Consider the following 62,596-nt stretch of genomic DNA (forward strand, 5'->3'; position numbering starts at 1 on the left):
TGAATCATTAGGGCGAATTTTCTGCTGGGTACTGTGTCACAATATTGAGTGAGTTCTAGTGAGACATGATAGTTTAAAAGTGTGTGGCATCTCCCCTGCCCTTTCTTCTTTCTGTTCTGGTCATGTAAGATGTACCTGCTTCCCCTTCACCTTCCACAGTGATTGTAAGTTTCCTGAGGCCTCCCATGAAGTGTAAGCTACTATACTCCTTGTACAGCCTGCAGAACCATGAGCCAATTAAGCCTCTTTTTTAAAATAAATAAATAAATTACCTGGTCTCAGATAACTTTTTATAGCAGTGTGAGAGTGGACTAATACAACTATATTGCCCAAAGTGACTTAGCTGGAGTTCTGGCTCCAGAAACATCAGGCCAGTCACCTCAGTAATTAAGCTCTTGTCTCTCAGCTTTGATCCCACCTTTCCATGTCCTACTTGTGAAGATGGAGTGCAGACTCTGAAGACTGCATCCCAGTTCACTCCCTATTGGGCTCTGTTAATAGTGGACGTGTAGGGATACTGGATGGCTTCACGGGCAAGAAAGGTGTTTTTATTTTAAATTTATTGTGGCAGTGATGGTTTTAAGACCAAGAGTTCTTTTCTGTTTGCAGCTTTTCTAAATAACTGGTGCTAGCCTCACTGGGCCCATTCACAGATATTAGAACTGGCTGGCTGGTGATCCCTCCTCAGAGGTCTAATTTCAGCTCTGTGGATTCCCTCTCTGGGTTCCTAAGGCATTAGCAGTTCCTGAGGCTAAGCTAGATTATTCTTCCCTTTCCTGACAAGCCTTCCAAAGCCCATACCTGCAATGCTCTAACTCTTAACAATTATTTCTTCTACCTTTTGTTTCTTTAGCCTTAGGGGTGATAGTTGCTTTCTTTAGCTACTAACTCTAATCTCAGTGTCTTTCATTTGCCTTCTCAGTTCTCCAGTATCTATTTAAGAAGTCTTTATTTTAAACTTCCTTGGTTAGAATAATTGAATAGTTAAATAATTGAATGTGGCTTCTGTCCATGAAATAAGTCAAACTCTGTAAAATATTTGAAGAGTTTTATTCTGAGCCAAATATAAGTGACGATGGCCCATTTCACAGCCCTCAGGAGGTCCTGAGAACATGTGCCCAAGGTGGTTTGGGTGCAGCTTGGTTTTATACATTTTAGGGAAGCATGAAACATCATTAAGAAATACATTAGTTTGGTCCAGAGAGGTGGGATAACTTGATGTGGGAGGCGGTGGGAAGTGCAGGGATGGTGCTTCCAGGATGTAGATACATTTAAACATTCTCAGGTTTACAAATGGTTGAGTTTGTCTAAAGACCTGGGATCAAAGAAAGAAATGTCTGGGTTGAGGTTGTGGAGACCAAAATTTTATCATGCAGATAAAGCCTCCAGGTAGCAGGCTTCAGAGAACAGGTTTTAACAGGTTTCCTCTCAGACTTAAAGTCGGTGTTGGTGTTCATGCTGGAGAGGTATGTCGGACCCCCACTTCCTGAAATGGCCTGAGAATCCTGGCTGAGGAGGAAGTTGAGTCACATGGCTTATGGTGGGAGTGGGGGAGGCTTTAGAGTTTCATTTTTGGTTTACACTTCTCTCTCCATACTGAAGTTCAACTGAGATATCAAGTTACTCAGACCATTCTTCCATAGAAAATAAAGTTTAAAAGCTGGATAAAAGAAAAAAAATCTTAAAAGCACCAAAGAACTAACAGCATAATAAAAAATTAACCAGCCAAATTCAAAATAAAAGCTAAAATTCTTAGGGGCAAAAGGAGGAAAGAACTTTTTGCCCCAAGAGTTTGTTGATCCCTGACAGACCTGGACTTAGGTTTTGGTTGTGAGAGGCATAAATGTCAAACCCAGGGTTGAAAAGTCTGCATCTTCAAATTAATGGTGAACTAGGGATATAAAAGAATAAAGGGAATGGCTGGGGTATGGTGGTTCACACCTGTAATCCCAGCATTTTGGGAGGCCAAGGTGGGTGGATCAGTTGAGCTCAGGAGTTCAAGACCAGTCTGGCCAACATGGTAAAACCCCATCTCTACTAAACATACAGAAAAAATTAGCTGGGCATGGTGGTGGGCACCTGATATTCCAGCTACTTGGGAGGCTGAGACACTCTCTTGAACCCAGGAGGCAGAGGTTGCAGTGAGCCGCCGCACTCCAGCCTCAGCAACAGAGTGAGACTCCACTAAAAAAAAAAAAAACAACAAAAAGAACGAAAAATACATGGATAAATCTAAGTAAGCATTGGGAGTATAAAATGTAAATAATAATATATGATGAATGAAATTGTTAAATTATATATAATTTGATTGGGTGCAGTAGCTCATGCCTGTAATCCCAGCACTTTGGGAGGCTGAGGCAGGTGGATTACATAAGTTCAAGAGTTTGAGACCAGTCTGGGAAACCCCATCTCTACAAGAAATACAAACATGAGCCAGGCATGGTGGTCGGCACCTGTAGTACCAGCTACTCGGGAGGCTGAGGTGTAAGGATAAGCCTGGGAGGCAGAGGTTGCAGTGGCATGAGAACATAAACTTAGATAAATATGTTTTAATTAATCCATTGGTCCTCTCCACCAGGCCTGAGGACTGGGAATAGTAGACACAATAAATGTGTTAAAATATGGGCCGAATTTTACAAATACTTTGAATAACCTGCCCAGTAAAGTGAGTTCTCCTGTCACTGTGAAGTTCACAGGGGATTCCCTACAGTGGAATACTTTTTTTCTAATAGGATTTTTCCAACTGCCATGGCTGTTGCATGCCTGCAGAAAAAAGCTTCAACTCAGTGGGAAAACATGTAGATCATTACTAAAACATACTTGTAATTTTGAGATGATGGCAGCTGGATAAAATCAATCAATATCTCAAAAGTCCAGCTGGAAAAGGAAAATGACCCCCTGATCTCATGGAGGGAATTTCCTGGGTTATATTTGGCACAAATAACACATTAAGAGTAAACCTTTTGTGCCACTGTGGAGGATAGTTTCCAGAAGTGTTTTTTACACCAGGGTTTCATTTTATCTGCATTCCAATGGGTTAGATTATGAACATATTCTATAAGGGCACCTGATATCCCATTGGAATAATGGGTTTATTATTAGGTCCACATCATATTTTAGTTTTGGGAGCTGAGTATCCCCCTGCTTGTTTCCACATAGATTTCTTTTTTGTAGGAGCTATGCTCTGGGTTTCTTTCAACATGTTTTTAAGTGTTTTAGGTTTTATGGCCATTTCCTGGTTTGGGGTTGGTGGCTCGAATGCTGCTGCTCTTTCAGCTGTGGCATCAGCCAGTTGGTTACCCTGACTTTCTGCAGTGTCTAGTTTTGAATGACCTGGGATTTTTATAACTCAAACATTTTGGTTTCAGAATAACTCTATCAGCACTGATACTTATTGTACTTTTTTTATGGGTTGCTTTGAGTAGGTGAAATATTCTCTCTCTTTTCATAGCATCCCAAAGTCATGAGCAACCTGGAAAGCTGTCATTGTGTAAATGTTTGCAGCCTTCTCTCTTACCAATTAACAAGCTCAGGTCAGTCAGGGCAATCAATTCAGGCACTTGAGCAGATCTGGCTTAGGGAAGAGGACCACCTTCAATTACCTCTAGTAATTGAATTACCTCACATCATATCCTGCTCTAAAATTTCCATTCTTTCCTCTTAAAATATGATCTGTCCACGTGTATTGCTGTCCTTTCCAAGTAAAGGCAAACAAATCTTGACTGTCTGGATCTACAGGATTACTAAGGAAGTCACTGCAGAGACCCATAACAGAAATACTGGCTGTAGTAGGTATAGTTGACAGGAGGGTATGTGGGTTGGGGACTAATGGGTGTCTGGGTATTATGACATTGTTTATTGCCTTCAAATCCTGCACAAATCTCCGTCTTCTCCCACTTGGTTTCTTTACAGGGAATATAAGGCTGTTGCAGGGGCTTGTGCAGGAAATAATGAACCCCCTTTTTAGTTAATCTTGTGAGATGGGAACAATTTCATCTATGGCTTCCTATTATAGAGGATATCGCTTAAGATTGAGTAGGGGTTTCTTTGGGTTTTTCTCTATCTTTATTGGAGTGGCTGAGAATATTTTTCCTATATCTGTATTTGATTAAGACCATAAGTGGGGCAGGACATCCTTGAGCAAGTGCTCTGCTTTTGTGGTTAACAGGAAGATTGGGGAAGCTAAAAGGAGATTTTCTGCTTTCTGCTCTTTATTCCAATGTTCTTTCTGCCCCCCTAATATTTCCTTCTCTGTCTCCACTTCACTTTCCTGGTCACAGGATGATGTTTTAACATTACTGCTACTAAGTTGTAGTACATTGCCAGGACGTTTTTTAATTTGGTATTTTTGGTCTCCTAGATTAAATTCTTAAAAAAATTCACCTTCTGATGCAAAAGATATATGGGTGCTATGAATGTTGAGGAGATCACAGACCAAAAAGTTGACAGGGGTGCCAGGGCATATTAGAAACTTATGGGACCTACTAAGCATGTCACACTCAGAGTCTGGGGTAAGGGATCTGATTCCCATGAAATGATAAGGTATAGGTTTTGACTTAAAACATGAGATTGTTTTGTTAGACACACCCAACATGTTAATTATTTCATTACTTTGAATAATGGGGCTTCTAAATAAGGTGGGATTCATCAGCAAGATAGTCATACCTGTGTCAATTAAGGCAGTTGTAAGCTCATGGTTTATTATTATATTAATCTCTCCCAATTTTCTTGTCAGGGTAAAATATTTGGAGAGGTGAAACCCCTGTACTTCCTCAAAGCATCCCTAGTCTTCCTGAATTGCATTCTCCTGTCTTTTCTTTTGTTTCAGTTGAAGGCAGTCTTTCTTAAGGTGTCCTGGTCTTTTACAGTAGTAACAGACTGGGAGGGAAGGGTCTTCAGTCGTAGGGAAATTAAAATCTCTGTGGAGTTGAGAGGTTTTGAAGCAGGAGGGATCACAAACAAACCTCTCAAACACTAAACTGGGAAGGAAATGATGTTTTATTTGGCCAGCTGCTGTGGCAGCATAGATGCCTAACAACTGAGCTCCCCAACAAAGAAAATCCTTGCCCTTTAAAAGGCTTTCAACTCTAGAAATGACTTGTGAAAGGGTCTTGATCCATGAAGTGGGCATGGGGTCTGTGACTTAGGTGGAAGTCTGATTGTGTTTAAGTAAAAACAATACCTTCTGGCAAGATTCCTCCTTACTATATCTGTGACCTATAGATGGGATTGTGGTTAGCAGTAGAGGTCTTATTCTTAACCTGGCCCTCCTCTGGCTGACTTCTAACTCCTCCTTTTGAGATGCAGTTTAGAAGGCTGAAGGGGAAATGGCCTTAGAAGCTGAAGATGATTAAGGGTCTCCTTCCTCAGTTTGAGATGTTAATTCTTTGGCTGTAAATGCGTAACTCAGGATACCTTCTATTTTTTCTTTTCTTTCTTTTTTTCTTTTTTTTTAAATCATAGTGCAGGATAATTGCTCAGCTAAGTTAACTAGTTCATTAGTTCTGGCCATGGCCCAATTTGTCATGTGGCATTTTACCAGGATGGCTAAATCATCATCTAGTCTATTTAAGAAATTTGCATTTTATAATGTATCACTTTTATTGTTTTCAAAGCAATCAGCTGAAATCCTGCAATACTGTCTTAAAGTATTATCAAAATGTGTTAAATAATTCAAAACTGATTCATTTGCTGTTTGGTAGCATTGTTGGATTTTACTCTAATTCACAACTCTTTGGAACACTGAATGAATACTATTTCACAGAGCAGTCACTCATTCCTTTGCCTCTTTATGCCTGTCTTCTGGATTTTGGGGGGCTGGTTGTTGTGGCTCTAGTGGGACTTTAGGGGTTAAATCTGCTATAGGGCCTAACCACTGTGCTTTTCCCAGCCATTCCTTAGCTTTAGCTTTTGAGACCAACATGTGGACTGAGAGGTCTGAATGACCTGGGTCATAGGTTCTGATAATGAGCTCATATTCTTGGGAAAACCCAATTGGATCTTAATCCAATTAGATAAAGGTCAGGAAATTCTCTAACTATGCCTTATAAGTCAGCCTCTGATCAGGGTTTGTATACAATTGCTAGGGATCCCCTATCTGTTACTGGTTATTCCTGAAATGGGGCAATCATGAGAGATGTCCTTGCAGAGTTCCCCTTTTTCACATCTTCCGGATGAGATGCTGCCACTGGGGCTGTCAGGGAATCGTCAGGGAGTGGGGTCTTTGGAATCACATTACTGACTGCCTTCCGTTGAGTGAGTGGTAGACATGCAGGAGAAGGGGACACAGATCTGATCTGGGAAGTTCGAGAAGTCAGGGTAGAGTGTGGGTGGAGCTGGAGGTGAGGGAGGTGCCAATAGGGAAGTAAAGGATTTCTTTAAGAGAGGTAAAAGGTTATAGAGTTCTTGATTTGCATTTCTAAGTTGTTTGTTGGCCTCCTGTAGGGAGATGAGGCAGTCTTCCACACTTTTGCAGCTCTCCAGATACCACGAAAAGTAGCTCCCCCATTCTGGTTGTTTAGTTTTTGTGCCTGCATTTTCCATCCTGGTTCACAGGTACACTAATTTGGGCATCTCCAAAAAGATCCCCGCTTAGGCCATTGTAACTCAGAATCCGCTTTAGATATAGTGGTCCATTTGGTTAAATATTTGCAAGACTATTTGCTGTACGTATTTTGCATATACTCATCCAGAGTTTCTGAAGGGGGAATTTTATGTTCATCTGGGGTCTTAGAGACCTCATTCCCCATAATTTAGAGTTCCTTTTTGGATTTCACCAAGTTGGGACATGTGTTGGATCTCAAATGTGCTGCTTGCAGACCTAGCTTTTCAGGGTCATTACACCCTGAACTGGTTTGGTCTACTCATGTCACAGCTATCTGGTATATGTGTCAGGGGCTCAAGGTGTGGGAGGGATCAGCTCCTTATATGCACCTGTCAGCTGAGATGAGACCCTAAGTATGTTCTTCTGAGGGGGAAACCTATTTAGAGGCACTGCACAGCTTAGGGAGCATTTCTCCCAGTCACCCTCCTGTGATTCTCAGTCAGCTGAGAATGCCCCAAGAGGCCCAGGGGAGCAAGGTGCTCTTATTTCTTTTTCAGAGTGAAAGATTTCACCTTTATGAGCCAGAGGGTTTGGAGTTGGTCAGATCTGACAGGGGAAAGAACGGAAACATAGACACACACACACACACACACACACACACACACACACACACACACTCACTACAGGCTCCAAACAAGCAAACAAACTAGAAACAAACAACAAAACAGTTAAGCAAAACTGACAATAATGACATAAATTATACAATTTCTGAGTGCTCTAAGTGTAAGTGGGAAATTAACACCAGCTGGTTGTTAATGCTAATTTTAGTCATTTCAAAGAGTTTACAGGACACAATCCCAAATCAGTTCTTTACCTAGTGATGGAGGCACAAGCTGAAGACCCCTTTCTGCTGATACAGAAGCAACAGAAGCAGACAGGCTCGCCCTCCTTGATGAAAATGAGGGGAAACTACCACAAAAAAGGAGTTTTATTTATTTATTTATTTTTACAGCAAATAAACCTCAGACCCCCGGATTCCTGAAAAACTTTGGAAGATCAGGGATTCCTGGAGAAAAGAGGTCCTGGACTTCAGAAAACTGTCCTATTGGTTTGGGGTATGAGGTGCCCAAGTGGGTACCAAACATCAAGAGATGAGAGGTTGCAGGCTGGGTCACTTTCACTCAGGATTCCTCCATGGTTACCAGATGTCAATAGAGAAAAATGATGAGACAAACCTCAATCATTTTAGGAGATTTATTTGCCAAAGTTAAGGACGCACACCTGGGAGACAGGCCTATGCTTCTCTGCAAAGATAACTTTGAGGACTCCAAATTTAGAGTGAAAAGGGTGGGATATTGAGAAGTACACAAATTTCATGTAAGGGGTGGATAGGGAAAAATAGTCATTCATGCCTTTGTCTGCCTCAGTGAATTTACGTTTTTAACATAAGATGACATAAAACAAACGGGGCAGAGAAAAAAATGCAGAGAATCTACCATTACATGGGTGACTGCACCTGTAAAAATAAGCTATCAATTTGCATTGCCATGATGAAATTTTAAGAGCTCACTAAGAATTTCCTTGTGGGGAACATAGAGGGGAGGTGTATAGCTTGACTTTTTCCTTTGACCAAATGAGTCTGGGGTCCCCAAATTTAATTTCCTTTCACAATAACATAAAATTCTTCAAAGCAATAATAACTACTTAATGTCATCAAGTATTGTGCTCATATTTCTCTGATACTCCTATAATATTTTAGAGTTGGTTTAAGTCATACTATTTAATATATTACCACTTCTAATACCTGAACTTTCATATCTCTTTCCTTGTTTTTTCTTAGCAGCATTTCTCATGAATCTATTAAGTATTTTATTTCTGATTGTGTTTAGCTTCTGTCTGTCCAGCAAACAGTATCTGGTATAGTAAGTAGCTGTCAAAATAATTGTTGAGTAAATGAAGAGCTTGGAGCTTAATAGCAAGTCCTTTATTTTGCTAGTGCATTATGAAAGGTATAAGAATAGATAGACTGGAGTCTTGTGATGCCTGGTAAACCTTCCTTCCTCCCACACTTCTCCTTTTCTCCCTTTCACTCCCCTAACCGTGTGTGTGTGTGTGTGTGTGTGTGTGTGTGTGTGCAGGTGTGTGTGTGTGTGTGCGCCAGTGTGTGTGTGTGTGTGTGTGTGTGTGTGTCTTTCTCACTTCCTCCCTCTCCACAGTGGACATGTCTAGGTGAGGAATACACAAATGTATAAAAATGTAATGCTTTAAATTCAGATGAAAAATGCAATACCTGTAGACTGAAGGCAGGAATAGTACAAGCAGAATTCAAGGGTCCCATTGCAGCCTGTAGATATAATCAATTGAAGGTTTTCTCTGCCTGTCTAGAGTTGCACTGACAGCCTTTCCTAAAGCAAGTCTTGGCTTGAGGATAGAGAATGCAAAGGTGACTATATCTGGTGTAGTGATCCCTGTCCTCCCCAGGGTTGACCTTTCAAAGGGGCAGAATTACAAGCTATCCTTAGTTTGTGCTTTGGAGATATCAAAATAACCCCAGTTCTATTTTATGATACACATAGTCTCTGTGTTTGAATTTCAGTCTCCAGGTATAGACCCAGAGTGACTTTCAGAATTAGTACACTAATTCCTTTGTAGAGTCTGGATATTAGCCCTTTGTAAGATGGGTAGATTGCAATCTTTTTTTTCCATTCTGTTGGTTGCCAGTTCACACCAATGATTGTTTCTTTTGCTGTGCAGAAGCTCTGGAGTTTAATTAGATCCCATTTGTCTATTTTGGCTTTTGTTGCCAGTGCTTTTGGTGTTTTAGTCATGAAGTCCTTGCCTATGCCTGTGTCCTGAATGGTTTTGCCTAGGTTTTCTTCTAGGGTTTTTATGGCATTAGGTCTTATGTTTAAGTCTTTAATCCCTCTGGCATTAATTTTAGTGTAAGGTGTCAGGAAGGGGTCCAGTTTCTGCTTTCTGCACATGGCTAGCCAGTTTTCCCAACACCATTTATTAAACAGGGAATCCTTTCCACATTGCTTGTTTTTGTCAGGTTTGTGAAATATCAGATTTAAAAGAAAAAAACGAACCCATTCAAAAGTGGGTGAAGGATATGAAGAGACACTTTTCAAAAGAAGACATTTATGAGGCCAACAAACATATAAAAAAGTGCTCATCATCACTGGTCATTAGAGAAATGCAAATCAAAACCAGATTGAGATACCATCACACGTCAGTTAGATTGGTGATCATTAAAAAGTCTGGAGACAACAGTTGTTGGAGAGGATGTGGAGAAATAGGAACACTTCTACACTGTTTGTGGGAGCGTAAATTAGTTCAACCATTGTGGAAGACAGTGTGGCGATTCCTCAAGGACCTAGAATAGAAATTCCATTTGACCCAGCAATCCCATTGCTGGGTATTTATCCAAAGGATTATAAATCATTCTATTATAAAGACACATGCACATGTATGTTTACTGTGGTGCTATTTACAATAGCAAAGACCCAGAACCAACCCAAAGGCCCATCGATGATAGACTGGGCAAGGAAAATGTGGTACATATACACCATGGAATACTATGCAGACATAAAAAGTGATGAGTTTGTGTTCTTTGTAGGGACATGGATGAATCTGGAAACCATCATTCTCAGCAAACTGACACAAGAAGAGAAAATCAAACACCACATGTTCTCACTCACAGGTGAGTGTTGAACAATGAGAACACATGGACACAGGGAGGGGAGCATCACACACTGGGGTCTGTTGGGGGGGAATAGGGGAGGGACAGTGATGGGTAGGGAGGTGGGGAGGGATAACATGGGGAGAAATGCCAGATATAGGTGACGGTGGTGTGGAAGCAGCAAACCACATTGCCATGTATGTACCTGTGCAACAATCCTGCATGTTCTACACATGTACCCCAGAACCTAAAGTGCAGTAATATATATATATATATATATATATATATATATATATATATATATGTATGAACGCTTGTTCCTCTTCATGAATGTTACCTTCTAAAGAGTCCCTCAGAGAGGGTAGATCAAATTCCCTTGGGGATTCCCTCTAAGGGACGACTTGAGCTTGGGACACCAGCTGGTGATTGCCAGCACTTTCCTGGGAGAAAATGGGGCACGAAAATGGCAATATGAGGTAACAGAGGCAGCTGGGATGGAGGTAGGTAGAGACAGACAGCTCCACAAAAGGGGATGGAGCCTTCATTAACGTGGTTTACTGAGGCCCCTGCCATTCATGGCTCTTAGTAAGGATTTTCCACGTGAAAGAGCTGTGATTACAGGGGCAGAGAAAGGTTAAGGATCAGGTTACCCATCCCCTCCTAGTTGACTTCAGGTAGTTCGATAGGGCAAGGACAGATTATCCCTTGGAGCATGCACCGAGGGAGGAGGGGTAGAGGGAAAGAGAACAAACAGAAGAGCAAGAGAATTGGCAGGATCCTCCCTCCTACCTCTTCCTAGGCCCACAGCCAGTGAGTCTGGCGCACTAAGACGCAAAGATTCCTTAGCCGAGCGCAGGGCGAGTAGCCCAGGCTGAGGTCCGCGGCTCCTGTGGAAGTGAGCATGGCTGGGCAGCGCCTGCTGCTTCTAGTGGGCTTCCTTCTCCCTGGGGTCCTCCTCTCAGAGGCCGCCAAAATCCTGACAATATCTACACTGGGTGAGTGCTTGGCCAGAGAATTCCCAGACAGGCGCGTCCCAGATACCCGCACTGCCAGGGCTCCCGCGAACGGCAATTGATCAGAGTCATCTAGGCGGTTTTCCGGGTTGGGCTTGCGGCCGGGCTGGAGGAGGGAGAAGCCCATCCAGCTGTAGGGCAGAGAGGGGCCTCTATTGCTGAGGTAGGGAAAATAGTTTTGGGAAAAAGAGACTATCCTTTCCTCTCTCTTCCTGTTCAGGACGCGCTCCCTATCGCGCAGGGCTGGGGCCAGAAGTTTGCGACCCAGACCAGACCTTGAGTTCCTGGGCTGCTTCTCCAGAGAGCAGCGGGACTTTCCGAGGTTCACCCTAAGTTCCAGAGGGCGGGAAGTGCGCAGTAGCTTCCAGTAGAAACGGTGGCGAGCGCTTCCAGCCTCTTGGAGACCAGGGAAAGGCGCTCCTGAGGGCAGCACTGCAAATTCTGTGAAGCTCATCCAGAGCCAGGGTGGCGCAGGCAAGGTATTTCAGGGCTGCAAGGCCAGTGGAGTGTTTTTCTTCAGAGGAGACCTGGAGAACCGCCCAGGGCTGAGGAGAGGACCCAGATCATTCGGATCTTTCGGAGCCTCCTTCCTTTTACCTGTGCCGCTGACCGTTTTTGAGGGATTCATGGGACTGTTAATTCTGCATTTTGGGCCTCAGTTTTATTTTATTTTTATTTCAAAGGAAGTAGAAGATGAAAGAGAATCACACATGAGCATAAAGGGGTCATCCCAGGATCGAGCTTCCCCCAGACTTTATTTCAATCCGTAGTGAGTTTTAATGGATTCCTTTTCGATCACGGAGAATCAGTCAGGGCTCATACAGCTGAAGGAACAACGGATCATCTAATTCAGTGCCCTTTTGATTCTCTGAGAGGGCAGTTGAGGGACGGGGAGTGAGATGCCTTTCTTAAGAGGACATGTGTCGTCCCTAATGTCCCATGTACAATTGACTCAGGGTTTCTTACCCCAAGACCACACTCACCACCGCTTCCACGCTGAGGCCCTTTTCACTAAGGATTTTGAAAAATCACTAAGAAACTGTTAGTCCATTTGAAGCCTTTTCCCTCCTTTCTGAGTGTTAGTAGCAGTGAAGCAACAGAGCTTCCAAACTTCTTGAAAGTACACTGTCCTCCTTCCTCAGACTCCAAAAGGGAGCTGGTGTCGTTTCTGACTCCTGGTGCTGGAATCCTGGTCTTTGCCCCAGAACGCTATCTGACTCCTTAAGATCCAGCATGAATGGCTATTTCTGTGAGGACTCCCTACTTCCTGGCTCCCTGTTCTTACATGGATTGAAATGTGAGCAAGACCTGTGGCAGATTTGTATTTTATATATCCCTTGTTGCTTTAGACTGTTCAAGTCTGGGTATAAGGAAACCGAGTCATTCGGAGAGCTGCACCCTACTTCTCTGCTCCCCTTCCACCTCTACCTTCAAACTCTTGGCATTTTTTGATTAATTTCTCTTCTGATCTTCCTTTTTCTGCTGCTGTGACCGTTAGATTCCAGTGAAGGCTCTGTGTTAGAACAGGTACTAAGAGAAGACCTTAATATGACCAAGCTTCTCTTTTTTTAGCATGGTGGAATTTTCCTAGAATCAGTGATTCCTTAGTTTCTGGTGCAACCAGGATCTAGTAGGCTCACCCCAAGGGCTCCGCAGTTGTCCTCAAATATCTTACTTGTAAGTTGAACATTGGCCCAAATTGAGTAATTTCCTGCTAAGCACATTTGAATCTCAATGATTTGGGCTCTAAGTAGTAGCTTCTGTCCAATGGCTGTTTCTTAGACTCACCTTGTGACATCTATATTTCTGTCTCCTACAATAGCATACATTTCCAGAATAGGACAGCAGTTAGCTCTGACTGACTGCCCATTGGGAACCCTGGATACTAATGTGCACACCTACTGTACTATAGTTTCTACCATTGCAGTTGTATTTTGGAGACAACGTCTCTCTAAGGTCCCAATTAACATGCAGCATGTACCTTAAGATGAGCAACTTTTACAGGCATAATCACAGAGACACTTATTACACTGATGCAGAGACTTTGAGCCACAAGTGGAAATTTTTGGTGGAGGATTCCTACAGGTCCTGCACATAGTACAGGAGGCTCTGGGTGCATGTGCTGGGCATCACCCAAAGTGAGATTGAGGAACAGGAAGCGCTTGTCTCCATCGCTCACTGTTCACCTTTCTTCTTCCCTGTACTTGTTCTACTGGATTTCCATTCCTCCCTCCCATATTGTCTTCAGAAACTCTATTTTCGTCTTCACAAAATGACATTGTGCATTGTTTCTAGGTGGAAGCCATTACCTACTGTTGGACCGGGTGTCTCAGATTCTTCTAGAGCATGGTCATAATGTGACCATGCTTCTTTCGAGTGAAAAGCATTTAGCTGCAGGTACCTTTTTTTAAAACTAATTTTTATATTCTTTTACTCTAAGCAAAAAGTAACAAAATCTTTTTATAGGACTGCATAATAAAAACATCTTTTGAATCTAGTCTTATTTCGGGTTGAATAAATGTGTGTGTGTGTGTGTGTGAGTGCATGCACAGGCACGCGCGTGTGTTCATGTTAAGTATTGGAAATCTTATTGGGGTCTGTAGACAAAGACATCATATGCTGTACTTCCATATTTTATGACTTACTTGGGTGTCATTCTATTCTAGGCAACTCTTCACACATTATTATTAATTATTTTGAAAACTACCACACAATAGTATGGCTTAAAATTTTTTTGAACAGAAATTTTTACCCATATTTAAGGCTTTTATTTTGTAAGTATAGATGTCCTTCCTATCCCACAGGTTACTTTCTATTCTTGTGATTCTTAAAATTTATGAAAGATTTTCCCAGGGAGCCTCTTAATTATGAACTAAGATGAGAATATATAATTAATATGACCTCACATCTTGAAAAATTAGTAGTTATGTGTACGTTATGCATAATGATGTCAGAAGTTCTTAATTGATTCATTGCCTCCAAGAATTGTAACTAAAATGAAGCTCATCAGTTACTGTTGACAGATAAGGACACAGAGGCCCAGAGAACTTAAGTTATTTGTTTAATGTCAAATGGAAAATTGATAACAGAGTTGGGTGAATCTGGGACTTCAGGCTCTGACTTTCTCAATCTGAGTGTTTCAGAAGCTTTGAACAAAATAAAAAATTAATCATCTCCAGAGAAAAAGTCTGAATAATTATACAATTCTGAAGGTAAACTTCAGGCTTTGTTATTGTTCAGATAGTTTTAAAGCACTTTTGATCACCTTCTAGATTGAGTTTCTTAATCTTCACAAAATATCCCTTTTACACATTTCCCTTTTATCTGCCTTTATAGTCAGTCTGATTTCCCAGCAGTAATATATGGCCACCTTATTCTGGTGGTTCTAATAGCCTTTGAGTAACTGCTGAAAGCTATAGACCCACTACTTTAATAAACCATGCACACCAAAATCTACAAACGATTCTGTGCATTCATGGATCTGTTCAGTTTTATCTTTGGGTTCAAGTGTTGGGGTTCAAGTGTTCTACAGTTTCTTTCAGTATTCCTCAGTCTTTGGACATTTTTGAGGTTGAGTTGAAATATTCTTTCTTCTATTTTGCAGTAGTATTTGGGTAGAGCTCTTAAACTAGGAAAAACACTTGATTGGGTTGTTTTTGCTAGTCTGATAGCCAAATCAGTGTATTGAAATATTTGAACATGTGTTAACTACATGTTTCCATCACTTCCTTATTTAAAACTTTATTAAATAAATGACTCTGGAGATACTAAAGAAGTGTAGGTTTCTTGTGTTCACATGTGATGTCTTTCCAGTTCATAGCTGAAATTTCAAGTATAGGATAGCAGCCTAAAGGAGAACTTAATTATTTGAGGTTCTGACTCTTTTCCTTTTCTTAAAAAAATTTAGTTTTATATTGCTGGATAATAGATGTACATATTTTCAGGGTACATGTGATAACATAATACATTTTATATAATTTGTTACAATCAGTGTAATTGGGATATGCATGACCTTGAATATTTGTTTTTTCTTCTAGAAACATTCAAATTATTCTCTTCTAGCTACTTTGAAATATACAATAGATTATTGTAAACTATAGTCACCCTACTGATCTATCAAACACTAGATCATATTTCATCTGTAAAGCTATAGATGTGTACTCATTAGTCAGCCTCTATCCATCTCCCCTCTCCACTACCATTTCTAGTCTCTAGTAACCACCTATCTACTCTCCATTTTTATAAGATCCACTTTTTAAAGCTGTCACATATGTGTGAGAACATGGGATATTTTTCTTTCTATGCTTGACTTATTTCACTTAATATAATGGTCTCAAATTCCATCCATGTTGCTGTAAATTATAGTATTTCATTATTTTCTACAGCTAAATAAGATTTCATTGCAGATTTATATCACATTTTCTTTACCTATTAGTCCACTGACGTGCACTTAGGTTGATTCCCTTATTTTGGCTATTGTAAACAATGCTGCAATAAACATGGGAATGCAGCTGTCTCTTCAATATATTGATTTTTAAAAAATTTGAATTATATGTCCAGTAGTGGAATTGCTGCATCATATAATAGTTCTGTCTTTAGTATTTTGAGGAAACTTGATAGAATTTTCCACAGTGGCTGTGCTAATTAAGAGTGCATGAGGGTTCCCGTTTCTCGAGTTTCTGGTCAGCATTCATTATTCCCTGTCTTTCTGATAAAAGCCATTTTAACTGTAATGAGATGATACCACATTGTGATTTTGATTTGCATTTTTCTGATTATAAATGATGCTGAACATTTCCTTATATACCTGTTGGTTATTTGCATGTTGTCTTTTGAGAAATGTCTCTTCAGATATTTTTCCCATTTTTAACTAAATTATTTATTTGCTACTAAGTTGTTTGAGCTCCTTATGTATTCTGGTTATTAATCCATTGTGAAATGGATAGTTTGCAAATATTTTCTCAATTCTTTGGGCTGTCTTTTCATTTTGTTGACTGTTTCTTTTGCTGTGCAGAAGCTTTTTGGCTCAATGTACTACCATTTGTCTATTTTTGTTTTGGTTGCCTATACTTTTGATGTCTTACTAAAAAAGTCTTTGCTGAGACCAATGTCTTGGAATAGTTCCTCAATGTCTCCTTCTAGTAGTTTCACAGTTTCAAGTCTTAGAATAAGTTTTAAATCCATTTTGACCTTTTTTTTTTTTGTATGATGAGAGATAGTGCTTTGGTTTTATTCTTCTGTATATACTCAGTTTTCCAGTTTCTCCAGCACCATTTATTGTAAAGACTGTCCTTTCCCCATTGTATCTTCTTGGTGTTTTTGTTAAAGATGAGGTTGCTATAAATGTGTGGGTTATTACCTGGGCTCTTCTCTTCTGTTGGCCTGTGTCTGCTTTGATGCCAGTACCATGCTGATTTGGTTACAGGTTTGCGGTATATTTTGAAGTCGTGTAGTTTGATGCCTCTGGCTTTAATTTTTTTGCTCAAGATTGCTTTGGCTACTCAGGGTCTTTTATGGTTTTATATACATTTTATAATTTTTTCCTATTTCTGTAAATAATGTCATTGATAATTTGATAATAATTGCATTGTATCTGTAAGTTTTCTTTGGGTAGCATTGTGATTTTAACAATATTGATTCTTCTGGTCCATGAATAAGTTTCAATTTCTTGTGTCCTCTTCAATTTATTTCATTGGAGTTTTATGGTGTTCCTTGTATCTGACTTTTACATCTTTTGTTAAATTGATTTCTAGGTATTTTATATTTTGTGCCTCTATTATACATGGAATTGCGTTACTGGTTTCTTTTTTAGATTGTCTGCTGTTGGTATATAGAATTTTTGTATGTTGATTTTTTTATCCTGCAACTTTACTGAATTTGCTTATGAATTCTAATAGTTTTTCTGCTGGCATTTCTAGGTTTTTTAAATATAAGATCATGTCTTCTGTGAAGAAGGCTAATTTGACTACTTCCTATCTAATTTGGATATCTTTATCTATTTCTCTTGCTTAACTTCTCTGTCCAGAACTTCCAATATAATGCTGAATAAAAGTAGTGAAAGTGGGCATCATTGTCTTATTTCAGATCTTAGAGGAAAGGCTTTCCATTTTTTCCCATTCAGTAAGATGTTAGTTGTGATGTGTCATATATCGCCTTTATGGTTTTGAGGTATGTTCCTTCTGTACCTAGTTTGTTGAGGGTTTTAAAAAAATCATATAAAGGTGTTGAATCTTGCTGAATACTTTTATGCATCTGTTGAAATGATCATATGGTTTTTGTTCTTGGTTCTGTTACTGTGATGTATCATATTTGTTGATTCGCATATGTTGAACTACCTTTGCATCCCTGGGATGAATCCCACTTGATCATGGTGAATGATCTTTTTCATGTGTTGTTGAATTTGGTTTGCTAGTATTTTGCTTAGAATTTTTGCATCTATCTTTGTCAGTTATATTGGCCTATAGTTTTTGTTTTTCTTATTGTACCCTTGTCTGATTTTGGTATCAGAGTATGGCTTGTGTTATAGAATGAGTTTGAAAGTAGTCCCTCATCTTCAATTGTTTTGAAGACTTTGAGTAGAATTGCTGTCAGTTATTTAGATGTTTGGTAGAATTCATCAGTGAATTCATCAGGTCCTGGGCTTTTATTTAATGGGAGACTATTATGGCTTTGATCTCGTTCCTCATCATAAGTTTGTTGAAGTTTTCCTATTTGTTGATGGTCAATCTTGGTAGGTTTTATGTGCCCTGGAATTTATCCTTTTCTTCTAGGGTTTTCAATTCATTGGCATACTGTTGTTTGTAATAATATAGACTTTTAATGATTCTTTATATTTCTGTGGTCTCAGTTGTTATATCTCTTTTTCTGTTTCTGATTTTATTTATTTGGATCTTCTCTTTTTATTTTTCAGTCTGGTGTACTAGTCTGTTTTCACACTGCTATAAAGAGCTACCTGAGACTGGGTAATTTATGAAGAAAAGAGGTGTAATTGTCTCACAGTCCCACAGGCTGTATAGGAAGCATGGCTGGAAGACCTTAAGAAACTTACAATTATGGTAGGAAGTGAAGGGAAAGCAAGCACATCTTACCATGGTGGAGGAGGAGAGACAGAAGGCAAAGGGGGAGGTGCTACACACTTTCAAACAACCAGACCTCATAGGAACTCATCACTGTTATGAGAACAGCAAGGGGGAAATCTGCACACACCCAGTCACTTCCCACCAGGACTTTTCTCCAATACTAAGGATCACAACTTGAGATGAGGTTGGGTGGGGACAAAAAGCCAAGCTATGCCGTTCCACCCTGGCCCCTTCCAAATCTCATGTCCTTCTTATAATTCAAAACAAAACCATGCCTTTTCAACAGTTTCTCAGAATCTTAACTCATTCCAGCCTTAATTCAAAGTTCAAGTCCAAAGTCTCATCAGAGGCAAGACAAGTCCCTTCTGCCTATAAGCCTTTTACATCTAAAACAAGTCAGTTACTTCCAAGATACTATGAGGGTATAGGCATTGGGTAAACACTTACATTCCAAATGAGAGAAATTGTTCTAAACAAAGGGGCTATAGACCCCATGCAAGTCTGAAACCCAGCAGGGCAGTCACTAAATCTTAAAGCTCCAAAATAATCTCTTTTGATTTTATGTCTCACATCCAGGGCATGCTGATGCAAGGGGTGGGCTTCCAAGACCTTGGGCAGCTCTTCCTTTGAGGGTTTGTAGGGTAGAGCTCCCATGGCTGCCTTCATGATCTGGTGTTGAGTGCCTGAAGCTTTTGCAGGAGTATGGTGCAAGCTGGGTGGATCTACCGTTCTGGGTTCTGGAGGACAGCTCCACTAGGCAGTGCCCCAGGTTAGACTTTGTGTGAGAGCTCCAGCTCAACATTTCTCCTTTGCACTGCCCTACTAGAGGTTCTCCATGAGCACTCCACCCTTGCAGCAGACTTCTGCTTGGACATCAGGCATTTTCATATATCCTCTGAAATCTAGGTGGAGGCTCCTAAACCTCAGCTCTTGCCTTCTGCACAACTGCAGGCCCAACTCCACATGGAAGCCACCAAGGATTGGGGCTTACACCCTCTGAAGCAATGACCTGAGCTATACCTGGGCCCCTTTTAGCCATGGCTGGAGCTGCAGGAGCTGGGTCAAGGTGCCATGTCCCAAGACTGCACGGAGCAGTGGTATCCTGGGCCTAGCCCACAAAATCATTTTCCCATCCTAGGCCTCTGGGCCTGAAATGGGAGGGGTTGCCATAAAGGTCTCTGACATGCCCTGGATATATTTTCCCCATTGTCTTGGTTTTTACATTTGGCTTCTCTTTACTTATGCAAATTTCTGCAGGTATCTGCTTGAATTTCTCTTCAGAAAATAGGTTTTTCTTTTCTCCCACATGGTCAGGCTGGAAATTTTTCAAATGTTTATGCTGTACTTCCCTTTGAAATTTAAGTTCTCTTTGCTTATCCAAATAAATGTAGGCTTTCAGAAGCAGCCAGACCATGTCTCAAATGCTTTGCTGCTTAGAAATTTCTTCTGCCAGATACCCTAATAATCTCTCTCAGGTTTAAAGTTCCACAGATCTCTAGAGAAGGGGCACAATGCCTCCAGTTTCTTTGCTAAAGCATAGCAAGAGTGACCTTTGCTTCATTTCCCAACAAGTTTCTCATCTCCACCTGAGACCATCTCAACTTGGACTTCATTGTACATGTCACTATCAGCATTTTGGTCAAAACCATTCAACAAGTCTCCAGAAAGTTCCAAACTTTTCCACATCTTCCTGTCTCCTTCTGAGCCTTCCAAACTGTTCCAACCTTTGCCTGTTACCCAGTTGCAAAGTCACTTCTACATTTTCAGGAATGTGTATAGAAATGTCTCACTTCTCTGGTACCAGTTATCTGTATTAGATTATTTTCACACTGCTATAAAGAACTACCTGAGACTGGATAATTTATGAAGAAAAGAGGTATAATTGACTCATTATTCCACAGGCTGTACAGGAAGCCTGGCTGGGAGGCCTCAGGGAACTTACTATTACAGCAGAAGGCAAAGAGGAAGCCAGTATGTCTTACCATGGTGGAGCCAGAGAGAAAAATAGCAAAGGAGGAAGTGCTATACACATTTAGAAACAGCAAGATACTGCAAGAACCACTTACTATCATGAGAATAGGCAAGGGAAAATCTGCCCCCATAATCCAATCATCTCACCAGGTCCCACTTCCAATACTAAGGATCACAACTTGAGATAAGATTTGGGTGGGGACAAAGCCACACTGTATCATCAGGCTAAAGGTTTATTGATTTTGTTTATCATTTCAAAAAGTCAACTTTTTGTTTTATTGATCTGCTGTCTTTGTTTTAGTCTCAATTTCGTTTATTTCTGCTCTGATATTTATTACTGTTTTCTTCCTACTAATTTTGGACTTGTTTTGTTCTTGTTTTTTGAGTTCCTTTAAGTGTATGATTAATTGTTTATATGAAGCCTTACCAGCTTTTTAGTATAGGCATCTATTGTGATTAACTTAACTCCAGTGTTTCTTTGTTGATTTTCTGTCTGGATAATCTGTCCATTACTGAGTGTGGGATATTGAAGTCTCCTACTATTATAGTATTGCAGTCTGTCTGTCCCTTCAGATCTATGAATGTTTGCTTTGTATACTTGGGAGCTCTTGGTGTAGGGTACATAGATATTTAAAATTGTTACATCTTTTTGCTGAATTGACCTTTTAATTATTCTATAGAAACCTTCTTTATTTCTTTGTACAGTACTTTATTTAATCTGACATGTAACTATAGTATTTCTGCTATTTTTTGATTTCCAGTTGCATGACATATCTTTTTCCATCCCTTCACTTTTACTCTACTGTGTGTGGTGAGTGTACTGGGTGTAGTGGGTTGTTTTGCATGCAGCATATAGTCGAGTCTTGTTTCTTTCTCCATTCAGATACTTATGCCTTTTAATTAGAGAATTGAGTCCATTTACATTCAGTGTTTTTTTTTTTTTGATATGCAATTACTTACTATTGACATTTCATTGCTTGTTTTATGGCTGTTTTGTAACTCCTTTCTTTCTCTCCCTTCTTTTCTTCCTCCCTCCCTCCCTCCCTTCCTTCCTTCCTTCTTTCCTTCCTTCCTTTCATTTTTCCTTCCTCCCTTCCTTCCTTCCTATTGTCTTCGTTTGTGAGTAAGTTGCTTTCTCTGGTAGTATGTTTAATTCATTGCTTTTTGTTTTTAGTGAATCTATTCTAAATTTTTTCATTGTGGTTGCTGTGAGGTTTCTAAAAAATCTTATAGACATAGCAAATTATTTTAAAGAAATGACAATCTAGGTCACAAAGAAAAGAATACAAACAACAACCTAAAAAGAGAAAAAAGACCTCTATACTTTAACTTTATCTCTACTTCATGCTATCTCAATTTGTATACTTTTATATTGCCTATCTATTAATAGATTGCTGTGGCTATTATTGTTTTCAGTATGTTTGTCTTTTGGGCTTTATACTAGAGTAATGAGTGGGTTTCACACCACAATTACAGTATAGAGTATTCTGGGTGTGTCCATGCACTTAATTTTACCAGTGGATTTTATACCTTCAAATATTTGGCTTTTGCATGTTAGTGGATTTTTTTTTCCAGATTTGAGAGCTCTCTTTTGCCTTTCTGGTAAGACAGATCTGGTAATCTAGTAGTGGTGAATTCTCACAGCTTTTGTCTGGGAGATATTCTGTCTCTTTCATATTGGAGGAATAGTTTACTGGATACAATATTCTTGGGTAATAGGTGTTTTTCATTCAGCACTTTGAAAATGTCATTTTACTTCCCCTGGTATATATAGTTTCCATTGTGAAGTCTATTTTCAGATGAATTCGATCTCTTTTTTATGTTACTTGCTAATTTTCTCTTGGTACTTTTCAGATTCTATCTTTGTCCTTGATCTTTGATAATTTTTTTATCTACCTTGGGGCAGTTTTATTTGGATCAAACTGTTTGGTGTTCTCTGACCTTCCTATTCCTGGATATTTGTGTTCTTTTCAAGTTTGGGAAAGTTTCCTGTCATCTATTTGAAGAAGATTTCTATCTTGCTCTTGCCCAACTCCCTCTTGAACACCAATAATTTTTAGGTTTTTTTTTTTGAGGTAATTTTATATATCTTATAAGTAATCTTTCTTCCATTTAATTCTTTTTTGTCTCTTTTTTCTCCTCTGACTCTATATTATCAAATAGCCTGTTTTTGAACTTACTAATTCTTTCCTCTACTTGATCCATCTTGCTCTTGAATATCTCTAATAAATTCTTCAGTTCAGCAAATCTGTTTCTCAGTTCCAAGATTTGTTTGATTTTTTTTTTCTATTATTTCATTTAAAACATTTGTTAGAGATAGGTCTTGTGCTGTCACTCCAGCTGGAGTTCAGTGGTGGTGCAAACATAGCTCATTGCAGCCCTGAACTTCTGAGTTCAAGAGATCCTCTGCCTGAGCTTCTTGAGTAGCTGGGACTACAGGCCTGTGCCACCACATCCAGCTGATTTATTCTTTGATTTCTTTTTTTCAAAGCTGATGTCTCTCTGTGTTGCCCAGGCTGATCTTGAACTCCTGGCCTCAAGCAATCTTCCCATTTCAGCTTCTGAGTAGCTGGCATTATAGGCATGAACCACTGTGAGTGGCCTAATTCAATTTTTTAAAATTAAAGTTATCTGATAAATTTTTGAATTGCTTTTCTATGTTACCTTTGAGATTGCTGATTTTTTTTTTAAACTTCTCTTTTGACTTCTTGGACAGAGAGTTTACATACAGCTATCTTATTAGGGTCAGTCACTGATTTCTTGTGTCTGTCTAGGGAGGTTGTGGTTCTCTATTTCTTGTTGTTTCTTGTGGATATAGGTCTATGTCTTTGCACTAAAGGTTTAGTTATTTTTTCCAGTTTTATTTGCCTGTCTTGTCTTGGTTTCAGTTGGATATGTTAGGTTAGAGATTCTTTGCATTTTGCCTGTTGATTTTTTTTTTCTTCACTTTTTTCATTTTCCCACTAGGTTGCTGCCTCTTTTCAGCTCTAGATGCCACCTTAATCCCAGGTTTGCCTTGGTTCTGGCACAGAGTGCCACTCATCCTGAATGGAGAAACTCCCAAAAGGGATATCTTCATAGTGAAGGAAGGCTGGTTAGGGATTTGTGTTCAGAAGACCGGTGGAATGGACCTTCAACAGCATGACGCTGCTGAACATCCACTCTCATTTGGCATCTCCTTTGACTGAGTTACAGAGCAGAGTATCCAGAGCAGGGAGTGGCAGTCCTTTCTGGGTGTCCTCAAGGATATGTCTCCTTTCAGACACTCTCAATGCTTCTTGTGGGTTGAGGTAGGGACAGGTCTTCTGCCAGGGGATCCAAGATGGCGGGAAAGTTGGTTGTCCACCTCAACTTCACTTTTTTCAGTGTTAAAACTGAGAGAAAGGGGAAAATTTTCTGCATGCTTGGTGCTGGGCAGATATGGGGGAGTGGCATTATAGATATGGAATTTCAATTCTCTTAATGTCTATTTAGAGTTTTTTTTTCATTTTTCTTTAACCCTTGGAATTGTCTCATTCTCATATTTGAATTCTGGGATATTACAAGTGATAATCTCAGCACTGTATATTTATTTTTTGTTTTCTGTAATTGGGGAGTGAAGCTAGCTTGATTCTATGATTACATTTTGGAACCAGAATGGTTTCTTTAAGAAAGTTTTCTGCACCTCACTGTCCACCTGGTGTACTTTTCTCCAAGTGACAGATTCTTATTGTTTTTGAGTGACTGCCCAAGTTACATCAGTGACCTTCGTGGGCTGGCTCCAAACATTCAGGCCAGTGGTTTTCTTCTCCTGGCCAGAAAATCCTCATCCTGACCAGCAGGTCAGTTTTGGATTTTTTTTTTTTTTTTTTTTTTTTTTTTTGTGACTAGGTAGGAGAACAGATCAATGGCTAATATAAGGAAATCTCTAATTGTAATTCAGGTTTCTAATTCAGCCACCAGGCTTTTCTCTTTCTCTATAAGTGGTGTTCACCATAGCCCTGAGGAGTGAAATGTATAGCATTTTTATCTGCCATAAAAGGTAGAGTAAATTTCATATTGTTAAGATTTATGGAACTTAATAAAGTAAAATTGTCTTTCTACTGAATATTACAACCCATGGATAGATAATGACAGGAGTTAGACAGATGATGATTAAAATGCCACACTTTTTCCAGCTGCTTGGAAAACTTATCTTTAGATCTTTACTAAATATCAAGAGTTGAACCAAAAATGATTAGGAGTTTGGAGAGAGGCCTTGTATGATGTCTGGGTATTATTCTACCTGATTATTTCTGGTAGTCATTCCTGGCATCGGTAGTCTTCTGACATATATGTACTGAACTGTTCTCTGGAAGACTCCAATTTGATTTTTCTCTCTGTAGCTCTCTCTCCTCTGGTATTGTTTTGTGAATTCTGTCTGCCTTTACCTTCTCCATGAGCTCTATTATGAAAATTTTCTCCAGCCAGTCATAAATGTTCTACACTCACTGGTGTTCAGTGTTTAGAAACAATTTTTTCCCCATAAATTGTGTCTTCTTTTGTTTTTAGTTGTTTAAAGTAGGAAGATAAATCTACTCTATTATTTCCTCATGGCCACAGATTGGACTTCCTTTTCTTCATTTTTAAAACATTTTACAGAAGTAACATTGACTTACAAATAATAAACTGCATATATTTAAAATACACAATTTGAAGCTGGGCACAGTATAGTATGGTTTGGCTGTGTCCCCACCAAAATCTTATCTTGAATTCCCACGTGTTGTGGAAGGGACTTGGTGGGAAGTAATTGAATCATGAGGGCAGGTATTTCCTGTGCTGTTTTTGTGATAGTGAATACATCTCATGAGAGCTGATGGTTTTAAGAAAGGGGAGTTTTCCTGCACAATCTCTCTCTGTGTTGCCTCTTGAAATGTAAGAAATGCCTTCTGCCTTCTGCCATGATTGGAGACCTCCCCAGCCATGTGAAACTGTGAGTCCATGAAATCTCTTTCTTTGTAAATTGCCCAGTCTCAGGTATGTCTTTATCAGCAGCATGAAAACAGACTAACACAGTAAATTGGTTCTGGTAGAGTGTGATGCTGCTGTAAAGATATCAAAAAATGTGAAAGTGACTTTGGAACTGGGTAACAGGCAGAGGTTGGAACAGTTTGGAGGGCTCAGTAGGAGATAGGAAGATGTAGAAAAGTTTGTAACTTCTGGAGACTTACTGAATGTTTTTGACCAAAATGATGATAGTGATATGGACAATGATGTCCAGGCAGAGGTGATTTCAGATGGAAATGAGAAACTTACTGGAAACTGAAGCAAAGGTCACTCTTGCTATGTTTTAGCAAAGTGATGGGGGCATTTTGCCCCTGCCCTAGAGATATGTGAAACTTTGAACTTGAGGGAGATGATTTAGGGTATCTAGCAGATATCCTAAATCATCTAAGAAATTTTTAAGCAACAAAGCAGTCAGAAGTAATTTTTAAGCAACAAAGCTGTCAAGAGGTGACTTGGGTGATATTAAAAGCATTCAGTTTTATAAGGGAAACAAAGAATAAAAGTTCAAAAAATTTGTGGCCTAACAATGCGATAGAAAAGAAAACCTCATTTTCTGAGGAGAAAGTCAAGCTGCTGCAGAAACGTGCACAAGTAAGGAGAAGCCCAGTGTGTTAATCCCCAAGACAATGGGGAAAATATCTCTAGAGCATGTTGGAGGTCTTTACATCAGTCCCTCCCATCACAGGCCCAGATGCCTAGGCAGAAAAAATGGTTTCATGGACCAGGCCCAGAGTTCCAGGGCTGTCTGTAGTCTAGGAACTTGGTGCCCTGCATCCCGGCTGCACCAGCCATGACTAAAAGGGGCCAAGGTATAGCTTGAGCCATGGCTTCAGAGGATGTAAGCCCCAAGACTTGGCAGCCTCCATGTGGCATCGAACTTACAGATTACAGGACTCAAGAATTGAGGTTTGGGAACCTCTGCCTTGATTTCAGAGGATGTATGGAAATGCCTGTATTTCCAGGCAGAAGTTTGCTGTAGAAGCAGGGATCTCATGGAGAACCTCTGCTAGGTCAGTGTGGAAGGGAAATGTGGGTTGGAGCACCCACACAGTCTCTACTGGGGCACTGCCTAATGGAGCCCTGAGAAGAGGGCCACCATCCCCTGGACCCCAGAATCGTAGATCCACTGATAGCTTGCACTGTGAGGCTGGAAAAGCCACAGACACCCAACAGCTGCCCATGAAAACAGCCAAGAGAGAGGCTATACCCTGCAAAGCCACAGGAGCAGAGCTGTCTGAGACCATGGGAACCCACCTCTTGCATCAGTGTGACCCAGATGTGAGGCATGCAGTCAAAATAGGTCATTTTGGAGCTTTAAGATTTGACTGCCCTGCTGGATTTTGGACCCACATGGGGTCCCCTTTCTTTTGGCCAATTTCTCCCATTTGGAATGGCTGTATTTACCCAGTGTCTGTACCCCTATTGTATAAAGGAAGTAACTAATTTGCTTTTGATTTTATGGGCTCAGAGGCAGAGGGGACTTGCCTTGTCTCAGATGAGATGTTGGACTGTGGACTTTTGAATTAATGCTGAAATGAGTTAAGATTTTGGGGAACTGCTGGGAAGGCATAATTTGTTTTGAAAAATGAGGACATGAGGTTTGGAAGGGGCCGGTTGCACAATGATATGGGTTGACCGTGCTCTCACCCAAATCTCATCTTGAACTCCCATATGTTGTGAGAAGAACCTTGTGGGAGGTAATTGAATCATGGGACAGGTCTTTCCCATGCTGTTCTTGTGATAGTGAATAAGTCTCAGAAGATCTGATGGTTTTATAAAAATTTGTGTGTTTCCCTGCACAAGCTCTCTCTCTCTTGCTGGCTGTGATGTAAGATATGCCTTTTGCCTTCTGCCATAATTGTAAGGCTTCCCCAGCCATTCAGAACTGTGAGTCCATTAAATCTTTCTCTCTCTTTATCAGCAGCATGAAAACTAACACACAGTGGTTCACATTTGTAATCCCAGCACTTTGAGAGGCCAAGGCGGGTGGATCACTTGATGTCAGGAGTTCAAGTCCAGCCTGGCCAACGTGGTGAAACTCCATCTCTACCAAAAATACAAAAAGTAGCTAGGCCTGGAGGTGTGTACTTGTAATCCCAGCTACTCGAGAGGCTGAGGCAGGAGAACACCTTGAATCCAGGAAGTGGAGGTTGCAGTGAACGAAATCATACCACTACACTCCAGCCTGGGTGGCAAAGTGAGACTCTCTCTTGAATAGAAAAAAAAGTAAAAATATGTACAATTTGATGTTTGAACATATGTGTATACTTGTGAATCCATCAACATAATTAGGATATTAATATATCCATCATTCAAAGAAAATTTCTCTTGCCCCTTTTTTAATCCCCATTATGGCCCACTTTCCAATTCCCATTTCTAGCTAGTCACTAATATGTCACTGTGTGTTAATTTGTATCTTTTAAATTTTATGTAAATGGGATTATAAGGTATGTATTCTTTTATTTTGCCTTGTTTTAATGAACATTATTGTATTAGTCCATTTTGAATTGCTGTAACATAATGTCTATTGCCTGATGCAGCATAATTTATAAAGAAAAGAAGTTTATTTGACTTACAGTTCTGTACAAGCATGATACCAGCATCTTCTCAGTCTCTGGTGAGGCCTCAGGAAGTTTACAGTCATAGCAGAAGACAAAGGCAGAGCTGGCTAGTCACATGGTAAGAGAGGGCCCTAGAAAGTGTGGGTAGAGGTGCTAAGCTGTTTTAAATAACCAGCTCTTGTGTGAATTCACTACCATGGTGACAGCAGCAAGCCGTCCATGAGGTAGATTATCTGATCCCAAAACTCAAAACACCTTTCACTGGGCCCACCTCCAACGTTGGAGGTTACATTTCAATTAGATTTGGAGGTGACAAACATCCAAAGAATATTAATTATTATTTAAAGATTCATTCATACTGTGTTTATGAGTTGTTCTTTCATTTTTATTGGTTACTAGTATTCTATTGTGTCCATTACTAGAATGTGTTTATTTAGTTTTCTGTTGATAGACATTTGGGTTATTTTCAGTTTGGGACTATTACAAATAAACCTACTAGGACCGTTTTGTGTACAAGTCTGTTACAACTCTGTTATAACTTACTTTTTCTCTTTCTTTCTTTCTTTCTTTTTCTTTCTTTCTTTCTTTTCTTTCTTTCTTTCTTCTTTCTTTCCTCTCTCTATTTCTCTTTCTCTTCTCTCTCTCGGTTTCTCTCTTTCCTTTCTTTCTTTTATTTTCCTTTCTTTCCTTCCTTCCTCCCTCCTTCCTTCCCTCCCTCCCTCCCTCTTTCCTTCCTTCCTTTCCTTTCTTTCATCTTTCTTTCTCTTGAGATGGACTCTTGCTCTGTTGCCCAGGATAGAGTGCAGTGGCACCCATCATAGCTCACTGCAGCCTCAAACTACTGGGCTCAAGCAATCCACTCACATCAGCCTCTTGAGTAGCTTAAACCACATGTGTGCACCACCAAGCCCAGCTAATTTATTTTTTGTAAAGTTGCTGTCTCACTATGTTGCTCAGGCTAATCTCAAACTTCTGGCCTCAGGTGATCCTCCCACCTTGGCCTCTCAAGGTGCTGGTATTACAGGCATGATCCACTGTGCCTGACCTATGTTACTTTCTCTGGGTTAGCAACTAGAAGTGCAGTGGCTATATCATGTGGTAGGTGATTGTTTAACTTTTTCAAAAATGGACAAACTTTTCCCAAAGTGGCCCTACCATTTTAAATTCTCACCAGAAGAGAAAGTAGGGAATGAACCATTAGCTATCCTTCTTAAGTTGGATTGTTGCAGTTTTTTATTAATTTTAATCACAGTGCATATTAATACTTAGAAATGCCCTAAGAGATCTTCTATATTGCAAGCTTACCCTTTTTCTACCTCCAACGTGTAGGAGTGGCACAATTTCAACTTGATAATGGGTGTTACCGATTACAACCAGTACAGTAACTACTTTATTTTCCATTTAATTTAGAGGCATGGGGAACCAAAAGTGGCTGGATTACATTCTTATTTTTATGTTTATAGCATTATTTTTGTGTCTCCTGGTGGAAACATTCCTCCCTTTGGAACTAAAACCCCTAGTCTGAAAGAGTGTAAGGCTGAAGGAACAGGAAACAAAAATATTGATAATGGATCACGAGGGGAAACAGCGAGTCGTGATGCTTCTATACCTTGATACCTGAACCCATGAATCCTGGCTACAGGAGAAGCAACATCATATATTAGATATGATTAAGCACACATATAGTCTCCTGAAGAACACTGCTTAAGTCATGCAATGTATTGCCACCACCTGGAACTATAACTGTGTCTTTTAAAAGTCCTTCACTGTTTCATTAAGTCAGCCACTTTAGGATAGTGGGGAACATGGTAAGACCATGAATTCCATAATTATGCACTCATGCTGCAGTTCATTTGCAGTGAAGTGAGTTTGTCGGAGTCAATGCTATGTAGCATTCCATGTCAGTAGGTAAGGCATTTTGTAAGTGCATGGATGGTAGCTTTGGTGGAAGCATTGCATTAAGGTAAAGCAAATCAAATCCAGAGTTAGTGGCTTTTTGATTAAGAACAAAGTTCTACCTCTTTCATAATGGAATTGGTCCAATGTAATCAATCTACTATCAGATAGCTGACTGGTTACCCTGAAGAATGATGTTAACCAGGCAATCAGTGTTGTTCTCTTTCACTGGCTGATTGGGTATTCTGCAGCGGCAGTATCCAGGTCAACTTGGTGAGTGGAAGTCCAGTTTGATATGCTTAACATAAACTCCATCCCTGCTACCATGGTCCCTATGTTTATGAAACAATTAGGGAAATGACAGGGTTGGCTGAAGAAGGAATCTGGCTGTTATCCACAGAACAGACCAACCTCTCCACTTGATTATTAAAGTTCTTGTTTGCTGAGGTCATCCTTAAGTGAGGATTTACATAGGACACAAATACATTTACATTTTGCCCATCTTATCATATACTTCTTCCTCAGAACTTCTTGTCACCAATTTTTAAGTTATGTTCCTTGCAAGTCCATGATGATCTAGCCAAACCATTGGCCACAGGCAACGCAATGGTGAAGTGTTGTGATGTGTTGTGGAAGAGAAATGTGAACAAGTTCCATGCAGGCTAAATGATGTCATAGGGCTGGAGCATTGATATAGCCTTGAGGTTAGAGAGTGAAAGTGTATTGCTGGCCTTGTTAGATAAGAGTAAACTGCCTTTGATGGCCTTGACTAATGGATATCAAGACAAACTTACCAGATCAATAGTTGCATATCAGGTGCCAGGGATTGTGCTAGTTTGCTCAAGCAATGAAACTATTATCTGGAAGAGTAGCTGCAATTAGAGTTTTCTATGTGGTTATGCTTATAACATCTATCATTCTCCAAGATCCACATGTTTTCTGCAGAGGTCAAAAATGCAAGTTGAATAGAGATGTGATGGGACTCATCACTGAAGTCCTTAATGGTAACATTAGTATGAAATCTGTAGAGTGCAATATTGCTTTGGTTTTCTGTTTTTCTAGATACAGGTCATTCTAGTGACTTCCATCTGGACTTTCCAGCCATGATAGCTTATACTCCAAACTTCAGGGAACCAGCATGATTATTCTGCCAATGCTAAGTATGTCTACTTCAATTATGCATTTCAAATCTGGAGAAATAGTTACAGTCAGTTTGGAGAATTAGACCCTTTGAATTAGGGTCTAATTTTAAGATCCAATGTTCAGTATTCTCTGAAAAATAGAATTATTTGCATTTCCCCAGTGCACAGCCACACTGTAAAAAGCTGTAGGTTCCTTTGGAGAAGGCTGGAGAAAGATTAACAGTATACGTGTCTGGTAGTGCAGGGGGGTCTTTTCCCAAGGGACTTTGCCTCCTCTTCATTCCAGGGCTTCTATGCCTATAAATTGCCTAAAGTCTGTGTTTTTGTAATTGAAATTATAGTTTTGTTTAATCTATTTAGGACTCCTTTGCTTGTACCAGTCAAGTAACAATTTGTAAACTGCCGTATTCTTTTCTTTTAGGGACACTATAATTAATTGGCTAATGCTTTGACTCTTCTGTTTCTCATAGTGACCATGTCTACCTTGATTTTGGTGTTTAAGTTCTACCACTTGACCCCAGACACCCTAAGATGCAATAAACTCCATTACATTTATGAATCCCACTTCAATGGCATCGTAATTTCTGACCTATGAAGAAGAGAAAACAGAGTTCTTTGGTGGTGCTGGGGAGCCTCTCACAAATTTGTTTCTCCCAGTCATGGTGAAAAAAATGTGTCCTCTGGTTCCATTTCCTTCTTGCAGTGGGTTAGCAGTCCTTACATCTTCATTTCCCTAAGTTGTTTGATACTTTTCAGGGTACCAAGGCAGATCTGGTATTTTCTTTTTATTTAGCGTAGGCCACTATTTCATGCATGTTTAATTCAACTAACCAAACAGAGCCCCTTTTAACCTACTGAGCTACAATGATGTGTCAAGAATCTCTGTTTGGATCTCTGTTTGGTGGCCCCATATCAATAAATTCAATCTAATTAAACTTTTCATACAGTTCACCATCATTTCAATACTTTCCTGCACATGTACCCCAGATATTTGTTATATGTATTTTTTTGGTATATATTGAACCTTCTTATGGGTAACTTTGATACTTCCTGGAACTTGAGTCTATTTTTGAATCTAAAAATAAACAGTGATGCTAAAACAGTATCTTTCAGCAAAATAACTCAGAAAGAGACTGTATAGTTTCTCATTTGCATGAGATGAAAAAGAAGATTCAGCAGAAGTTAGGGGTTCAATATCCCCAGATTCATAGGATCTGCCTGTACGTCCCCATCCCAGTTTTTAGGATCTCCTTTCCCAATCATTGCATGGAGTTTAGCAGAAAATACCTTGCAAGGTGGGGGATTAAATTTCATTGTAATTCAGTCACTCTCAGGAGGTGACTCTGGGTTTGATTTTCAGAAACATCTGCCCTGTAGCTACAGGAGATTTTGTTTGTTTGTTTGTTTTTTTCAGGACAAAGAAACTTTCAGGTCGTTAATGTGGAGACTGAGCTTGGAACTTAAAGCCTTTGTCTCATTCTTTTTTTCCACCCTACTTTCTATATCAAATTAGGAGATGCCAGCTATCCTTATTATACTCATTAGTTTGATTTAAATGTCCTGGAACATTGCCTTTTATAAGCATTTGCTTAGGAGTGTCCAATGAAGATATTTTGCCACATCTCTATTGCCACTTAATGCCACAGGATGAGTGCCCTCTTACCACTGAAAAGAGTTATTGATTTCAAATATAATCAGTATTTAAATAAGTTCTCATAAGAGAGAACCAATCATAGGAAACCAGATCTCATTAAGAATAACAGTACCAATTGAAGGCACACACACAAACACACACACACACACACACACGCACGCACACACTTTTCAAGAACTTGATTTACATAATTTGAGGTGTTCAGAAGTTCAAAATCTATAGGTCAGGTAGGCAGGCTGGAAAGTCTCAAGCAAAATCTGATGTTGCAGTCTTTTTAAAAACATACTTTTTAAGTTCTGGAGTACGTGTGCAGATTGTGCAGGTTTGTTATATAGGTATACATAGGCCATGGTGGTTTGCTGCACCCATCAACCTGTCATCTACATTAGGTACTTCTCATAATGCTATCCCTCCTCTAGCCCCCCACCCCCTGACAGGCCCTGATGTGTTATATTCCCCTCCCTGTGTCCATGTGTTCTCATTGTTGAACTCTCACTTACGAGTGAGAACATGCGGTGTTGAGTTTTCTGTTCTTGTGTCAGTTTGCTGAGAATGATGGTTTCCAGCTTCATCCATGTCCCTGCAAAGGACATGAACTCATCTTTTTTATGGATGCATAGTATTCCATGGTGTATATGTGCCACATTTTCTTTATCTAGTCTATCATTGATGGGCATTTGTGTTGGTTCCAAATCTTTGCTGTGGTGAACAGTGCCACAATAAACATATGTGTGCATGTGTCTTTATAGTAGAAGGATTTATAATTTTTTGTGTATATAGCCTATAATGCGATTGCTGTGTCAAATGGTTTTTCTAGTTCCAAATCCTTGAGGAATTGCCACACTGTCTTTCACAACGGTTGAACTAATTTACACTCCCACTAACAGTGTAAAGGCATTCCTATTTCTCCACATCCTCTCCAGCATCTGTTGTTTCTTGACTTTTTAATGATTGGCATTCCAACTGGCGTGAGATGGTATCTCATTATGGTTTTAATTTGAATTTCTCTAATGACTAGTGATGATGAGCTTTATTTCATATGTTTCTTGGCTGCATAAATGTCTTCTTTTGAGAAATGTATGTTTATATCCTTTGCCTACTTTTTGATTTTTTTTTCTTGTAAATTTGTTTATTTGTAGATTCTGGATATTTTCCCTTTGTCAGATGGATAGATTGCAAAAATTTCTCCCATACTGTAGGTTGCCTGCTCACTCTGATGATAGTTTCTTTTGCTGTGCAGAAGTTCTTTAGTTTAATGAGATCCTATTTGTCTATTTTGGCTTTTGTTGCCATTGCTTTTAATGTTTTAGTCATGAAGTCTTTGCCCATGCCTGTCCTGAATGGTATTTCCCAGGTTTTCTTTTGGGGGTTTTATGGTTTTAGGTCTTAGGTTTAAGTCTTTAATCCATCTTGAGTTAATTTTTGTATAAGGTGTAAGGAAAAGATCTAGTTTCAGCTATCTGCATTTGGCTAGCCAGTTTTCCCAATACCATTTATTAAGTAGGGAGTCCTTTCCCCATTGTTTGTTTTTGTCACATTTGTCAAATATCAGATAGTTGTAGATGTGTGGCATTATTTCTGAGGCCTCTATTCTGTTACATTGGTCTATATATCTGTTTTGGTACCAGTACCATGCTGTTTTGGTTACTCTAGCCTTGTAGTATAGTTTGACATCAGGTAGCGTGATGCCTCCAGCTTTGTTATTTTTGCTTAGGGTTGCCTTGGCTATGTAGGGTATTTTTTTGTTTCATATAAAATTTAAAGTAGTTTTTTTCCAATTCTGTGAGAAATTCAAATATAGCTAGATGGGGACAGCATTGAATCTATAAATTACTATGGGCAGTGTGTCCATTTTCATGATACTGATTCTTCCTACCCATGAGCATGGAATGTTTTTCCATTTGCTTGTGTTGTCTCTTACTTCCTTAAACCATAGTTTGTAGTTCTCTTTGAAGAGGTCCTTCACATCCCTCGTAAGTTGTTTTCCTAGGTATTTTATTCTTTTTGTAGCAATTGTGAATGGGAGTTCACTTATGATTTGGCTGTTTTCTGTTAGTGGTGTATAGGAATGCTTGTGATTTTTGCACATTGATTTTGTATCCTGAGACTTTGCTGAAGTTGCTTATCAGCTTAAGGAGATTTTAGCCTGAGATAATGTGGTTTTCGAAATATACAATCATGTCATCTGCAAACAGAGACAATTCGACTCCCTCTTTTCCTATTTGAATACCCTTTATTTCTTTCTCTTCCCAGATTGCCCCAGCCAGAACTTCCAATACTATGTTAAATAGGAGTGGTGAGAGAGGGGCTTCTTGTCTTGTGCCAGTTTTCAGAGAGAATGCTTCTAGCTTTTGCCCATTCAGTATGATATTGGCTGTGGGGTTGTCATAAATAGCTTTTATTATTTTGAGATTCATTCCATCAATATCTAGTTTATTGAGAGTTTTTAGCATAAAGGCTGTTGAATTTTGTCAAAGGCCTCTTATGCATTTATTGAGATAATTATGTGGTTTTTGTCATTGGTTTCATTTATGTGATAGATTATGTTTATTGATTTGCATATGTTGAACCAGCCTTGCATCCCAGGGATGAAGCCGACTTGATTGTTGTGGAGCTTTTTGATGTGCTGCTGAATTCAGTTTGCCAGTATTTTATTGAGGATTTTTGTATCGATGTTCACCAGAGATATTGGCCCCAAATTTTCTTTTTTGTTGTGTCTCTTCCAGGTTTTGGTATCAGGATGATTCTGGCCTCATAAAATGAGTTAGGGAGGATTCCCTCTTTTCCTATTATTTGGAATAGTTTCAAAAAGAATGGTACCAGCTCCTCTTTGTATGTCTGGTAGAATTCTGCCATCTGGTCCTGGACTCTTTTTGGTTGGTAGGCTATTAATTACTGCTTCAATTTCAGAACTTGTTATTGGTCTATTCAGGGATTTGACTTCTTCCCGGTTTAGTCTTGGGAGGGTATATGTGTTCAGGAATTTATCTATTTCTTCTAGATTTTCTAGTTTATTTGTGTAGAGGTGTTTATAGTATTCTCTGATGGTAGTTTGTATTTCTTTGAGTTCAATGGTAATATCCCCTTTATCATTTTTTATTGTGTCTATTTGATTCTTCTTTCTTTTCTTCTTTTTTAGTCTGGCTAGTGATCTCTCTATTTTGTTGATCTTTTTAAAAAATCAGCTCCTGGATTCATTGATTTTTTTGAAGGGATTTTGTGTCTCTATCTCCTTCAGGTCTGCTCTGATCTTAGTTATTTCTTGTCTTCTGCTAGCTTTTGAATTTTTTTTGCTCTTGCTTCTCTAGTTATTTTAATTGTGATGTTTGTGTTTCTATTTTAGATCTTTCCTGCTTTAGTGCTATAAATTTCCCTCTACACACTGCTTTAAATGTGTCCCAGATATTCTGGGATGTTGTATCTTTGTTCTTATTGGTTTCAGAGAACATCTTTATTTCTGTCTTAATTTTGTAATTTACCCAGTAGTCATTCAGGAGCAGGTTTTTCAGTTTCCATGCAGTTATGTGGTGTTGAGTGAGTTTCTTAATGCAGAGTTCTAATTTGATTGCACTGTGGTCACCTGCCTTCTACATTGATCTCATTGGGGGCTACAGACAGGGGCTGCAGACTGGAAATGTTCCTACTCAGTCATCTTGCCAGCAACCTTTTCCATCTTGCTCAATGTTGCAGTCTTGAAGCAGAATTTATTTTCCCTCTGGGAAACCTCAGGGTTTGTTTTCAGTCTCAACTGATTGGTTAAGACCTAGGTACATTATTAAGGACAATCTATTTTACTTAAAGTCAACTGATTATAGGTAATAAACATAAAATACTTTTATATCAACATCTAGATTAGTGTTTGATTAAATAGCCATGTACTCTATCCTAGCCAAGTTTACACATAAAACTAACCATCATGGAAGAAAACTTGGAGTGCTCTGTTTTATGGCTTCCTTCTCTAGCTGGGAAAAAATCTTTGAAATACAGCTCTGGACCTAAGGGTGGTGCGCTTCTTTCTGAGTTACGTCTCTACTTGGGGATCTGAGTGCAATGTAGAGGGGTAGACAGTAGGACTAGGTCTTCTTGCTTTCCTCCCCCAGCAGGAAAAGTCACACTTACGATGTGGGGCATGGTTAAGTGGCACCCCAGTATTCACAACAGTGCTGTGCCCAAAGTAGAGTTCATGCCTCACAAGTAGGGGCTGGTTGGTAGGAGGGAGTCCCCACCTCTTGGACACATTTGGCCAGAACTTAGCTACAGCAACAAGTAAAAGAGGGCAGGGTGGGACAGGTTTACATCCTGCCCCTCCCGGAAAAATACTGCTCTAGCTGAAAGCTGGGGTTGGGCCAAGAGGGAGGGAGGCCGCATTCCTCGCTACAGTTTGGGAGTTGGAGGGAGCAGGCAGAGAAGTCTGCCTCTCAGAGTTGGTTGAGTAAAGGAAGAGAGTGAGTCTTCATTCAAATACCATAGACCATAGGCTTAGTTTTCACTGAATTGTAGTAGATTTTCTTGAATAAATATTTCTTCATTTTCTGGATGCCCTAGAACCATTTCCAGCATCTCTCTCTCTCTCTCTCTCTCTCTCTCTCTCTCTCTCTCTCTCTGTGTGTGTGTGTGTGTGTGTGTGTGTGTGTGATTTTCACCAGTTTTGGTATGAACAATGTGTGGAGAGTTACTCATGCTGTTATGCAGGGAGTGGAATGCTAGTAATGATGGAGCATTATTAAACTTACCAAGCAATTCTTCTTAGGAATATAACTGACGCACCATGCCTTCTACTTTTTTTTATTGCATTTTATGTTTTGGGGTACATGTGAAGAACATGCAAGATTGTTGCCTAGGTACACACATGATTGCACTGTGTTCTGAGAGACTGTTTGTTATGATTTCCTTTCTTTTGCATTTGCTGAAGAGTGATATACTTCCAATTATATGGTCAATTTTAGAGTAGGTGTGATGTGGTGCTGAGAAGCGTGTATATTCTGTGGATTTGGGGTGGAGAGTTCTGTAAATGTCTATTAGGTTTGCTTGGTCCAGGTCTGAATTCAAGTCCTGGATATCCTTGTTAATTTTCTGTCTCATTGATGTGTCTAATATTGAAAATGGGGTGTTAAAGTCTCCCACTATTATTGTGTGGGAGTCTAAGTCTCTTTGTAAGTCATTAAGAACTTGCTTTATGTATGTGGGTGCTCCTGTATTGGATGCATATATATATTTAGGATCATTAGCTCTTTTGTTGCATTGATCCTTTTATCATTATGTAATGTCCTTCTTTGTCTCTTTTACAATTGTAACTCCTGCTTTTCTTTGCTCCCCATTTGGTTGGTAAATCTTCCTCCATTCCTTTATTTTGAGCCTTTGTATATCCTTGCATGTGAGATGCTTTTCCTTGATACAGCACACCAATGGGTTTTGGCTTTTTATCCAATTTGCCAGTCTGTGTCTTTTGATTGGAGCATTTAGCCCATTTACATTTAGGGTTAATATTGTTATGTGTGAATTTGATCCTGTCATTTTGATGCTAGCTGGCTGTTTTGCCCGTTAGTTGATGCAGTTTCTTCATTGTGTTGTTGCTCTTTACCATTTGGTATGTTTTTGGAGTGGCTGGTACTGGTTGTTCCTTTCTATGTTTAGTGCCTCTTTCAGGAGCTCTTTAAAGCAGGCCTGGTGGTAATGAAATCTCTGAGTACTTGCTTGTTCACAAAGGATTTTATTTTTCCTTCACTTATGAGGCTTAGTTTGGCCAGACATGAAATTCTGGGTTGAAAGTTCTTTTCTTTAAGGATGTCAAATATTGGCCCCCACTCTATTCTGGCTTGTAGGGTTTCTGCTGAGAGATCTGCTGTGAATCTGATGGGCTTCCATTTGTGGGTAACCTGACCTTTCTCTCTGGCTGCCCTTAGAATTTTCTCCTTAATGTCAACCCTGGTGAATCTGACGATTATGTGCCTTGGGGTTGCTCTTCTTGAGGTATATCTTTGTGGTGTTCTCTGTATTTCCTGGACTTGAATATTGGCCTGCCTTGCTAGGTTGGGGAAATTTTCCTGGATAATATCCTGAAGAGTATTTTCCAACTTGGATTCATTCTCTCTGTCTCATTCAGGTACACCTATCAAATGTAGATTAGGTCTTTTCACATAGTCTCATATTTCTTGAAGAGTTTGTTCATTCCTGGTTACCCTTTTCTCTCTAATCTTGCCTTCTTAGTTTATTTCATTAAGTTGATCTTCATCCTCTGATATCCTTTCTTCTGCCCGGTCAATTCAGCTGTTGAAACTTGTGCATACTTTGCGAAGTTCTCGTGTTGTGTTTTTCAGCTCCATCAAATCACTTATATTCCTCTCTAAGTTGTCCATTCTCATTAGCATTTTGTCAAATCTTTTTTCAATGTTCTTAGTTTCTTTGCATTGGGTTAGATCATGTTCTTTTAGCTCAGAGAAGTTTCTTATTATGCACCTGCTGAAGCCTGATTCTGTCAATTCATCACACTCATCCTCCATCCAGGCTTGTTCCCATGCTGGTGAGGAGTTGTGATCCCTTGTAGGAGGAGAGGCGTTCTGGTTTCAGGTGTTTTCATCCTTTTTGTGCTGGTTTCTTCCCATATTTGTGGATTTATCCACCTGTCGTCTTTGTAGTTGTTGACTTTCAGATTGGGTCTCTGAGTGGATGTCCAGTTCGTTGATGATGAAGTTATTTCTTTCTGTTTCTTAGTTTTCCTTCTACCAGTCAGGCCCCTCTGCTGTAGGACTGCTGAGGTTCACTCCAGGCCCTGCTTGCCTGGGGATCACCTGCAGCTGCTGCAGAACAGTAAGGGTTGCTGCCAGTTTCTTCTTCGGCTATCTTTGTCCCAGAAGGATACCTGCAAGATGTCAGTCTGAGCTCTCCTTTATGAGGTGACTCTTTGGATATATGGGGGTCAGGGAGCTGCTTGAGGAGACAGTCTGTCCTTTGTAGGAGCTCACATGCTGAGCTGTGAGCCCTGTTCTTCATTCAGAGCTGCTGGGCAGGTACATTTAAGTCTGTTGCAGCAGAACTCATAAACCCTTTTTTTTTGTTTTCCCAGGTGCTCTGTCCCTGGGATTTAGGGCTTTATTTATGAGTTTCTCTTGTACTGTTGGCTTTTCTTAGGGCTGCCCTGCCCAGCCAGGAGGCAGCCTAGTCACTGACTGCCTGCAGAGGCTTTGGTGAGCAGCTGTGGGCTCCACCCAGCTGCCATGTGAACTTCCCTGCAGTCCTGTTTATACGGGTATAGTTAGAACTGCCTTGGTAATGGCGGCCCACCTCTGTAACGGTGGACTCTCTCTGTAATGGTGGGCTGCCGCGGCAATGGCGGGCTGCCTCAGCAATGTCGGACTACCTCCGTAGAGGTGGACAGCCTCAGTAATGGCGGATGCCCCTCCCCTACAGAGCTGGACCGTCCCAGGTTCAGCTGGTACTTGCTGTGAAACTCAATCCAGAGCATTTCAGATTGCTTTTTTGTGTGTGGGGTGGGAACCAGCCAAGCCTGATCACCTGGCTTCCTGCCTTGGAGCCCTTTTTTTTTTTTTTTGAGTTGAATGGGTGACTGTTTTCCAGGTGTTCCAGTCACCAGTTGAAAAGGCACCAGGATCTGTGTGATTTCCCATGCAGCGATGCACTGCGCCAACTGAAACAGCCTCACTGAATTCGTGGTGCTTCTTTGCCTGGGAATCTCCTGGCCTGGCTCCCTGTTTCAGTCCCTTTTTTTTTAATCAGTTGAATGGGTGACTCTGTATCCCAGGGGCTCTAATCACCAGCTAAAACAGCACCTGGACCCATGTATTTTGTGCGAAGAACTGCCGCACCAGCCAAAACAGCCTCACCGGCCAGAACAGCCACACTGGTAACCCATGGGGCTCCTCCGCCTGGGAATCTCCTGGTTTGTGGACAATAAAACTCCATCTGGAATTGCGATGTCCACTCAATTTCCACACTTTCGCTGGGAGCTGCAATCCTGAGCTGCTCCTAATCAGCCAACTTGAATCTGTCCTCCACGCCTTCTACTTTGTATGTGGCAATGGCATATCCCTTTTTGTGAGTTATTTGTGTACATATAGTATATCTTGAATAAGTGCACCCTATGTATGTCTTGAATAATTGTGCTGGATGAGTCTCCTCCAAGGAGGATATCCTCATTGTAATGTCATGACTGCTCCTGGGAAAAGTTGGATATGGTGATAGTCTTGCTGGCCAGTTATAGGTGATTTACAGCCTTTTAATGATAAAGAAAAAGGGAAACTGACTGAGATCCTATTGAACTAGGCATGGAATGAAGCATATTTATCAAATATATGATTGCAAAGTATTTGTTAGTATTCAAATATATTAAGCAGTTTTTAATAACCATGGTATGAGGTTCTAAATGTGATGAGCCCTGGAATTAAGATTATAGTAAAATGTGAGGCATCATTAATTCTTGCTAGGTTTAAAAATAGTCCAGACTGGGCTTTTAAAGGGAGAAAGAATGGAGACAATCAACACTTTTCTAAATAGATCTTTCATAATGGAGTTTAATCCTTAAAGGCCCCATTTAAATCTATTTTGGGCAGTGCTAATAATTTTAATATGTTGAATCAGATTCATGGTGTCCCTTTTTGTCAAGCCAATTCTAAAGAAATAATTTTATGTTAATTTATCAATTGTTAGATAAGAGTAGCCATGCCTAGAATGGAATGGAATATTTTAGGAAATGAGTCTTAAGACTATGGGGTATTGATATGGTTTGGCTGTGTCCCCACCCAAATCTTATCTTGAATTCCCACGTGTTGTGGGGGGGACCTGGTGGGAGGTAAGTGAATCATGGGGACAAGTCTTTCCTGTGCTGTTCTTGTGATAGTGAATAAGTATCATGAGATCTGATGGTTTTACAAGGGGGATTTTCCCTGTACAAGCTTTCTCTCTTTGCCTGCTGCCATCCAAGACATGACTTGCTCCTCCTTGCCTTCTGCCATGATTGTGAGGCCTCCTCAGACATGTGGAATTATAAGTCCATTAAATTCTTTTTCCTGTGTAAATTACCCAGTCTCAAGTATGTCTTTATCAGCAGCATGAAAACAGACTAATACAGGGATTTAGTACCAATGCTTAAGATGGGACATATGTATAATAATATCTATATTATATTGGGTAACTCCTTAAGAGTGCAGAAGTGATATTACTTAAATTTAGTGAAATATTCTGTTATACCTGCAACTTTTGCCCCATTGTTGATTAAGGCTATTATGGTTTACATTGGTGCATTTGATCTGTTGTTAATCTAGAACCTATGATGTGGAGAGAAAATAGCCAATCAGTGTCCTTTTAATTTTTCTGTAAAAATAAATGTTAGATTTCCATAGGGTTAAATTTTAAAGCACTTTGAGAGGCTGAGGTGGGTGAATCACAAGGTCAGGAGTTTGAGACATGACTGACCAACATGATGAAACCCCGTCTCTACTAAAAATACAAAAATTAGTCAGGCTTGGTGGTGCATGCCTGTAATCACAGCTACTCAGGAGGCTGAGGCAGGACAATCGCTTGAACCTGGGAGGTGCGGCTTGCAGTGAGCTGAGATCACACCATTGCACTCCAGCCTGGGCAACAGAGTGAGACTCCATTTCAAAAAAAAAATTTAAACCTTTGTTTTAGTTTTTGTTCTTGCATCTCACCTGCTCCCCTCACCACCTCTTCTGGCTAACCTAATTCTCTCTTTCTCTTTTTGGTTGTTATCAGGCATACTTTGGTGGTAGTGGGTTTGAATGAACTCCTTGGCTGTACAGTGTTGTTATGGGTGCTCTTCCATGTAATTCTGTTTATCAGGATCATTTTTAACTACACAGGTATAATCAGCAGGAGTAACAAAGGCATTTTCTGAGGTCCCAGTGGACCATCTATTTTTAGGAGTGTGGATGTGAGCATGCCACACAATGACTACCATTCTTCATACCATTCAGTGGGATCATATATTGCACTGATGTCAGTCTTAACCCTGAGTGCTCTTTACAATGACGTGTGTGTGCATGTGTAGGGTGGGGGATAATATCTAATTGAGACACATAACCAGTGCTCATAGGGAAAGAGTTATTCCACTGAGCTAGTGTCAGCCACAGCTCATGCTGTAATTGAGAAACACATTTCCATCTGAGACATACAGATAACTTTGGTTTGAGTCACATGACCCAGAGCCTGAAAGGAGGGACCCAATTTGTCATTCCTGTCTCACAGTGAAAATTACTGAAACTTCTGATTGATACTTGAATTGAGATGAGAATCCTTCCACTTTGGCCTGGTTTGCTTGGTTTAAAGTTCTCACTGGTAACAAGGGAGAATGAGTTGAAACTTTGTTCCCAGTTTGCCCAGATGAGGCACAGAGAGTAAAGAAGGAGCTGGGTTTGGAAAACAGCCAGCAATCAAACTCCAAGAATGGAGTCAGACTTTTTACTACACGGGGGTTATGTGGGGAGTGGGGACAGGGCTGGCAAGTAGAATAAAGGGGATTACTATTTTTTTTTTATTTTGCCTTTTAGAACTTTTTGACTGAATAAAAACCTATTTGTAGGTATCATTTTAAGTAATGAAAATACATTTCTCTAGAAGAGAAAAGAGAATGGGCTCTGAAATCAACCTTACCCATATTTAAACACAAGCCCTATAGCTCATTATGTGTGCAAAGTGGACAAATTATCTCACACTGCATTAGTCTCTGCTGTCTTACCTGTAAAAAAAGTGTAATAGCTGTTTCTTTAAATGAAAGTTTTAAGTGGAATCTTTTATAACTTTAAATTGAATAAAAGTGCCTAGATAATTATAAAGTCTCAGTAAATATTATCAGATTGTCCAATTGAATGAATGAAAAAGAAAAACAAAACAAAATCAACATAAAACTTTAAAAGTAAACATTTTCATAAATGTAAAATTAATAGCATGAAACTTAATGTCATCATACTAATGTTAATCCATGTTGTATGATATATTTACCTTTTTAACCAATTGGTGTTTTCTTAGATACTAAAGACAAGGAAAAATCATACCAAGTTATCAGGTGGTTTCCTGAAGATTATAGAAAAAGAATTAAGGAGCGTTTCAATAACTACATAGAAAAAGCATTGGATGGCAGGTAACTTCTTTTTATTCTATGAACCAGAGTCACCATTTTTGTGATACAAATAGAGAGATGCATGGTAGTTGGAGTGAGTTTTAGAGAAATGGATGGGTGGGTGATGGATAGATGGAGGAATAGGTAGTGTGTGAGTGGATGAATGGATAGTTGGATAAATTAGGGGATGGAGACATAGAGGACAGGTGGATGGTTGGATGGATAGAGCAATCAAGGTTTGCATTCCCAACAGTTGAGTCTGTATTGTCCTTCTTCCATTATAAGGGTTCTATAGAAAGTGGGAGATTGCTCCTCTGAGCCTTCCTTACAACACTTCACCTATAATCTTTGTATGTATTCTCCCCAACAAAGAAGCTAGGATCTTCAACTTTACTGTTTGTCAAGAAAAAAGAAACACCCCTTGTCACATATTTCCCCTCCTTTGCCTCTCATAGATTCATTAATGGAGAAAACTCTTATGAACATTGGCTTTTTCACACCTTGAACCTTCACCTTTTAAACTCCTTAAGAACAATCAAATACCCTGTTGATACACAATGAGAGATGAGCCTGAGACGTTTTGCCCTTATCTGGAATACAAAGAATCTCCATCTGCCACATAAAAGAGGAGGAACACAAATCCATGCCTCTCTTAGTTAATTACAGTGGCTTCATCCTCTTTTCCTTCCCTGAAAACTCTACTCAATAGTCAAGGTGGTGCTCAAATCTAATTATTCCATAACGCTTGCTTCCTCGCTCCAGCTGGAAGACCACCTCCTCTCCTCTATAGGTCTGTCATATAGCACTCATTTGATACTTAGTCTATGGCACCTTGTGTTGTAGTTATATATTTTTAAAGGATATGTCTTGTCTTTTCTCTTTAGCCTGATTTCTCTGAAGACAGTTTCCACATACATGTTAAATATGGTCTAAGTTACTGGGATCATTGCTTTCCTGTGATTTTTTTTTCAGTTTATTTACTTGAAATATGATTAATGTTATACTTTTGAGAAGTTTATCCTGGATGTATTGAATTTATCCGTTTATCCACAATATGTAAAAATCATTCTATATTTAAATTATTTTAAGAAATGAAATAGCAGGTAATTTCAGAGAATCACTCTTGTAATTTAAAGTTGATTCTTAAGAACAGGCAGAGATCTGCACATCACTCATGAGTTCTCAAGCTGTAAGCCTGTAGGCCTTCTTTTTTTTTAAAAAAAATTTTACTTTAACTTCTGGCGTACATGTACAGATCTTGCAGGATTGTTACATAGGTATAGACACGCCATGGTGGCTTGCTGCCTCCATCCCCCTGTCACTTACATTAGGTATTTCTCCTAATGTTATCCCTCCCCAACCTCCTCACCCCCTGCTATCCCTCCCCTAGTACCCCACCTACCTGTAGGCCTTTTTTATGTGAAATGACATGGCATGGTGGTGTATGGGTTACAGGATTGCTGGGCTATTGCTTCTTTCCATTCTTCATGTGGCTAGGAGGTCTGTGGTCTCCAGAGTACCTGTACCTATTACCACTGCTCATGAAATTCTTCATCTATTTGCCTGTATTCTATGCATTCTATCATTTTATACATGAAGGAAATGATGGGAAGACATTGCATAGGATCATTTTCTATGCAAGCAACAATGGGAAGAAATTGAAGGGCAATAGCTTTTGGAATAGTGCCATAGGCAAAATTCTCAACTAGGTGTCAGTAAAACTGGCGTTATTTTATATGAATGTTCCAGCCAGCATGAAGTGAAAAGACTGACAATAAACTTCAAACCAGGCTTTTATTTTTATTTATTTTTTACTGCTTAACTCCTAGGCTAGGAAGATGAATCTCGTTTCAGCTGAGATTTTGGATTCTAATATTGTCATCAAAAAGTTCATTGCATGAGACAATCTGTCAAATGCAAGATATACAGCATTTTTAAAAAAGACTACATCATCAATTTTTAAGGAAACGGTCAAATTACTTACGTAGATTTCTAGAGAAAAGATAGGCACTCATAAAAAGTCAGTATATAAATGAGGGTTAACAGAGCATCACAGGATTTATAAAAAAGACATAGAACTCTGAGATCTGCTACAGTCAGAGATAGCTTCCAGAGCAGAAGGATGCTGAATTGGCATTAATGGTGGGTGGGAATTGGGCTGGGGAGGAAATAGAATGGGAGCAAGTGGGAACATTTTAGAGAGCAGAAATATCTGGAACAGAGTGACCAGAGCTGAGAGTATTTTTTCAAACATTGTAGAACGAGTGGATGGATACTGATTAGAATCTTACATACCTGAACTATTTTTTTGAGTCTAACATTCTCCCAAATACTGTCGAATCATACATTCCCAAATATTTATTACTTATTTTCTTTATTACAGAAAAGAATATGAAGGCCTTGTAAAGTTAATGGAAATATTTGGGACTCAATGTAGTTATTTGCTAAGCAGAAAGGACATAATGGATTCCTTAAATAATGAGAACTTTGATCTGGTATTTGTTGAAGGATTTGATTTCTGTTCTTTCCTGATTGCTGAGAAGCTTGAGAAGCCATTTGTGGCCATTCTTCCCACCTCATTTGGCTCTTTGGAATTTGGACTACCAAGCCCTTTGTCTTATGTTCCAGTATTCCATTCCTTGCTGACTGATCACATGGACTTCTGGGGCCGAGTGAAGAATGTTCTGATGTTCTTTAGTTTCTGCATGATCCAACGGCGCATACACTCTACATTTGACAACACCATCAAAGAGCATTTCACAGAAGGCTCTAGGCCGGTTTTGTCTCATCTTCTACAGAAAGCAGAGTTGTGGTTCGTTAACTCTGACTTTGCCTTTGATTTTGCCCGGCCCCTGCTTCCCAACACTGTTTATGTTGGGGGCTTGATGGAAAAACCTATTAAACCAGTTCCACAAGTAAGTGAACGCTTACCATTCAATTTGGAATTCACACAGAGGCCTTCAGTGCATAGTTGGTGGCTGCCACCTGCCAGTGGGATCCTGAGGCTGAAGTGGGGATAGGCAATGGAGGCACCTAGGGCATGATTTTAAAGGAAGTGCTGAATTTCAGGGTTGGGCAGGTACAGTGTTAGGCCTTGCAGGATCCTGAGATAGATTTCCTTACTTTGGCTCCTCTCTTGCCATGCCCTGGTCTTAGAATCAGTGGGATGAGCCCTTTAATTAAAGTTGCTATTTCATTTTACTTTTTATTTTGTATGACTATGTGTAAAATACATATGTAGTTCATGCCTATTACATGCAATAATTGTCAAGGAGATGAGCCGGCACGGTGGCAGGCGCCTGTAATCCCAGCTACTCAGGAGGCTGAGACATGAGAATCACTTGAACCCGGTGTGGCAGAGATTGCAGTGAGCCGAGATTGTGCCACTGCACTTCAGCCTGGGTGACAGAGTGAGACTCCATCTCAAAAAAGAAAAAAAAAAGATCTTGGAGGAAGAGTTTCACAGTGAAACAGACAACACTGTGGATTCGGAGTAAGCAGGGTGGGACTGCATGGGACTGACAGCAAGAACTGCCGGTGTTATCTCTAGTGGTCCCTGCCTGTAGAGCCCTGGCTTCTGGCTCCAGCTGGACTTTCTGACTTGATTTGTCTGGGTGGGCTCCTGCCATTGTAATTTGTAAATGCTGCCCAGGTGATTCAAATGCACAGGGCAGATTCAGAACCACTACTATAGAAGGTTTTCAAAGGGAGGAGAGCTAAAATGAGTTGACAGTCTGTTGCCTCTGAGCACTGGGTTGCCATTTTACAGAAGTCGCCTTATTTAATATCTTGCCATCTATAAGGAGGTGTGATTATCTTCATTTTTATTAATGGCAGAGGACAGAAGCACAGGTGATGTAGGTGACCTTCCCACCGCTGTGTAGTGCAGAGGCCTCAAGATCCTGGATTTGGACTGGACTTTCTCGGTACCAAAGTGACCACTCTTCCTCCCCTGATCTTTTTTTTTTTCTTTTTTGTGATGGAGTCTCACTCAGTCACCCAGGCTGAAGTGCAGTGGCACGATCTCGGCTCGCTGCAATCTCTGCCATACCAGGTTCAAGCGATTCTCATGTCTCAGCCTCCCGAGTAGCTGGGATTACAGGCGCCTGCCACCGCACCGGCTAATTTTGTATTTTTAGTAGAGATGTGGTTTCAGCAACTTGGCCAGGCTTGTCTTGAACTCCTGACCTCATAATCCACTTGCCTCAGCTTCCCAAAGTACTGGGACTACAGGCATGGGCTACATGCCTTGATCTTACATTGAGTGAGTACGAAGAGTTGAGGAATGATCTATGAATGAGATGGTCTTTGCATTGGTGGTAGGTGTTTTTAGGAATGGGGCTGAGAGGGAAAGCACTCCAGGTCAGGGAGCAGGGGGCCTAACTTGTAGAGGTGCAAGTGAGATGGCTATGACCCTGGGTTCTCTGAGTGACACTGGCTAGATTAGTACAAGGTTCAATTGCATGAATAAAGCCATGGGGACTTACCAGAGGTCTTAGCTATCAGGAGGGTGGGTCAGGTCTTGGCATTGGGTAGTTGTGGAAATTGTTAAGAAGAGAATAATGGCAGTTGAGATTTTGAGATCACAGATGCTTGTTTTCCATTTTGTTCTCTTCTTTTTGATTATTTTAATTGTGGTCATATATGTAATATAAAATATACCACTTTACTTATTTTTAAGGGTATGCTTCAGTGGCATTTCGTACATTCATATTTTTGGGCAACTATCATTATCGTCTATCTCCAGAACTTTCTTTATATTCCCAAATGGAAACTTCCTATGCATTAAGCAATGTATTAAATAGAATGAGCATTTGGCTCAGTCATCAAAGGTGCGGTTTAGAACAACGTGCTTTCCATTTTTTCTTGGTGGTGCCATCCCCACCCCAACTCTGATAACTACAGGCATGAGCAGTGCACAGCACCTCCTCTCCTTATCCCCTCCCTTCCCAGCTTGGTACCTGGCTGTGTCCACAGCATGTACAAGCCATGTCCAACAGCCACAAGGGGTGGGAAAAAATGGGGCTGTCACTGGGACCCCGTGAACCAGTTGGCCAGCACCTCCTAGTGGAACTTTTTCTTCCTTGGCCAAGGAGTTCAGCCTGGCCTGCACTGGGTGAAGGGTGCAATGATTAAGGGAATCTATTTGTGCAGAGCAAGAGGTTATTTCCCCCAGGGCCTCCCCACTTTTACTCCTTAAGCTGTTTCTTTCTTTCTTTTCTTTTTTTCCTTTTCTAAATGAGAGGGTTCTTGTCCCCAGCACTCAGCTTGATAGGGAAAATAATGGAGGAGTGACCTCTGTTGGCTGATCACTGCAAATTTGGCAGGGCCCATTTGAGACAATCTAAACAGACACATACAACCCCTGAAATACATTTTTGTCCCAAACTCAATTCCAAGTCTCAGACTGAGGCCCTAGAAAGGAAAACCTGATCTGAGGGATCAAAAGCTGAACAGGCACTAGGTAAATGGCGTGACCACTTCCTGCTGACTAAACCCCCCGTTTCGTAGAGGGAGGCCATGCTCCATGGCATAAATGAAGCACAGGGAACTCAAAAGTTTTCAACAGCAGAGAAAATAAAGGCATTTCAATAGGAGAGAAAAAGGGCAGATAATTCCTATTCTGTAGGCCCCCCCTGCTTCACGGGTGCACACCACAATGGCACCTTTGGGTGCCATCCATCTAAAGTTGCCAGGAATCAGGGACAAACAGATAGAAGAAAAAGTCTCTCGCTTTCTCTCTCCCTCACACCCTGATTTTTCACAGAAAGAAGGAAGGGAAGTCAGGGATGCTTCTATTTCCCTGTCTTTCAGAATGGGCAACCAGTTCCCTTAATCATCCCCAGCTTATTCTCCTTTGGAGTGCATCCTGAGCCACTGAGACTGCTTTTAATAAAGTAGGTATCGGTGGAATGTATCTCAAAATAATAAAAGCTATTTATGACAAATTCACGGCCAATATCACACTGAATGGGCAAAAACTGGAAGTATTGCCTTTGAAATCTGGCACTAGAGAAGGATGCCCTCTCTCACTATTCCTATTCAATATAGTATTGGAAGTTCTAGCCACAGCAATCAGGCAAGAAAAAGAAATAAAGGATATTCAATTAGGAAAGAAGTCAAATTGTCTCTATTTGCGGACGACATAATTGTGTATTTAGAAGACCCCATCGTCTCAGCCCAAAATCTCTTTAAACTGATAAGCAACTTCAGCAAAGTCTCAGGATACAAAATCAATGTGCAGAAATCACAAGCATTCCTATACACCAATAACAGACTAAAAGAGAGCCAAATCAAAAAACGATCTGCCATTCACAATTGCTACAGAGAAAAAAATACCTAGGAATACAACTATCAAAGGAGGTAAAGAACCTCTTCAAGGAGAACTACAAACCAATGCTCAAGGAAATAAGAGAGGATACAAACAGATGGGAAAACATTCCATGTTCAAGGTTAGGAAGAACCAATATTGTGAAAATGACCATACTGCCCAAAGTAATTTATAGATTCAATGCTATCTCCATCAAGCTACCTATGCCCCTCTTCCCAGAACTAGAGAAAACCACTTTAAACTTCATATGGAACCAAAAGAGAGCCCACATAGCCAAGACAATTCTAAGCAAAAAGAAAAAAACTGGAGGCATCACGCTACCTGACTGCAAATTATACTACAAGCCTACTGTAAACAAAACAGCATGGTACTGGTACCAAAAAAGAGATATAGACCCATGGAATGGAAAAGAGGCCTTGGAGGCAAGGCCACACATCTACAACCATCTGATCTTTGACAAACCTCACAAAAACAAGCAATGTGGAAAGGATTCCCTGTTTAATAAATGGTGTTGGGAAAACTGACTAGCCATGTGCAGAAAGCAGAAACTGGACTCCTTCCTGACACCTTACACTAAAATTAATGCCAGACGGATTAAAGACTTAAACAGAAGACCTAACATCATAAAAACCCTAGAAGAAAACCTAGGCAAAACCATTTAGGACATAGGCATATGCAAGGACTTCATGATTAAAACACCAAAAGCATTGGCAACAAAAGCCAAAATAGACAAATGGGATCTAATTAAACTCCAGAGCTTCTGCACAGCAAAAGAAACAATCAGTAGAGTGAACCAACAACCAACAGAATGGGAAGACATTTTTGCAGTCTACCTATTTGACAAAGAGCTAATATCCAGAATGTATAAAGAACTAAAGTAGATTTACAAGAAAAAAAAACAAACAAACCCATTCAAAAGTGGATGAAGGACATGAACAGACTCTTTTCAAAAGAAGACATGTATGAGGACAACAAACATGAAAAAATGCTCATGATCACTGGTCATCAATGAAATGTAAATCAAAACCACATCAAAATAACATCTCACACCAGTTAGAATGTTGATCATTAAAAAATCTGGAGACAACAGATGCTGGAGAGGATGTGGAGAAATAGGAACACTTTTACACTGTTGGTGGGAGTGTAAATTAGTCCAACCATTGTGAAGACAGTGTAACAATTCCTCAAGGACCTAGAAATAGAAATTCCATTTGACCCAGCAATCCCATTACTGGGTATATATCCAAAGTATTATAAATCTCTCTGTTATAAAGACACATGCACACGTATGTTCATTGCAGCACTGGTTACAAGAGCAAAGACCTGGAACCAACTTGAATGCCCGTTGACGATAGACTGGACAGGAAAAATGTGACACATATACAGCATGAAATACTAGGCAGTCATAAAAAATGATGAGTGTGTGTCCTTTGTAGGGACATGGATGAATCTGGAAACCATCATTTTCAGCAAACTGACACAAGAACAGAAAATCAAACACTGCATGTTCTCACTCACAGGCAGGTGTTGAACAATGAGAACACATGGACACAGGGAGGGGAGCATCACACACTGTGGTCTGTTGGGTGGGGGAATAGGGGAGGGACAACAGGGAGTAGGGGAGTTGGAGAGGGATAACATGGGGAGAAATGACAGATATAGGTGATGGGGGAATGGAGGCGGCAAACCACATTACCATGTATGTACCTATGCAACAATCCTGCATGTTCTGTACATGTACCCCAGAACCTAAAGTGTAACAAAATATATATTTTTAAAAAAAGAAAAAAAAAAGAAAATTGGGCATTTGAACAACTAGTTACTTTTGTAAGTCTTTGCAGTCTGGCATGGAAGAGCATGTTTTAAGTCTTTTGATCAAGGTTAAGGTTTTCTTAGTTTTTTTTGGTTATGTATCACATCTGGACATTTGTGTGTGCTTTCCTGTATACCCTATTGTTTTAGAATGCCTTAATTTCCCAAATGAACCTCACCCAGACTCTTCTTGGACTTTAGACAATCTGTTATATTCTTCTGCCCATAATCTCTTGACCCAAGCCTTCACAGGGCTCCAGTACCTCTGAAGCTTTCATGTATCATGGTACCTACCACTGCCTTCTATGGCACCTGTTAGCTTGAAATCTGAGCTATGTCACCACTACCAATGTGAGCTCTGAATCAGGTGAGACAAACCTGTCACTAAGTAGCCAACAGACAGGTTAAAATGTTGTAAATAGTTTCTATTCCACTCCTTCTGACTGAGGGAGGGAACTTGGAATTGAGGTTTTGCCTGTGGACTGTGGCCTGCCACTCCAGGGCAAAGGTAAATAAAATGCATTAGAAATGTGCACTGTTTGAAAGTGGCTTTTTCTTGATTGGGCATTTGGTTGCTTGCTGTATTTGACTGGTCTTCAAAACTCCCTATGGTGTTACTTTAGTCAGTCTCCAGTTGATTTTCTAATGCTTTCCTGAAAGAACAAGGGCATGCAGCTTCTGATTCACATTATTGCTCTGCTTCTTTTGATTTTATATAATGATTTTATAATTATAAGGACAACAAAGCTGTTTTCAGTTTTTTTATTAAGCTGATAGTTCAGGCAGTGTTATGTTGGATGGAATAAAGTCATCCTGCAGAATGACCCAGTAGGACGAGAGGCTCAGAACTAGAGACAATCACAAAAATGCTGAGAGAGGAAGAGTCTGAAGGAATGTTTGCAAGTAATAATTGATGAAGCAGTGCTAAAACTAAGTTTTAGGGCATTAGATCATCATCTTTCTTAAGAACTACCTGAGGACCAAAATAGATTGGGGTGGCTATGCTAATATCAGACAAAATAGACTGTATGTCAAAAATATTTATAAGAGATAAACAAGGGGATCACATAAAAATATAAAATTTAATGTTTGCATTAACACAAATAATTATAAGTATCATTTAAAAATAATATATGAAATATCATCCATAATACATAAATACTATAAATACATATGCACCAAATAACAGAGCACCAAAATATGTGAAGAAACAATTGATGGAATTGAGGAAAAAATAGACATTATTACAGCAATAGCTTGAGACTTTTAATATCCCATGTTTAGTAATGGAAAGGTTATCTACACAAATGATCAATAAAGAAATAGTTATCTTGAATGCTGTCAATAACCAACTGGACCTAATAGAAATATAGAGAATACTCCACCCAACAACAGCAGACTACACCTTCTTCTCAAATGCACACAGAATATTCCTCAAGATAGTCCGTACATTAGGCTACAATTTAAATATCAATGTATTTCAGAAGACTGAACATATCAAAGCATTTTCTGTGATCACAATAGGATGAGGTAGACATCAATAACAGAGAAAAAAACTAAAAAAATCACTTTTATAATTTATATGCAAAATCATGTCCTGAGGTATCAGAAAAATGACTTCTAGGTCATCTAGACACAATATGAACACAGTGCAGAGGACACTGAGCTGTGCCAGGAGCTATAATAATAGCTTCAGGACAGTGAAGATAAGACTGATGGGAGGATATGTTTGGTAAATAGTCTGGGTTCCATTTCATGGCCACCTAGGCTTTCCCAAACAATTTTGTCACCTCTTCTCTTTTGTCATCTCTCTCTAGGACTTGGAGAACTTCATTGCCAACTTTGGGGATGCTGGGTTTGTCCTTGTGGCCTTTGGCTCCACATTGGACATCTATGAGTCTCAAGAAGTCCTCAAGAATATGCACGCTGCCTTTGCTCACCTCCCTCAAGGAGTGATATGGAAGTGTCAGAGTTCTCATTGGCCTAAAGATGTTCATTTGGCCACAAATGTGAAAATCATGGACTGGCTTCCCCAGAGTGACCTCCTGGGTAAGGACTGCTCAGTTCTGCTCTTTTCTTTCCATTGACCTGTCTTTGGTGCTCATCAGTGTTCTGATCTCTAGCTGGACATTTGTACCAGCCTAGGAAGTAGCTACTCATAAGTAAAAATAAGGCTCAGAGGGCAGGAAAAGAACAGCCAGCTGGAGTTCTTTGGGAATCAGGCTATCCTTCAAAATGGTGAAAACAGCCATTTTCTCTTTTTTCTTTCTAACTGAGGCCAGGCCTGGAATCTCCAACCAGAGATGATATTTGGTCATGTTGCCTTGACCCCACTACATTTGACTCTAAACAGGGTCACCCTAACACAATCTAAGACAATATCTAAACTCCAAGAGCATATATCTGGGGGTATGTTGCTCCTGTTCAGTGGCCTCTTGACCACCTATTTAACAGTGTGCCATTACACAAAAACACATATACCTGTATAAATACACCTTCCTTATCTACTAAGGATATGAAGAACTCATACGTTCATAACATTAACATTGACGCCAGCATTGAAGGATGTACTATGGTACATCCTTGTGCCAAGCTGTGTAATCACATAGCCAGGTATTGAGTCATTTGGTAACAGAGCTCCTTACACTTCAATAGGTTTTATTATCCTTGTGATATTTTTTGGAGACCTCTAGCTGACATCTTCAGTGACTGGATCTGAGGTTCATAAAAAAGTTTATGGCTCAAAGTCAACTTGGTAATTTAAGATACAGATTTCTGTATATTTAATTTTTAAGACCTGGGGCAGGGAAAAATATTTTCATTTTCAGAGGCATACAAGTAGATTCGAATCCACATTTCTGTTGAGAAACACAGATTTAGCTCTTCATTATTAAAAATCACTAGCTTGCTCTAAATAAGGGTTGTACAGGCAGACATGAACTAGAAACACAAAAGAAGAAGCATATGGTTTATTATTCCTTGCTTTCATAACTTCTCTTCAAATGGAGAAAACTGCATATACAGTGTAGGTATTATGAAAGAACAGAAAGCAGAAAGTAAAGGGAGAGATGAGGTGGGGAGAGAAGGATGGCTGCATGAATAGAGAAATATGCCTCAGTTATCATTCTTCTCTGCAGCTTTCTCTAGATTTGGAGTCTTGGATGGTTAGGGTTGAGGTGAGGAATCTCTACAGAGAGGGACGCTGGAATCTTGTATCCTAGAATGTGTACCCTTAACTGTCTTCCATGCAAAATCAGTGAATTCATTTTCTCAACAGATGTTGATTCCATTGGTGTTTCATCTGCTTTTTCTACTTTACCTGGTATTCCAAAATTTTTCATTCTAAAGTGTTCCACTCTCTTTCTTATTTGCCACAGCTCACCCCAGCATCCGTCTTTTTGTCACTCACGGTGGGCAGAACAGCATAATGGAGGCCATTAGGCATGGTGTGCCCATGGTAGGATTACCAGTCAATGGAGACCAGCATGGAAACATGGTCCGAGTAGTGGCCAAAAATTATGGTGTCGTTATGCAGTTGAATCAAGTCACAGCTGACACACTGGCACTTAAGATGAAACAAGTCATAGAAGACAAGAGGTATGTGGCTCTCTGAGCATGTAGTCATTAAGGCTGAATGAAGATAGAAAGCACAAGGGATACTCTGTATACATTTTCCCAATAATAGCTGAAGCTTCTGTGACATGGAATCATATGTGTGTGATGCTAACAGCCCACCTGTGTTCTCTAGTAAGTCTCTAGGAAGATTCATTTAGGTTAGATGCTAAGAATTGCTTTCCTACCTTAAGGTTGTGATGGTGACAAATTATATACACAAGATCTCTTTGACTGTTATTATATTTGACAGTCCCTCTAGTAGAATTCCAGCTGAAGAAGGGGGTTTCTTTGTGTTTCCCCAACGTGCCTCTGGCTTCTTTTTTGGTGCTGCTTCCTAGAACGCCCTTCCCTTCTGTTTACAGGACTGGCTCCTTCATGACATATAGGTCTCTTTTCCAATGTTTCCTCTACAGAGAAGGTGGTGTCTTTGATAATCCTAACCAGCCTCCTCTTCCACTCAGCCCAATCATAATATACTATTTCCTTCCTTACGCTTTTCAAGATTTGTAATGACTCCATTTATTTAGGTTTTTATTAATTGTCTGGCCCCCAACACTAGAGAGTAGAGTCAGCTTCATAAGTACAGCAATGTGTCTCTGTTTCTTTCAACTATGTTACCAGTACTTACTGCAGAGCCTGCCACAAAATAAGTTTCCATGAATTTCAGTTAAATGTGGAAATGAAAGAGACCTGGTGATCCCCTTTTTTACTGCCCATCCAGCCAATGATCTTATAATCAAGGACGGAATAGCTTATTATGGTTTCAGGAACACAAACCCTGAATCAGGTATATATTCTCTCATATATGGTTATATGTATTTTTTTCCTTTAGTATACCACAAGCATCCTGGGGATATCGACTCATTTTTAGAGATTTAATCAGTTTCCTACAGTTTAATACTTTTAGAATTAATCATTGATCTTTGTATGTAGGTGTTTTTATCGAACTTTTCAAGAGGATTCAGCTAGACAATGGCAAGACCAGGCCAACAAATTTTCTTGGCAGCCCGGCCTTGGTGCCTGCGTTAGAAAAGTGTTTGTATGTTTGTATGTGCGTGCTCACACAATACAAAGTCTCTAAGTCTTGTGAGGCTATGTCAGTAACACACCCTCTTTGTCTCTGCCAACAGGTACAAGTCGGCAGTGGTGGCAGGCAGTGTTATCCTGCACTCTCAGCCCCTGAGCGCCAAACAGCGGCTGGTGGGCTGGATCGACCACATCCTCCAGACTGGGGGCGCGGCGCACCTCAAGCCCTATGCCTTCCAGCAGCCTTGGCATGAGCAGTACCTCATTGACGTCTTTGTGTTTCTGCTGGGGCTCACTCTAGGCATTGTGTGGCTTTGTTGGAAGCTGCTGGGTATGGTGGCCAGGTGGCTGTATGGGGTCAGGAAAGTGAAGATGACATGAGGCTAGGTGCAGCCTTGAGTGAAGGGAGGGGGTCTCTGGTGCTTTGAAGGTTCTCCCCACTCTGGCACAGGCCACTCCTGTGTTTCTCTTTAGCTTCAGCTGCCAATGGTCCTGCAACTTGCTTCTTTCTATTATCTGCCTCTGTTTAGAAATCTTCACGCACTACTCAGGCTTCTTGACTTGCCCCTTGTGACTTGGAGCCCCTAAATCAGATACAAACCTTCACCTGCCAGTCCTGCATCCTCCTTTCTCCCTTTTTCTAGAGACAGGACTTTGACAACTTCATCCTTCTTGTTTAGATGACTTCTCAGTCTCCAGTCCCCATTTCTCCTTCTATCATTTTTCATAAAAAACAGAAAATATTTGACGTATCTTCCATTTCAAATGCTTTCATTTTATGCATATATCTTGCTCTTCCTATAAGTTCTCAAAGCTCAAGAAGCTTGGTCTGCTCTCCTGCATTTAGACAGAGAGAGCCCCTGCTAAGACCTTTGCTCACTGCCTGAGACCCCTTCTCTGGAGAGCACCTCCTTTGCTGGTCAGACACGGAGACTGCAGTTGGTCCCAGCTGATACTGCTTCATTTCAGTTTTTGCAGTTTCCTTCTTAAGATTCCCATCTTATAAATGGATTTCAGGGAACCTCAAGCAGCGAAGTGGAAACCCGTGTGTAAGGCGTTGTGGCCTCAGGTAGAGTGGCTAAGGTAGTTTTAAAGACTTTGTTGATTTAAGAAAAATTCTATCTTCTATTCCCTACATGGCAGTTAATATCCTTATAGGTGGTAAAACCTTAGAGATTACATTAATCTGCTAGGGACAGAAGCAAGAAAAACCATGGCATAAACACACGCAGAGTTTTTGTTTGTTTCATCTTTCTTGATCAAGCCCAAAGGTAGCCTGTTCAGGGCTGGTGTGGTTGGTCGCTTCATCGTGTCATCAATAGCCCATATTTTTTCTTTTTGATCTTCCTTAGTGTAATATGAAACTACCTCTCTAATAGCTGGTGCTCATGAAATATTTTACCTTCAAATGATTGTACCTTTTTATTTGCTTTAGCATTCTGAAATAAAATAAAATTCCATTGTAATGAAACTGTGAAATGCATGGTATCTGATGAGCTAGAAACAGAGAGAAGAAAACAGGCATATGGGGTGGGCCTGGAAGAACCACAGTTTGATTGTTTAATTCTAGAATTGTGAAACAGATCTTGAAACAATTCAGATTAAAAGATGAAACCATTACAAATACTTCTGCAGAAATGGAGAGTGCCCCCCACCAAAAACTTTGCCAATTCCACGAGACGATTTGCTTGCAAGTCTGCAGAGCTGAGTGCCGCATGTCTATCCATTTTGTGAGTTCTCATGACACAAGATCCAGAAACATGAAGCATGCAGAAGCATATTAGGGTGTGTGTATATAACATAAGGTTTTATTGCTATAATTCTTATGAAACCACATGAATTAATCTATGGCAATACTCCCATGAAGGGCAGACATGGAGCCTTCTCTGTGTTTTGTTTTGAATCAACAACTACGATTTCACTCCTCTCATGAACAACATAAGGTTCTAGGGATAAGGCTCCCTGGCCCGTAACTCCTTCTCTCCTATCCTAGCATATAGTCTTTCCCCGAACACTTGGTCATCAAGGTCAACTTTGTGCCAGTTGTCTGTATTTGCATCCCTGAAATCTGATCATAAGCAGCCAGTGAGCCGGAATGATGCTTTCAGTCTTGTTCCCTCCAAGCACCCTCCACAGGGCTGCAAGCATGGCCCTGGCAACCTAGAAATCTGGTGTTATCCCTCACTGTTTAAAATCTTTGTTCCCACTGTGTGGAATATGAGGAATCTGTGATTGGTTCCTGGCTACCTCTCTAGGCACATCTGGAGCAATTCTCCTCCCACTCTTTTCCAAGTGTTCACTACACCCCTCAGAACACACTTTGCTGTTTTTAACCTCTGGGCTTTGTCTAAGCCCTTCCCTCTCTCAGAAATATCATCCTACTCTTGCCAGAATGAGAAACTTCTGCTTATTTGTCAATATCCAGTGTTATTGTGTTCACATTGGTAAGCCTGTGCCTGACCACTACACCCATAAAGGAGCTCACCACATTCTCTTTTGAAGCATTTTTCTTACTATATTTCAATTATGCATTACAATATCTGTTTCCCTATTTAGAAACCATAAGGTCATAAAGACAGTAACTGGTTCCTATTTATCTTGTTATTACAGAACCTGGCATAGTGTCTGGAACAAATACTGCTGGGACAACTAGATATTATTTAGAAAAAAGGCAATATTTCATCCAAACTTCACATCATATTAAAAACTGAATTCCAATACACTAGAGATCTAAGTACAAAAAATCATATTATGCTAAGTCTAAGAGAAAAAGTGAATTTTTCCATAGCCTGTGTGTAGGGAAAGACTGTCTCAATGTTTCCTAATGCATTATTGGAGGTCCAAAAATAATAAATGGGCTGGAGCCTTTGATGCCTGGTAATGCCTTGTGGTGACTTCTCCTGCCCTCCACATCAACTCCTCACTGCAATGGACATGGCTATGTTGCAGAAATGTTTAAGGATGCAATACTTTAAATAATTCAGATGTTTTAAAATATCTGTAATCCTTTTTAAAATTATTATACTTTAAGTTCTGGGGTACATGTGCAGATCGTGCAGGATTGTTACATAGGTACACACACGCCATGGTGGTTTGTTGCAACCACCCCCGGTCATCTACATTAGGTATTTCTCTTAATGTTATCCCTCTCCTATCCTCCCACTCCCTGCTACCCCTCCCCTAGCTCTCCCCCCGCCCCCACCCGCAACAGGCCCTGGTGTGTGATATTCCCCTCCCTGTGTCCATGTGCTCTCATTGTTCAACACCCACTTATGAGTAAGAACATGTGGTGTTTAGTTTTCTGTTCTTGCGTTGGTTTGCTGAGCATGATGGTTTCCAGCTTCATCCATGTCCCTGCAAAGGACATGAATTCATCCTTTTTATGGCTGCATAGTAGTCCATGGTGTATATGTGCCACATTTTCTTTATTCAGTCTATCACTGATGGGTGTTTGGGTTGGTTCCAAGTCTTTGCTATTGCAAATTCAGATTTTTTTTTTTTAAAGACTTATAGACAGAAGACATGTAATAGTGCAAAGCAGAATTCAAGGGCCCACTTCATCTTGTAGGCATTGAAGGATTTCTCTGTAATTCTGTTGTTTGTTTTTTAAATACAGGATCTCAATATGTTACACAGGCTGACCTCAAACTCCTGGGCTCTAGCCATCCTTCTGCCTCAGCTTCCCCAGTAGCTGGGATGACAGGTGCATGCCACTATGCCTGGCTCTGCCTGTTGGGAATTGCGCTGAAATCCTTTATTTAAGGCAATATTATATTGAGGATAGAGAATGCAAAGATGATATTTGTGAGCAGTGTGCTCATGCCTTGCCAGGACTGATATTTCAAGGGGGCAAAATTGTAAGCTGTTTTCAAATTGTCCCTGAGAGGACTGTGGAAAGAGCCCCAATTCCATTTTATGATACTTATTCAGGATTATAATCTAAACTTTAGAGATTTATGCTTTCAATGAAGAAGTGAAGTTACGGGGGGGCTTAAAGCATTTGGACACTAGAATCATTTTATGAATATGGTATCTTCTAGAGAGGCTGACTGAGTAATAATCATAGGCCATTTCCCTTGGTAGATCAATTTCTCTTGAGGATTGGCTTCCAGAGTTCTTGAGCTTTGGACACTAGCTAGAAATTTTATGCACGTATCTGGAAAAATGGAGCATAGGGATGTTAGTATAAAGTTGTGAAAGTTGTCAAGATCAAAATGGAGTCACCTGTGTTAAAACCCTAACCAATGGAGCCAGGAAAGGCCATGAAGGGAGGTTCTCATACAGTATGCCTGATAACAAGAACTATCACATAATACTCCAAAAACCACAACCTTGCAGTTAGGCCACTGTGCTCTTACACAAAAATATACTTCACTGAGGATATCTTCCCAGCAACTGCTATCTTACCTTGGACTGATGTTACCCTTGTTATTGCTCCTTCTAGCCAAGGATAATTGTCTCAAAACAACGTATCTAACCCTCCTCATTTTTCATGTAAAAAGCCTTATTATCTTCCTTTATCTCCCTGAATATGCCCATGTGTATTACCGTTGCAATGCCCATTTCTTTTAAAGATGGCCTTCAAAAGGTTTCTTTTAGAAAGCCTCTCTCAATGTAAGTTATTTGAGTTTGACAAGGTCATCGGAGTAAGAAAGGAAGTGTGGCACCATTAGTTCAGGAAAGGATCCGTAAAAGGGAGATGGGTCCTCGTCACCTCAAGGTGCGGCTGTCATCCATGTGGTTTCTGTTCTTGGTTCATATTGATATTTAGGAGGGAGAGTGGTGCTTACATGGTTAGGACAGGGTTAAGGGTTCAGTTCACCAATCCCCTTTTTCCATTGCCCCTGATTTGGGAGGGTGAGGATAGCATATCTCATGTATCATAAACTGAGGAAGAAGGGGCAGAGGGTGAGAGAAGGTAGACAGACAGAAGAGAGACAGGATCTTCTCTTCTACCCTTCTCAAGCCGATAGCCAGTGCCTTTGGTGCACAGCGTCCCTTAGGCCGGGGCAGGGCACACAGCGTCCCTTAGCCCAGGGCTGGGTTCCAGGGCTTCTGCAGGAGGGCATGGCTGGGCAGCTGGGTGCTGCTTCTAGCAGGCTTCCTTCTCCCTGGGATCTTGCTCTCAGAGGCCGCCAAAAACCTGACAGCATCCACACTGGGTGAGTGCTTGGCCGGAAAATGCAGGGACAGGCATGCTCCAGGCGCTGCGCATGGGCACTGGCAGTTCTATCGGAGGGCCATCCCGGTAGTTTCCCATGCTGGGCTGGCATCTTGGGCTGGAAAGGGAAGAGGCTGGCCGAGGCCATGGAGCCAAGAAGGGCCCCTAACCCGGGGTGGAAAAGACAGTTTTGGAGAAAACGGAAGTCTCTTTTCCTCTCTCCCGCAAGGCTGGAGCCCCTAGTTTAATTTCCCAGTCCAGTGCATTCACCCAGGGCCGCCTTCCTCACAGTGCTGGAGAGACGTTCGGTTGCTCATTCCATTCTTCTTGGTGGGTGCAGGGTAGTTGCCAATAGACATTGTAACAAGCATTTTCAGGCTCTTGTAGGCCGAGGAAAGCTGCTCTTGGGCGTGGCACAGCAAACCAGGATTGTTTTCGTCCACAGGAAACCCGGAGAACTGACTGGGGTGAGAGGACCCCTGGACAATCGGGTCTTTGGAAGCCCTTTTGTCTTTCATCCAAGCTACTGGAAGGTTTCGAAGGATAAGTGAGGCAGTTAGTTTTGCATTTTGTGCCCCTATTTTTATTTCTTTTACTTTTATCCCCAAAGGAATAGAAGATAAAAGAGAAAATATGTCAAAGGAAACAAGGGAGCTCCCCAAGAACCTTCTTCAGCCCACCCTGAAAGGACAGTGGGCTCTCTCTTAGATCAATTTAAGATCATTGAGAATCTGGGATTCCTGGAGCTGGATGAAAGGAAGGAGTTCATTTAATTCAGTCTTCCCCTTTCGTTTTCCTAAGGGGGGAAATACCAAGGATTAGGGAAATTGAGGCATCATTTACAACCGCACACCCAGCCTTCCTAGTGGCCCATGTGGAATTGACTCAAGATTCTTTACCCTGAGGCTGGAGCGGTGGCTCACACCTGGAATCCCAGCACTTTGGGAGGCCAGGGCGGGTGGATCACCTGAGGTTAGGAGTTTGAGACCAGC

General features: G+C 40.4%; 1 protein-coding gene across 2 annotated transcripts; it reads left to right on the forward strand.

The window, feature by feature from the left end:
• The first annotated feature begins 10,984 nt into the window (after positions 1–10,984).
• On the forward strand, positions 10,985–58,230 carry LOC101042766 (UDP-glucuronosyltransferase 3A1). 2 transcript variants are annotated; one of them, XM_003925923.4, is made up of 7 exons: positions 10,988–11,221; positions 13,535–13,636; positions 43,569–43,680; positions 46,043–46,574; positions 53,620–53,851; positions 55,180–55,399; positions 56,548–58,228. In XM_003925923.4, exons 1-7 carry the CDS (start codon positions 11,128–11,130, stop codon positions 56,822–56,824), a joined length of 1,569 nt encoding a protein of 522 aa, XP_003925972.1. In that variant the 5' UTR covers positions 10,988–11,127; the 3' UTR covers positions 56,825–58,228. The 2 variants fall into 2 exon arrangements, with proteins under 2 accessions (XP_003925973.1, XP_003925972.1); XM_003925924.4 differs by lacking the exon at positions 13,535–13,636 and having other exon boundaries at positions 10,985–11,221; positions 56,548–58,230.
• The last annotated feature ends 4,366 nt before the right edge of the window (positions 58,231–62,596 follow it).

The sequence above is a fragment of the Saimiri boliviensis genome, chromosome 1, assembly GCF_048565385.1.
Source record: "Saimiri boliviensis isolate mSaiBol1 chromosome 1, mSaiBol1.pri, whole genome shotgun sequence".
Lineage (NCBI taxonomy): Eukaryota > Metazoa > Chordata > Mammalia > Primates > Cebidae > Saimiri > Saimiri boliviensis.

Excerpts from the sequence above, each read along its gene's own strand:
- LOC101042766 (XM_003925923.4), top strand. The coding sequence starts at position 11,128 with ATGGCTGGGCAGCGCCTGCTGCTTCTAGTGGGCTTCCTTCTCCCTGGG. Across the intron at positions 11,222-13,534 it reads CCTGACAATATCTACACTGG|GTGGAAGCCATTACCTACTG; the intron begins GTGAGTGCTTGG and ends CATTGTTTCTAG. Across the intron at positions 46,575-53,619 it reads CTATTAAACCAGTTCCACAA|GACTTGGAGAACTTCATTGC; the intron begins GTAAGTGAACGC and ends ATCTCTCTCTAG.